Source organism: Oncorhynchus kisutch, linkage group LG22 (genome assembly GCF_002021735.2).
Source record: "Oncorhynchus kisutch isolate 150728-3 linkage group LG22, Okis_V2, whole genome shotgun sequence".
Taxonomy (NCBI): domain Eukaryota; kingdom Metazoa; phylum Chordata; class Actinopteri; order Salmoniformes; family Salmonidae; genus Oncorhynchus; species Oncorhynchus kisutch.
The window spans coordinates 11,039,538-11,111,626 of NC_034195.2; the positions used below are offsets into that span (position 1 = coordinate 11,039,538).

Here is a 72,089-nt window from a genome sequence, read left to right on the forward strand (position 1 = left end):
GTAGGTAGCAACACATCTGCCACGCTGATCCTCAACACTGGAGCCCCTCAGGGGTGTGTGCTCAGTCCCCTCCTGTTCTCCCTGTTCACCCACGACTGCATGGCCAGACATGACTCCAACACCATCATTAAGTTTACAGAAGACACAACAGTGGTAGGTAGGCCTGATCACCGAAAATGACGAAACAGCCTATAGGGAAGAGATCAGAGACCTGGCCTGGGTGGTGCCAGAATAACAACCTATCCATAAACGTAATAAAGACAAATGAGATGATTGTGGACTACAGGAAAAGGAGGACCGAGCACGCCCCCATTCTCATTTACGGGGCTGTAGTGGAGCAGGTTGAGAGCTTCAAGTTCCTTGGTGTCCACATCATCAACAAGCTAGAATGGTCCACGATAATCTCCTTTTGTTGACGTTGATTGTGAGGTTATTTTACTGACACCACACTCCAAGTGCCCTCACCTCCTCCCTGTAGGCCGTCTCGTCGTTGTTGGTAATCAAGCCTGCCACTGTAGTGTCGTCTGCAAACTTGATGATTGAGTTGGAGGTGTGCATGGCCATGCAGTCGTGGCTGAACAGGGAGTACAGGAGTGGGCTCAGAACGCACCCTTGTGGGGACTCAGTGTTGAGGATCAACGGGGTGGAGATGTTGTTACCTACCCTCACCACCTGGGGGCGGCCTGTCAGGAAGTCCAGTACCCAGTTGCACAGGGCGGGGTCGAGACCCAGGTCTCGAGCTTGATGACGAGTTTGGAGGGTACTATGGTGTTAAATGCTGAGCTGTAGTCGATGAACAGCATTCTCACATAGGTATTCCTCTGGTCCAGATTATCTGTGGACCTGTTGGGGCGGTAAGCAAATTTGAGTGGGTCTAGGGTGTCAGGTAGGGTGGAGGTGATATGGTCCTTGACTAGTCTCTCAAAGCACTTCATGATGACGGATGTCAGTACTACGGGGCGGTAGTCGTTTAGCTCAGTTACCTTAGCTTTCTTGGGAACAGGAACAATGGTGACCCTCTTGAAGCATGTGGGAACAGCAGACTGGGATAAGGATTGATTGAATATGTCTGTAAACACACCATCCAGCTGGTCTGCGCATGCTCTGAGGACGCGGCTGGGGATGCCGTCTGGGCCTGCAGCCTTGCGAGGGCTAACACATTTAAATGTTTTACTCACGTCGGCTGCAGTGAAGGAGAGTCCGCAGGTTTTGGTAGCGGGCCGTGTCAGTGGCACTGTATTGTCCTCAAAGTGAGCAAAGGCGTTGTTTAGTCTGTCTGGGAGCAAGACATCCTGGTCCGTGACGGTGCTGGTTTTCTTTTTGCAATCCGTGATTGACTGTAGACCCTGCCACATACCTCTTGTGTCTGAGCTGTTGAATTGTGACTCTACTTTGTCTCTATACTGACGCTTAGCTTGTTTGATTGCCTTGCGGAGGGAATAGCTACACTGTTTGTATTCGGTCATGTTTCCGGTCACCTTGCCCTGATTAAAAGCAGTGGTTTCAATTTCGTGCGAATGCTGCTATCAATCCACGGTTTCTGGTTTGGGTAGGTTTTAATAGTTGCTGTGGGTACGAAATCACTGATGCACTTGCTAATAAATTACTCACTCGCCGTCGGATCCTTCCAAGGCTCCACCCTACCTACATCCCTGATATCTCAGTCTCTTCTTCATGCGAATGACATGGATTTGGGTCTTGTTGGGTGTCTGAAGTAAATCCTTCGAGTTCGACTAGTTGAAGAAAAAAAAATCTTCGTCCAGTATGAGGTGAGTAATCCCTGTCCTGATATCCAGAAGCTATTTTCGGTCATAAGAGACGGTACCAGAAACAATATGTACAAAATAAGTTACAAATAATGAGAGAAAAAAATACAATAGCACAATTGGTTTGGAGCCCGTAAAACGGCAGCCATCTCTTCCGGCGCCTTCTTCAAAGTGAGTGTTCTCCAGTCCAAAGTTTTACATAGCTAGCGTTACTAGTGTAGCTAGCAACCGCACTTAAAACCTGTTGTGACTAGGGGGTAGTATTTTCATTTTTGGAAAAATAACGTTCCCATAGTAAACAGGATATTTTGTCAGGACAAGATACTAGAATATGCATATAATTGACAGCTTAGGATAGAAAACACTCTAAAGTTTCCAAAACTGTAAAAATATTGTCTGTGAGTATAACAGAACTGATATTGCAGGCGAAAGCCTGAGAAAATCCAGGCCGATTTCTCAGCAAAACGTGTAGAACAAACGGAGCTATTTCGCCTTCAAAAATTTTATTTTTGTAAAAAATGAACATTGGCTATCTAACTGGGAGTCTCGTGAGTGAAAACATCCGAAGCTCATCAAAGGTAAACAATTTAATTTGATTGCTTTTCTGATTTCCGTGACCAAGTTACCTGCTGCTAGCTGGACAAAATGCTATGCTAGGCTATCGATAAACTTACACAAATGATTTTCTAGCTTTGGCTGTAAAGCATATTTTGAAAATCTGAGATGACAGGGTGATTAACAAAAGGCTAAACTGTGTCTCAGTATATTTCACTTGTGATTTTCATGAATAGGAATATTTTCTAGTAATATTTATGTCCGTTGCGTTATGCTAATTAGTGTCAGTCGGATGGGGAGTCACTAGAGGTAAATTAACGTTACCATTACAAATCTGCAGTCTGATAGTATAATATTAGATTAAAATGCAATTACATTAAATCAATCTAATCAATAGTTTTCTAGCTAGCTAAAGTTAGCGAACAGATTAATTTGCAGCTACAGCTAAACTAACGTTATTGTTAGTTATAGGTGACCGATGGCACGGTAGCTAGCTAGCTACAGCAGATGATATAATGTTAGCTATGATATTTTAACTTTAATGTTAGTTAGCATTTACAAACGTTAAACTAGCTAAATTCAGTGACAATTAGATGTAATAATAATTGATAATTACCCAATTTGACAGTTAACGTTAGCTTCTTCAGCTTCAACGAGTAGCTACTGGCAACACAGGCAAACCAACAGTCAAAAAGTTCTGAGCCTTGCCAGTGTGCACGCGCTAGATATAATTAAGGTTTTGCGTGCTTGCTATGATCCGTGTAGCGTTAGTCTCTCGCATGAGCTTTGATCTTCTATTTACCTGTAGATAACAACCCTCAATTATTTGATTTTTAAAAAAAATGGGAATTAAATGACTGGATAATTTAAAGTGGTTGCTGCATGCATGCTATACAGGGTCAGTTTGTAAAGCCTATTTTGTAAAATTGCTTTATTAATCCTAGTCCAGATCGCCCCATTTATTGATTTAATTTCTTCCTCCATCAAATCCCCTCAATGTAGGCCTATACCCTAATCCCCTTAGTATTATAGAGAACATAATCTTTGATGTCTGAATGTAGCCTGCTTTTTATTGATTAGTTAGATTTATTTTTTAAACATTTGGCATCACAGCATCGTTTAGTAATTTTAAGATTTGCATGATCATTTAAAAAAAGTGTATGAGTAAAATGTGCAACTGGTGGATGTCAACTGTGGTCTCTCGCTTGAGAATCCCGTTTGAGAACCCAATGACTTCTCCAAAGTGTTAAGCAATGTTAGGAGACCCAATGTGGATGGATGGCTCAGTGATTTAATTTCACATTGCCAACTCATTTTTTCTTCTACACAGTGCAGTAAAGGTGGCCAATTGGTTTATGATTTGCCAAATTGACACCTGTGCTTTATACATATTTTCAGATAAAAATATTGCCAGCCACGACCTGACTGTCCATGGGTAGGCTATCCCTAAAATATATGAAACGCAAGGATTACGCATTGAGAGAAAGCAGCAAATTCAAGCATTGTGACACTCGTCCCCATTTCGATGTCTGACCGATCTACCGCCGACTCTGTGACTGTGCAGCGCGCATGCATTTCGACCCACCACACTCACAGCCCTCCCGCCGACGTTCTAAACGGAACACGATCTACAAACGATATACCGCTGCCAGGCCGACGTCGGCGAGATGAACGCGTGCTGACTGGGGACAGGCGAATATATTAATGAAAGTTACCTTATCCGAAATATATTTGCGCGGTTATCTTTAAATGTTTTATTTTATTAACAACAAATCAATACATAAAGTACATGAGGGAACACAAGTATATATAGATTATATACAATGGACAATTGAGCTAGGGGGTACAATATCACATTACACAAGGACATTAAGGGACATACATTCACTTATAATTCTAACAGTTTTTTTTGTTAGTAGAATATTTAATTATCCTAAAATACAGTTCAATTTATTTTTGTAGGGTAAGAAAATGTGTTTTTTTGTTTGTAAATTTACATTTGTGAATATGAAATTTGGCCAAAAGAATAATGAAATGAATTACATAAAAATGTTTCAGTTTATTCCTATCGTTATTTGCGCGGTTATCAAAACGTCAAGCCAGGGTCAGCCAATACGAAACACAGACCTTATATGAAGTGGTTCTAACGTCCCCGACAGAAAAAAGAATGGGGAAGAAACATTTCCGGGTTTTACCGCTAGGTTTTCTGGGTATTATGACTCCTACCGTGGTTCTCACCAGTAGGCTGTAGTCAGCCATTAAACCTCAGAAAAACACGGAGATATGCGACGGTAAACAACATTATATGCTACGGTTATATTAATTTCAACAGTTTACTGTATGATATGCATGCATAGAATCTTGTAGCCAATAACTATACCCGTCTGTCGCCGAATCTAGTCTAGAGCGCACGGTTGCATTTTGTTTAGGAGCATTCTCATATTCCGGGTGGTCTTTCAAAAGTCTTAGTTTAAATAGCGCTTACACCCTAAACGCTTACCCCGATTCTATTGATTTCAACGTTATATCGATGAAAGTGATTCACCAAAAAGCAGTTGCTTTACACTTACCGCGTTGGCGACACACTTGAATCAAAATGCAACATTTCAAAATGTAACTAGCTAGGCGTCTTTTACAATTTGTCATCTAACCAGTGATGTACATATTATTCTCATGTTCCGGGTGGTCTTTGAGCTGTGTCCGTTTTAACTGGACGTGTTATTGATTTCAGCGTGATAATCACAATGTGTAATTTAATAGTGTTGCGTTTCTTGTTCTGTTGGTGACCCCCGTTTTCAAAATGCAACATTCCAAATATCTGCTGACACTCTTCTGCAGGTTGTTCTCTAACTAGTGAAGTAAAAGAAAACCTCCAGTTTCCATGTGGGTTTTGAGTTGTGGTAGTTTCAACAGCGCTTGCAAAATAATTGACCTCCTAATCGATATGAGGGATTTGTTGCCACTTGTCAAAACAACAGGGTTTTTGGTGCAATCTGGATAATGTCAAGAACTTTGAAAGTTTCTTCCAAGTGCAGTCGCAAAAACCATCAAGTGCTATGATGAAACTGTCTCTCATGAGGACCGCCACAGGAAAGGAAGACCCAGAGTTTCCTCTGCTGCAGAGGATATTCAATGTCTGCTTTTTTATGTTTACCAATCTACCAATTGGTACCCTTTTTTGCTAGGCATTGGAAAACCTCCCTGGTCTTTGTGGTTGAATCTGTGTTTGAAATTCACTGCTCAACTGAGGGACCTTATAATTGTGTGTGAGGTACAAAAATCATGTAAAACATGCAACTTATTATGTTACTTGTTAAGCACATTTCTACTCCTGGACTTATTTAGGCTTGCCATAACAAAGGGGTTGAATACTTATTGACTCAAGACATTTCAGCTTTTAATTTTTAATACATTTCTAAAAACATAACTCCACTTTGACATTATGGGGTGTTATGTGTAGGCCAGTGACACAATCTCGATTTAAGCCATTTTAAATTCAGGCTGTAACACAACAAAATGTGGAAAAAGTCAAGGGGTGTGAATACTTTCTGAAGGCACTGTATGTGTAGATGGTACATTTTATCTTAAGGTTTTCAATGTCACAAACTGTTTCTGCATATTGGTTATTGATTTTGGCATGTTAACTGTTTTGACATTGGGCTATTTATCAAAATGTCTTGTCAACTGGATGCAGAGATCGCATAATTTTCAACTTAATTTATAGGAATATAAATTAAACTTTCAACATTAATATCCAATGGTATTGTGCTTAATCAGGTCAAATCTGCTGTTTAAACCAAAAACAAGCTTTTTATTTAACGGGTTTGCCCAATAATCGGTTGCTAACGACAGTTGTACTGTATGTATGCTTTAATGTAAATGTGTAGAGTAAGATGGGTATGAGACCAACGTGTATACTTTTTGACCCTGTGTGTGTTACAGTATGACTCGTCATGCGTGTGAGGACGGCCCAGTCTTGGAGGAACAGGAGACAGAGGGACAGAGACAGCTCCACAGTCTCCTCCTACAGCAGTTAGACACAGATGTCAACATAGACAGGTGAGCCTCCCTACTCTCTCTCACACACACACACACACACACACAGAATTACAATAGCATTTACCACACAGTTCAGATACAATAACCTACACTTCTACTAAATTATAATAATGATAGATTGGATATATATATCCTCAATTTTGTGGTATCCAATTGGTAGTTACAGTCCTGTCCCATCGCTTCAACTCCAGTACGGACTCGGGAGAGGCGAAGGTCGAGAGCCGTGCGTCCTCCGAAACACAACCCAGCCAAGCTGCACTGCTTCTTGACACAACGCCCGCTTAACCCGGAAGCCAGCCGCACCAATGTGTCGGAGGAAACACGTACACTGGCCATCGTGTCGAAACCCCGTACACCCTGCGTCCGGACCGCCACAGGAGTCACTAGTGCGCGATGGAACAGGAACATCCCTCCCAACCAAACTCTCCCCTAACCCGGACAACGCTGGGCCAATTGTGCGCCGCCCCATGAGGCTCCCGGTCGCGGCCGGCTGCGACACAACCTTGACTCAAGCCCAGAATCTCTAGTGGCACAGCTGGCACTGCGACGTAGCCTAGATTGGATTTATCAAGTTTTTCGACCAACTGAAAGCTGAAAGCACTTTACATAGTAAGGGGGAAACTCACCTCATCATACTGTTTCTTTTCTTATACAGCATTACAATAGCAAGTTGCAACAGCCACACTATTTACATATTCTTTTTACACCCTAAGTCAGGACTGACAGTTCACTTTTTACATAGGATTTATGGTATGTCGCCTGTAAAAGACAATGAGGTAATGTTACTATGACTACCTTTCAAACCAGCCTATTTGTACCACCTTTTTACCATTATAAGCCTATTATACCTCACATGCCGGAACCGGTGATGAGTGCACAGGAGTAGAGCAAGATGTGGGTAGGTGTTTCTTATTAAAAAAATCCATTGAATATACACCATCACAAAGATCTGTTATTCATTCGTTGAGGCAGGCCCTTAGAAAACATTATAAGACTAATACAATGTATTTTCACAAGAATAGCATATTGAGTTTGTTACTTGTCTGCGCAGCCTATGAAATAAAATCAAGTTTGTTCATTAAACAGACAAGATAACCTTACATTCCCCTGCCATAATCACAGTCAACAAACATATGTTTTATAGAAAGAATATAACAGAATAAAATCGAAATAATATTTTTGCCACACAACTTCAGTGTCTTATGGGAACGTGTGGAACCGCTGTCATATAACAAGAAGTGATATTTTGAAACAGCCTAAAGTGACTATGTGCTTTCAAAACCGTTGTATCTGTTCTTTCTGATAAAGTAAATAAATAAATGAAAATCTGATCTGGATGAACCTCTGCAATGATTTGAAAAGGTCCCTTTTTTGATCCATGTTTAATATTGTTTTCTATACCCTCCCTTCGCTTTGTTAAGGAGCGTCGGATGTTAAATTGAGTATCTTAATCCTGATAGCTATTATTTTCTATCGGCAGGCTATCTATAATTTCAAAAGTATGTGAGACTTGTGTTTATATTTCACAACTTCTGTGGGCTTATGGGAGTTGCCTATACACGATTGAACAAAATAATAGGCCTCCACTTAATTTAGGCTACATTATTGCATGTTAACCCTGAAATGATCAAGGCATGAGAACTAAATGATTAAGAATTGCTGCTCCCGAAATGAAATCTTATTATCTAGTTAGAGACAGACTCAGACCTCTCATTCAGAGAGCCACACGGACATAGAGATCTCTCATGTGTTGTCTCAGATGTGTTGCCAAGAGGAAGTGTTTTGCCCCTGCTGCGCTGTACAAGCCATTTGGGGAGCAGGCTGCCGGGGTGAGGAGTCTATCCCAGTTCCAGGCTTTACAGGACGGGGAGAGTGAGCTGGCCAGTCTCAGGGAGCTGGGGCTCACAGACCTGGAGGTAGAACTGTGGCTCAACAGAAACCAGCCAGAGAACACTGAGAAGGTGAATGTTATTTATATATATCATTGATATTATATAACAAGGGACGGTACAGTTGTTGGACACCCACGTCCTGCATCCTGTTGGGAAAAGCAGGTAATAATATCAAAGAGAAGGTGATTGTTCCTTTCCAGTGTGCAAAACTGGTTGAAATTACGTCAGTACAACCAGATTGTAATACTGTCATTCTAACCAGTTTTGCCCACTGATAATGCTGGATATCATGACAATATGTTATGTGTGGTTGTGGTTTTCAATTACACCTCCCAAGAAGGAATACAGAGCCTGTATGTAAACCAAAGAAAATGTTTGAAAAGTGATATTTACTGATTGACCAACTGTGAGTGTTTTTTCAGATGCCAAAACCTCCTGGTGGTGTTGCCTGATATAGATATTGATTGTTTGACCTACCATCGGTCTCTGTGGTAACTCAGGCATCCATGGTGGTGGTTTATGGCCATGGTGTGTTTTCTACAGGCAGACATGTTGTGTGTTCTGCCCTACAGGGTCATGGGGTGTGTGTGGCCCCCGGGGTGCGGCAGCAGCGTCTTCTGGTGATCCAGGACAAGATGGATGCCAGGTTAGAGCTCATTTCCCGCCCACAGCGCTTCTCTGCCAGCCTACCCCTGTCCCGCAGAGAGATGGAGATAGAGAAGGCCCTGTTCCAGGGCAATGACCGCCTGGGCTTCCTCACTGCACTCTATCATCAAGGTGGGATGATTCAACTAACACCAAAAATGTTGAACCGGACACTTTGAATACAGTGTTGTTTAACATAACTAATGAATTTAGAACTATTCTCACATTTATCATATACTTTGCACACGAACCACCGCCCGTTTGGAATAAGAAAGCATGAACGTATTTACGTGTGAGTGCCTTTGTTTGCCATTTATCTCTATCGGGAACCAGGCCTTCTTAGGAAGGATGTGGGTTGGCCTTTCAGCTTGTGAGGCTCTGATTGACTGGGTTGGCCTTTCAGCTTGTGAGGCTCTGATTGACTGAAAGGGTCCGGACCGTCTCGTCTACTGTGGGTTACTCTCCACATAACCAGAGACCGTAGCCGCAGCATCTCCCTTGCAAAGAAATGTGCACTCGGCCCTTTGATTGGACCTGCAAACTGTCAATCAACACAGGTGAACAGACTGCTGATTTTCTGTACATATATAGGATCTAGTGCAGCGCGAACGTCAAATTGTAGGGATAGAGGATAGCCATAATAAATAAATATGCAGCTCCCAAAAAAATGGAGGTGATCAAGAATATTACTTGTTTAGTTTGTTCCCTTCCAAAAATGACAGCTTAGTTTTTAGGCCTACTGGTCTTTTGGTATGTCAACATTTCTTGAAATTGATTATTAACTTTTGAAACTTGCATTTGTAATTAGTTGTTCAAATGAATTATTAGCCTACAGTGGCGAAGACGCACCATCTCCACTTGCGCTCTCCCAACTCCCGCCATTGGAGAGAGCTTTGTTCTCTAGTTGAAATGTTTACTGATACTTTCACACGTTTTAAATGCATATGTGGAAAATCTGTATTCCATCTAATCCCACAATAATTGTTACCGTTTTGTCATTCCATCTCCATATCGTTTGTTGTTTCATGTTTGATACAATACATTTTCATTTACCATTTCTTACCCTCTGAGTGGGCGCTGTGTTTATTATGCACATGAACGTTCGCAAGGCTCATGAGGTAGAAGTTCTGTTTATTTAATTCACTGTATGGTTTGTTCATATTTCCTGGGTTATGTCAGAGTTCCGTGTGTCTGTATCATTCTGGTTTTGCGTAAAAGATTGTGCATAGAAATAGGCTACGTGGGCTTTGGAGAAGGTACGTTGAATAAGAGGACATGATTGTTCCATGGATGAATGGTGAGGAAATTTCATTAGGCTAATAATCCTTAAATCTGATTTAAGATTAATGTAACAATGGATGTGGAAATTGCCTTTTACATTGTTGAACCAGTTGGTTGTAATTGCCATTTGGGTAATTATATCGTCCTGGGAGGGGCCAACTGCTTATATGTACCTGTTTGAGCTCCTGTTAGTGTAAATAAGGACTTGGTGGACAGAATATTCTTTAAGTTTTGTTTTACTTTGTGTTCGCTCCTGTGTGCTGATAAGGTCACAGATGACAAGAGAGGATTACGGTCGAGGTGGTTTAATAACGCTGAAGATTCATACGTTGTGCTGTGCCTGTACTATGTAGTACATGGGCTAGGGCACTGGGACTTTGATTGACAGGTTCATACGTTGTGCTGTGCCTGTACTATGTAGTACATGGGCTAGGGTACTAAGGTTTTGATTGACAGGTTCATACGTTGTGCTGTGCCTGTACTATGTAGTACATGGGCTAGGGTACTAAGGCTTTGATTGACAGGTTCATACGTTGTGCTGTGCCTGTACTATGTAGTACATGGGCTAGGGCACTAGGGCTTTGATTGACAGGTTCATACGTTGTGCTGTGCCTGTACTATGTAGTACATGGGCTAGGGTACTAAGGTTTTGATTGACAGGTTCATACGTTGTGCTGTGCCTGTACTATGTAGTACATGGGCTAGGGTACTAAGGCTTTGATTGACAGGTTCATACGTTGTGCTGTGCCTGTACTATGTAGTACATGGGCTAGGGCACTAGGGCTTTGATTGACAGGTTCATACGTTGTGCTGTGCCTGTACTATGTAGTACATGGGCTAGGGCACTAGGGCTTTGATTGACAGGTTCATACGTTGTGCTGTGCCTGTACTATGTAGTACATGGACTAGGGCTTTGATTGACAGGTTCATACGTTGTGCTGTGCCTGTACTATGTAGTACATGGGCTAGGGTACTTTAAGGCTTTGATTGACAGCTTGTAATAGCCGAGAGAGAGTGTGTGTGGGGTCTGGAAGTAAAGAGAGAAATAAATATACAATAGTGAATGACCTATATACATAATACAGTCTGTAATTCACCATAAACAATATGCATTTAATAATAACATGGCTTAATGCTATACAAGACAATACAGCGCCATACAACGTGACTCCACTAATTAGAGATCAAAGGAGTGCCATGTACTACAAAGCATAGTGCCGCCATCTTCGGTACAGGGCTACAACGACGCAATGAACAGTGTACAAGTACAATGTAATAGCCACATAAATTATATAGCATACATCTATATATACTAAACTAAAATATAAATGCAACATGTAAAGTATTGGTCCCATGTTTCATGAGCTGAAATAAAAGATCCCAGAAATGTTCCATATGCAAAAAAAAAGAAGCTTATTTCTCTCAAATTGTGTACACATTTGTTTACATCCATTCAATCAAATGTATTTATAAATCCCTTTTTAGTTCAGCCGATGTCACAAAGTGCTGTACAGAAACCCAGCCTAAAACCCCAAACAACAAGCAATGCAGGTGTAGAAGCACGGTGGCTAGGAAAAACTCCCTAGAAAGGCCAGAACCTAGAAAGAAACCTAGAGAGGATCCAGGTTATGAGGGGCGGCCAGTCCTCTTCTGGCTGTGCCGGGTAGAGATTATAACAGAACATGGCCAAGATGTTCATAAATGACCAGCATGGTCAAATAATAATCACAGTGGTTGTAGAAAGTGCAACAGGTCTGCACCTCAGGAGTAAATGTCAGTTGGCTTTTCATAGCTGATCATTCAGAGTTAGAGACAGCAGGTGCTGTAGAGAGCGAGTTGAAAACAGCAGTTCCGGGACAGGTAGCATGTCTGGTGAACAGGTCAGGGTTCCATAGCCGCAGGCAGAACAGTTGAAACTGGAGCAGCAGCAGGTAGACTGGAGACAACCGGTGGACTGGGGACAGCCAGGAGTCATCAGGACAGGTAGTCCTGAGCAGGTCCTCAGAGAGTTAGAGAGAGCATACTTAAATTCATACAGGACACAGGATGAGAAAGGAGAAGTACTCCAGATAACAGACTGACCCTAGCCCCCCGACACAAAGTATTGCAGCATAAATACTGGAGGCTGGGACAGGAGGGGTCAGGAGACACTGTGGCCCCATCTGATGATGCCCCCGGACGGGGCCAACCAGGCAGGATATAACCACACCCACTTTGCCAAAGCACAGCCCCAACACACCTAGAGGGATAATTTCAAACCACCAACTTACTACCCTGAGACAAGGCCAAGTATAGCCCACAAAGATCTCCCCACGGCATGAACACTAGGGGGGCGCCAAACCCGGACAGGAAGATCACGTCAGTGACTCAACCAACTTATGCGATGCGCCCCTCCTAGGGATGGCATGGAAGAGTGCCAGTAACTCAGTCCCTGTAATAGGGTTAGAGGCAGAGAATCCCAGTGGAGAGAGGGGAACCGGCCAGGCAGAGACAGCAAGGGCAGTTTGTCGCTCCAGGTCCTTTCCGTTCACCTTCACACCCCTGTGCCAGACTACACTCAATCATAGGCCCTACTGAAGAGATGAGTCTTCAATAAAGACTTAAAGATTGAGACCGAGTCTGCGTTGCTCACATGGGTAGGCAGGCCATTCCATAAAAATGTAGCTCTATAGGAGAAAGCCCTGCCTCCAGCTGTTTGCTTAGAAATTCTAGGGACAATAAGGAGGCCTGGGTCTTGTGACCGTAGCGTACGTGTAGGTATTGACGGCAGGACCAAATCAGAAAGATAGGTGGGAGCAAGCCCATGTAATGCTTGATAGGTTAACAGGAAAACCTTGAAATCAGCCCTAGCTTTAACAGGAAGCCAGTGTAGAGAGGCTAGCACTGGAGTAATATGATAAAAAATTTTTGTTCTAGTCAAGATTCTAGCAGCCGTATTTAGCACGAACTGAAGTTTATTTAGTGCTTTATCCGGGTAGCCGGAAAGTAGAGCATTGCAGTAGTCTAATCTAGAACTGACAAAAGCATGGTTACATTTTTCTTTATAATTTTTGGACAGAAAGATTTCAATTTCTGTAATGTTACGTAGATGGAAAAAAGCTGTCCTTGAAACAGTCTTGATATGTTCGTCAAAAAAGAGATCAGGGTCCGGAGTCACGCCGAGATCCTTCAGTTTTATTCGAGACGACTGTACAACCATCAAGATTAATTGTCAGATTCAACAGAAGATCTTTGTTTCTTGGGACCTAGAACTAGCATCTCTGTTTTGTCTGAGTTTTAAAAAATCTGCCATCCATTTCCTTATGTCAGAAACACAGGCTTCCAGGGAGGGCAATTTTGGCGGCTTTACCATGTTTCATCGAAATGTACAGCTGTATATTGTCCGCATAGCAGTGAAAGTTAACATTATTTTCCCGAATTACATCACCAAGAGGTAAAATATATAGTGAAAACAATAGTGGTCCTAAAACAAAACCTTGAGTAACACCGACATTTACAGTTGATTTGTCAGAGGATAAACCATTCACAAAGACAAACTGATATATTTCCGTGTGTTTCCAATCTCTCCAAAAGAATGTGGGGATCGATGGTATCAAAAGCAGCACTAAGGTCTAGGTGTACGAGGACAGATGCAGAGCCTTGGTCTGACCACCTTCACAAGTGCAGTCTCAGTCTATGACCAGACTGAAGCATTTCATATACATTGTTTGTCTTCAGGAAGGCAGTGAGTTGCTGCGCAACAGCTTTTTCTAAACATTTTGAGAGGAAGGGAAGATTCGATATAGGCTGATAGTTTAAAAAATATTTTCTGGGTCAAGGTTTGGCTTTTTCAAGAGAGGCTTTCTTACTGCCACTTTTAGTGAGTTTGCTACACATCCGGTGGATAGAGAGCCGCTACTGACTCAGGACAACTGAGCTTTGGAGAAAAATCTAGAAAAATGCTCCCTGTTAGTGAATTTTTTTTCTTTGCTATGATAAGAGTGTCTGCTAAATGGCCATATGTTTTTTTTAAAGTAGGCTACAAGCTGTCATGGACTACTAACACTTATGTGCTCACGATTTTGGTCTTTCCCTTAGAGGAAGATACCCAAGCTGACCAGCAGGGGGCATCTTCCTCAAACCCTCTGGACTCCCTATACAGAGATGTCCTAAGTGATAGGCGAAAACACACGTCTGTATCAGAGGACTCTGAGCTGAAAACCACAGGACACTCATCTCTACCTCAGCCTGAACCACAAACTGACTTTGAGAAATCACAGAGCTCATGGAAAAGCACTGACCAATCACAAGTCCAGCTTGACAGTAGATCTGATCCATTGAGAAGTGGGATCAAGGACTCTGACCAATCAACTACAATGGACACTTCTGGCCAATCACAAGATCAGGACAGATCTGTACACAAGCAATTGTCAGCTCCAAAGAAGATAAATGTGAGCCAGCCAATTGGGAGTCTGTGTAGTGTGGCAAAGGCGGGGCCTGGGGGTCCGGTGATGGTGCGGGGCGAGGTAGAGGAGGTTCCAGAGGAAGAGATTCAGCAGAACCGGGAAACAGAGGAAGGGATCCGGAGCATACCACGGTTCCACAACTACCAGCCAGGGAAACCATCAAAGGTAGAACCTTCCTCAACGTAACATCAAACTAATTGTGTTTTAGTAACCGTGTTTCCCTGAGAGATAAGAGTATCACTCACTTGTTCTAATGACATTAACCAGACTCGGTTACGTGTCTGATATATAAGCTACTCATATTACAGACTAAGAATGAGAAATGAAAAAACTGTCTGAGTTCAGTCTCATGGCTTTGAGATCTGCCACACCACCTTGTTGTTGTCTGGTCCCTGTGGTTGTCCGTAGGTGCTGTGTGTGAAGAACCTGAGTGCCCGTGCCTCTGTGGCCCAGCTGGTGGCGCTATTCTCCAGGTTTGATTGTGACATCACCCAGCCTGTTGTCTACCGCCTACTCACTGGCAGACTGAAGGGACACGCCTTCATCACACTATCAGGTAACACTGACGTGTGCACACACACAAACTTGTGACTGAGTTTACTCTCACACACACACACAAGTTCTCCCTGTAGGCTCAGATTACACGCATGCATACACTCCTCTATATTTAAGGTGACTGACTAACTCATACACACATGCACTCCCTCGCTCTATCTCTAAGCAACACACCAATTCAAATGTGCTTGTTATGTATATACATTGCACAATAACACGTGCTGTAATAATTGTGGATAATATAGTACGGTGATTCGAAAAGTATTCAGACCCCTTGACTTTTTCCCACATTGTATTACATTATAGCCTTATTAAAAAATTGATTCAATCTTTTTGTTTCTCATTAATGTACACACAATGCCCCATAATGACAAAGCGAATACAGGTTTTTAAAAACAGAAATACTTTTTTTACATAAGTATTCAGACCCTTTGCTATGAGACTTAAAATTGAGATCAGGTGCATCCTTTTTCCGTTGATCATCCTTGATGTTTCTAAAACTTGATTGGAGTCCACCTGTGGTAAATTCAATAGATTGGACATGATTTGGAAAGGCACACATCTGTCTATATAAGGTGCCACAGTTGACAGTGCATGTCAGAGCAAAAACCAAGCCATGAGGTCAAAGAAATTGTCCGTAGAGTTCCGAGACAGGATTGTCGAGCCACAGATCTGGGGAAGGGTACCAAAACATGTATGCAGCATTGAAGGTCCCCGATAACCAAGTGGCCTCCATCATTCTTCAATGGGAGAAGTTTGGAACCACCAAGACTCTTCCTAGAGCTGGCCACCTGTCTAAACTGAGCAATCGGGGGAGAAGGGCCTTGGTCAGGGAGGTGACCAAGAACCCAATGGTCAGTCTGACAGAGCTCTGGAGTTCCTCTATGGAGACTCTGCAGCACTCCACCAATCAGGCCTTTATGGTAGAGTCTCTGAGTGGCCCAGTCAGAGCCTGGACTTGAACCCAAACGAACATCTCTGGAGAGACCTGAAAATAGCTGCGCAGCGATGCTACCTATCCAACCTGACAGAGAAGAATGGGAGAAACTCCCCAAATACAGGTGTGCCAAGCTTGTAGCGTCATACCCAAGAAGACTCGAGGCTGTAATTGCTGCCAAAGGTGCTTCAACAAAGTACTGAGTAAAAGGTTGGAATAATAATGTAATGTCTAAAAACCTGTTTTTGCTTTGTCCTTATGTCCTGTGTGTAGATTGAGGAAAAAAAGATTTTATCAATTCTAGAATAGGGCTGAAACGTAATAAAATGTGGAGAAAGGGAAGGGGTCGGAAAGTTTTCAGAATTCACCATATACTGTCATGCCTTGGTTTTAGTATTTTGTGTTTTCTTTCTTTATTTGGTCAGGCCAGGGTGTGACATGGGTTTATTTTGTGGTGTGTTTTTGTATTGGGGTTTTAGTAGGTATTGGGATTGTGGCTGAGTAGGGTTGTCTAGGAAAGTCTATGGCTGCCTGAGGCGGTTCTCAATCAGAGTCAGGTGATTATCGTTGTCTCTGATTGGGAACCATATTTAGGTAGCCCGGGTTTCACTGTGTGTTTGTGGGTGATTGTTCCTGTCTCTGTTTGTTGTCACAAGATAGGCTGTATAGGTTTTCACGTTCCGTTTGTTGTTTTGTAGATTTAAGTTATTTCATGTATCGTTCATCTTCCATTAAAGACCATGAGTAACCACCACGCTGCATTTTGGTCCGACTCTCCTTCGACGGAAGAAAGCCGTAACATATACAGTATATACTCTACCAGTCAAAAGTTTGGACACACCTACTCATTCCAGGGGTTCTTTATTTTTACATTGTAGAATAATAGTGAAGACGTCAAACTATGAAATAGCATTATGGAATAATTTAGTAACCAAAAATTGTTAAACAAATCAAAATCCAATCTTTTGACTGGTACTGTATATATCGTCCAAAAATAACATCCTAATATGTAACTGTATTGATATTTCTTATTTTGCCCCCCATCACTAATATTGTCGTGTTATACCATTTTCTAGACACCGAAACGTCCCAGAGAGCCTTGGAGATGGTGAACGGGTACCGGTTGCTAGGGAAACCTTTGGTGATCGAGTTTGGCCTAGAGCGGAGGGATGAGAAGAAACCAAAAACGGAACGGGAAGAGGAGAAAACGAGAGAATGTAGTGTACCATCTCTATCTAACCCCAGTACTACAGACACTAAATACTACGACAGGACTTCAACACACAAATAAGAGAGAGAAACAGACCGACCACATACATATGTGGTCAAAGGAGGAGAGTGACTCTTCAATGACTGAGGTTTGACATTTCTGCTCCTTGTACCATTTGTTGTGTGAAGGTCGATAAACGTGGATTAATTTGTATTTTTGTCCTGGATGTTAAGTGTTTTTTTGTTGTATGATCATAGGCTGTGTTTGGAATGTGAAGTATTAAAAATCTGTTCTCTGTTGCATTTCATTCTAATGGGGGGATTCCTCCGGGGGTCCAGTGGTGAAAAATGGTCATAGTTGAGTAAAAGTTGAATGTACGTTAATAAAAAATGACAAGTGAAAGTCACCAAGTAAAATACTACTTGACTATAAGTAAGCAAACCAAAGAAAACTTTTTTTTATAGGCAGGCAGGGCTCCAACACCATTTACAAACGCAGTATTTGTGGTTTGTAGGCCTCATTGCTCACACATTTTCTAAAGGTTTGAGGTTAGGGCTTTGTGATGGCCACTCCAATATTGACTTTGTTGTCCTTAAGCCATTGTACCACAACTTTGGAAGTATGCTTGGGGTCATTGTCCATTTGGAAGACCCATTTGTGACCAAGCTTTAACTTCTTGACTGATGTCTTGAGATGTTGCTTCAATATATCCACATAATTGTCCTCCCTCATGATGCCATCTATTTTGTGAAGTTCACCAGTCCCTCCTGCAGCAAAGCAACATGATGCTGCCACCCCCATGCTTCACGGTTGGGATGGTGTTCTTTGGCTTGTAAGCCTCCCCTTTTTCCTCCAAACATAACGATGTTCATTATGGCCAAACAGTTAATTTTTTTTTGTTTCATCAGATATTTCTCCAGAAAGTACGATCTTTGTCCCCATGTGCAGTTGCAAACCGTAGTCTGGCTTTTTTTACGGCGGTTTTGGAGCAGTGGTTTCTTCCTTGCTGAGCGGCCTTTCAGGTTATGTTGATATAGGACTCGTTTTTACTGTGGATGTAGATACTTTTGTACCCATTTCCTCCAGCATCTTCACAATTCAAAGTTCATTTGTCACGTGCGCCGAATACAACCTTACAGTGAAATGCTTACTCACAGGCTCTAACCAATAGTGAAAAAAGTGTTAGGTGAACAATAGGTAAGTAAATAAATAAAACAACAGTAAAAAGACAGGCTATATACAGTAGCGAGGCTATAAAAGTAACGAGGCTTTATACAGACAGACACCTGTTAGGCTGATTGCAGTATTATGTACATGTAGATATGGTTAAAGTGACTATGCTTATATGATGAACAGAGAGTAGCAGTAGCGTAAAAGAGGTGCTGGTGGGTGGCGGGACACAATGCAGATAGCCTGGTTAGCCAAATGCTGGAGCACTGGTTGGTCGGCCCAACTGAGGTAGTATGTACATGAATGTATAGTTAAAGTGAATACGAATATATGATAAACAGAGTAGCAACAGCGTAAAAATTGTGGGGGGGGGACACACACAATGCAAATAGTCCGGGCAGCCATTTGATTACCTGTTCAGGAGTCTTATGGCTTAGGGGTAAAAACTGTTGAGGAGCCGTTTTGTCCTAGACTTGGTACTCCGGTCCGCTTGCCATGGGGTAGTAGAGAGAACAGTCTATGACCATTTTTAAGGCCTTCCTCTGACACCGCCTGGTGTAGAGGTCCTGGATGGCAGGCAGCTTAGCCCCAGTGATGTGCTGGGCCGTACGGCCAGGGAGGGGACTGAGCACGCACCCCTGTGGAGCTCCAGTGTTGAGGATCAGTGTGGCAGATGTGTTGCTTCCTACCCTCACCACCTGGGGGAGACCCGTCAGGATGTCCAGGATCCATAGCTTAGTGATGATCTTTGAACGCTGAGCTCTAGTCAATGAATAGCATTTTCACGTGTTCTTTTTGTCCAGGTCAGAAAGGGCAGTGTGGAGTGCAATAGAGATTGCATCATCTGTGGATCTGTTTGGGTGGTATGCAAATTGGAGTGGGTCTAGCGTTTCTGGGATAATGGTGTTGATGTGAGCGATTACCAACCTTTCAAAGCACTTCATGGCTTCAGACGTGAGTGCTACGGGTCTGTAGTCATTTTGGCAGATTGCCTTTGTGTTCTTGGGCACAGGGACTATGGTGGTCTGCTTGAAACAAATTGGTATTACAGACTCAATCAGGGACATGTTGAAAATGTCAGTGAAGACACCTGCCAATTAGTCAGCACATGCCCAGAGCACACGTTCTGGTAATCCGTCTGGCCCCGCAGCCTTGTGTATGTTGACCTGTTTAAAGGTCTTACTCACATCGGCTACGGAGAGCGTGATCACACAATCGTCCGGAACAGCTGATGCTCTCATGCATGCCTCAGTGTTGCTTGCCTCGAAACGAGCACAAGGTCCTTTGCTGTTCTGGGATTGATTTGCACTTTTCGCACCCAAGTACGTTCATCTCCAGGAGACAGAACTCGTCTCCCTCCTGAGCAGAATGACGGCTGCTTGGTCCCATAGTGTTTGTACAGATGAACGTGGTACCTTCAGGCGTTTGGAAATTGCTCCTAAGAATGAACCAGTCTTGTGGAGGTCTACAATTTATTTTTCTGGGGTCTTGGCTGATTTATTTTGTTTTTCCCATGTCAAACAAAGAGGCACTTGAGTTTGAAGGTAGGCCTTGAAATACATTTGACTCAAATGATGTCAATTAGCCTATCAGAAGCTTCTAAAGCCATGACATAATTTTCTGGAATTTTCCAAGCTGTTTAAAGGCACCGTCAACTTAGTGTATGTAAACTTCTGACCCACTGGAATTGTGATACAGTGAGTTAAGTGAAATAATCTGTCTGTAAACGATTGTTGGAAAAATGACTTGTGTCGTGCACAAAGTAGATGTCCTAACTGACTTGCCAAAACTATAGTTTGTTAATTAACAAGAAATTTGTGGAGTGGTTGAAAAATGAGATTTAATGGCTTAGGAAAACAAAATATTGGAGTGGTCATCACAAAGCCCTGACCTCGATCCTATAGAACATTTGTGGGCAGAACTGAAAAAGGGTGTGCGAGCAAGGAGGCCTACAAACCTGACTCAGTTACACCAGCTCTGTCAGGAGGAATTGCTTGTGGAAGGCTACCCAAAACGTTTGACCCAAGTTAAACCATTTAAAGGCAATGCTACCAAATACACTCAATTAGTATGTAAACTTCTGACCCACTGGGAATGTGATGAAATAAATAAAATCTGAAATAAATCATTCTCTCTTCTGTTATTCTGTCATTTCACATTCTTAAAATAAAGTGGTGATCTTAACTAACCCAAAACTGCATTTTTACTAGGATTAAATGTCAGGAATTGTGAAAAACTGAGTTAAAATGTATTTGTCTAAGGCATATGAAAACTTCCATCTTCAACTGTATCAGTATAACGTGTTGTCATCCTTACTGCCGCTGATTTGGCAGACTCATTAAACACAAATACTGCGTTTGTAAATGGTGTTGGATGTTGGAGTGTGCATGTGAACCGACTTCAACTGTACATACAGAACAAACTTCTGAATTGCTCTCTAGTAACTGATAGGATGAACGACGGCTTGGGTAGCAAACCCTAGATTTGTGTTGGGACTATATCTTGTGGAAAGATGAAATAGTATGAATAAATTAATCAAAATAATGTTTTTAATGAAAATATGTCAATCATTATTTGAAGATGTTGGTAAACCATTTGTACAAAAGTGATAATGCCCTCAAAGTTGGTGTTTGGAGGATATATGTATATATATTTATATATCGTTTTATGCAATGAGTTTGTTTGTTCTAAATGTTCCATTGCTATTCTGGCTGGCAACGTTCTTATCCTTTGCTTGCTAGCGATCCAAAGAGAGTTAATTTACAGTCATGTCAAAAAGTGCAGCCAGAATAACAGCCACCATTTAAGTAACAATATGGTATGCCAGCCGAGCGAAGAGCCCTTACGGACCTCCATAGTTTTTTACTATAATCGGGTCAAATGTAGCAACTTGTTCCTCGTCAGTATAGTGGTGAGTATCCCCTCCTGTCACATGGGAGACCGGGTTTCAATTCCCCGACGGGGAGGAAGGAAGGTTTATTTACATTTTACACCAAGTCCTCAAAGCAGAAAATACGCTTGAAATTCAAGCTTTCTGATATGATTTCCAGCCTGTGGGGTAATTTCTCTTTCACAAGGCATTGGTTGTTTAGTGGAGGAATTCTCGCCTGACGCGCAGGGTGAGTCCTGGGTTCTATTCCCGGCCAATGCAACTGCTTTCGAACATGGATTTTGATAAAAATCTAATCACATTTTACATACGGGTAGCATATGTTAATGAGAGTGTAGCGAAATGCTTGTGCTTCTAGTTCTGACCATGCAGTAATATCTAACAAGTTATCTAAAAATTTCACAACTACCTAAGTGTAAAGGAATGAATAAGAATATGTACATGTAAATATATGGATGCGTGATGGCCGAACGGCATAGGCAAGATGCAGCAGATGGTATAGAGTACAGTATATATGTAACAGTATAACTTTAGACCGTCCCCTCGCCCGTACTCGGGCGCGAACCAGGGACCCTCTGCAGACACCAACAACAGTCACCCACGAAGCATTGTTACCCATTGCTCCACAAAAGCCGCGGCCCTTGAAACGCTATTTAGCGCGCGACACCGCCAACTAGCTAGCCGTTTCACATCCATTACATATACATATGAGATGAGTAATGTAGGGTATGTAAACATTATATAAAGTGGCATTGTTAAAAGTGACTAGTGATATATTTATTACATTACATTTTGAATTATTAAGTGGCTAGAGATTTGAGATGTTGGCAGCAGCCACTCAATGCTAGCGATGGCTGTTTAACAGTCTGATGGCCTTGAGATAGAAGCTGTTTTTCAGTCTCTCGGTCCCAGCTTTGATGCACCTGTACTGACCTCGCCTTCTGGATGATAGCGGGGTGAACAGGCAGTGGCTCGGGTGGTTGTTGTCCTTCATGATCTTTTTTGGCATTCCTGTGACATCGGGTGGTGTAGGTATCCTGGAGGGCAGGTAGTTTGCCCCCGGTGATGCGTTGTGCAGACCTCACTACCCTCTGGAGAGCCTTACGGTTGTGGGCGGAGCAGTTGCCGTACCAGGCGGTGATACAGCCCGACAGGATGCTCTCGATTGTGGATCTGTAGAAGTTTGTGAGTGCTTTTGGTGACAAGCTAAATTTCTTCAGCCTCCTGAGATTGAAGAGGCGGCACCTTTAGACTGTTAAACTAGAACACTGTCCATATCAGATTTTCCATATTGTTTATGAGTCGCCCCAGCGGCTTTGCCCGATGTCCTTTGTGGTGAATTGATGTGACGTGTTTAGGTGAGCGGACAGCTTGGGCGATTGATTTGTAAGTTGCCCTTCGTCCTTATATATTTGTATGCAGGTAGACCAGAGGGGCCACATTCCTGATTGGCAGATGAGTGGCAACCCTGATTAGAAGCACCTGCTGCTCATTTGTTGTTCTTTACAAATGCTGCTTTGAATTCAAGGAAATTGTACCTACACACTAAAGAAGACTGTAAAGGCGAAAAGTCTGTGTACCCTATTCCTGATGCAGTAAAAAATAACAAACATTGAATAATGAAGTAGGCTTTATGCAACATATTTCTGTGCGAACCCATTACACTTCTTTGTCTAATATCCAATGGCATCCCAGTAAATAACCCCCTCAGTTTAGACATAGGAATGTGACATTTCACCCGACTGCCATTTAGTGAGTTCATTTTCAAAACTATTTGCAATTTTTATTTATTTATTTTTATTTTACCTTTATTTAACCAGGTAGGCAAGTTGAGAACAAGTTCTCATTTACAATTGCGACCTGGCCAAGATAAAGCAAAGCAGTTCGACAGATACAACGACACAGAGTTACACATGGAGTAAAACAAACATACAGTCAATAATACAGTATAAACAAGTCTATATACAATGTGAGCAAATGAGGTGAGAAGGGAGGTAAAGGCAAAAAAGGCCATGGTGGCAAAGTAAATACAATATAGCAAGTAAAACACTGGAATGGTAGTTTTGCAATGGAAGAATGTGCAAAGTTGAAATAAAAATAATGGGGTGCAAATGAGCAAAACAAATAAATAAATTAAAATTAAATACAGTTGGGAAAGAGGTAGTTGTTTGGGCTAAATTATAGGTGGGCTATGTACAGGTGCAGTAATCTGTGAGCTGCTCTGACAGTTGGTGCTTAAAGCTAGTGAGGGAGATAAGTGTTTCCAGTTTCAGAGATTTTTGTAGTTCGTTCCAGTCATTGGCAGCAGAGAACTGGAAGGAGAGGCGGCCAAAGAAAGAATTGGTTTTGGGGGTGACTAGAGAGATATACCTGCTGGAGCGTGTGCTACAGGTGGGAGATGCTATAGTGACCCGCGAGCTGAGATAAGGGGGAACTTTACCTAGCAGGGTCTTGTAGATGACATGGAGCCAGTGGGTTTGGCGACGAGTATGAAGCGAGGGCCAGCCAACGAGAGCGTACAGGTCGCAATGGTGGGTAGTATATGGGGCTTTGCTGATAAAACGGATTGCACTGTGATAGACTGCATCCAATTTGTTGAGTAGGGTATTGGAGGCTATTTTGTAAATGACATCGCCAAAGTCGAGGATTGGTAGGATGGTCAGTTTTACAAGGGTATGTTTGGCAGCATGAGTGAAGGATGCTTTGTTGCGAAATAGGAAGCCAATTCTAGATTTAACTTTGGATTGGAGATGTTTGATATGGGTCTGGAAGGAGAGTTTACAGTCTAACCAGACACCTAAGTATTTGTAGTTGTCCACGTATTCTAAGTCAGAGCCATCCAGAGTAGTGATGTTGGACAGGCGGGTAGGTGCAGGTAGCGATCGGTTGAAGAGCATGCATTTAGTTTTACTTGTATTTAAGAGCAATTGGAGGCCACGGAAGGAGAGTTGTATGGCATTGAAGCTTGCCTGGAGGGTTGTTAACACAGTGTCCAAAGAAGGGCCGGAAGTATACAGAATGGTATCGTCTGTGTAGAGGTGGATCAGGGACTCACCAGCAGCAAGAGCGACCTCATTGATGTATACAGAGAAGAGAGTCGGTCCAAGAATTGAACCCTGTGGCACCCCCATAGAGACTGCCAGAGGTCCGGACAGCAGACCCTCCGATTTGACACACTGAACTCTATCAGAGAAGTAGTTGGTGAACCAGGCGAGGCAATCATTTGAGAAACCAAGGCCGTCGAGTCTGCCGATGAGGATGTGGTGATTGACAGAGTCGAAAACCTTGGCCAGATCAATGAATACGGCTGCACAGTAATGTTTCTTATCGATGGCGGTTAAGATATCGTTTAGGACCTTGAGCGTGGCTGAGGTGCACCCATGACCAGCTCTGAAACCAGATTGCATAGCAGAGAAGTTATGGTGAGATTCGAAATGGTCGGTAATCTGTTTGTTGACTTGGCTTTCGAAGACCTTAGAAAGGCACGGTAGGATAGATATAGGTCTGTAGCAGTTTGGGTCAAGAGTGTCCCCCCCTTTGAAGAGGGGGATGACCGCAGCTGCTTTCCAATCTTTGGGAATCTCAGACGACACGAAAGAGAGGTTGAACAGGCTAGTAATAGGGGTGGCAACAATTTCGGCAGATAATTTTAGAAAGAAAGGGTCCAGATTGTCTAGCCCGGCTGATTTGTAGGGGTCCAGATTTTGCAGCTCTTTCAGAACATCAGCTGAATGGATTTGGGAGAAGGAGAAATGGGGAAGGCTTGGGCGAGTTGCTGTTGGGGGTGCAGTGCTGTTGTCCGGGGTAGGAGTAGCCAGGTGGAAAGCATGGCCAGCCGTAGAAAAATGCTTATTGAAATTCTCAATTATGGTGGATTTATCAGTGGTGACAGTGTTTCCTATCTTCAGTGCAGTGGGCAGCTGGGAGGAGGTGTTCTTATTCTCCATGGACTTTACAGTGTCCCAGAACTTTTTTGAGTTAGTGTTGCAGGAAGCAAATTTCTGCTTGAAAAAGCTAGCCTTGGCTTTTCTAACTGCCTGTGTATAATGGTTTCTAGCTTCCCTGAACAGCTGCATATCACATATGTTCGATGCTAATGCAGAACGCCATAGGATGTTTTTGTGTTGGTTAAGGGCAGTCAGGTCTGGGGAGAACCAAGGGCTATATCTGTTCCTGGTTCTAAATTTCTTGAATGGGGCATGTTTATTTAAGATGGTTAGGAAGGCATTTAAAAAAAATATCCAGGCATCCTCTACTGACGGGATGAGATCAATATCCTTCCAGGATACCCCGGCCAGGTCGATTAGAAAGGCCTGCTCGCAGAAGTGTTTCAGGGAGCGTTTTACAATGATTGAGAGAGTGGAGGTCGTTTGACCGATGACCCATTACGGATGCAGGCAATGAGGCAGTGATCGCTGAGATCTTGGTTGAATGATCAGAACTTTCCCATAACTCAGCGGTTTGGCATCCTTGATCACCCCAATCGCTTTCCTCATTTATTTGGTCAAATGTAACGGTGGAAGTGTTTACTTGCTGCTGCTGGGAACACTACAATAACTTTAGAAACTTCTACTCTGACCTCTATCTAAACGGGTCCTGCGCTTTACAGGTCTACTCTCAACACGCACTACTCAATGCTTCCCCAGCATTATTCATCCCTCCATCACCCCCATTGCGATTTATCTTATTTTTCGATTCGGTTTAACGGCGGTTGGCATCCAATAAATGTTTCATTACCGCCACCTACTAGACTGGAGTACAACTCCCTTACACTTTGCTTGAAAAAAATGAATAAATGAACAAATACCCTATCTCTCTAACACTACACTCACAATTATATATTTTTTTATAATTACCATACTCCACTATTTAAATCTATTTAGTCCTACTTCAGGCCAATAGCCTGAAAGGACACCACCACTTAATACACACTGTAACTCTTCTGATGTTAAGTCTCACACACCCAAATACCTCACTGCAGCTGCCACCACAACCTCTATTTTCTGTGACTTACAATCCATTCCTGCAGTACAGTTGATAACCATTGCTATAAATGTAAAAAATACTATTTTACTGAAACATATTTCACTTGTTGGTTTATCCCTCTATACTGGTACAGATCTACTACTCTCACCACTCCTCCCCATTAACCCATCTTCCTCTACTCTATTCACTGCCTCTGCATACAGCAACTTCTGCACTACTCTAACCCTGGAAATTTCAAACTGCCTCTCTCACCGGACATGTCTGATTCTCAGCCCCATGGGCACCCCTACAATTAACACATACCACTACTTTCCCCAATGCCACACATTCCTTTGTCTCATGCCCTTCTGCACACTTCTCACACCTAGGAACCTCCCTCCTACACACTGCTGCCACATGCCCATAAGCTTGACACCTGTAAGAACGTAATGTATTTTGCACATACAGGATCACTTATATATCCTAACATCACTTTGTTGGGCAACGACTCAACATCAAAACTCAAAAGAACAGACAATGATTCTGTTTCACCACTCTACCACCCTGTCTGCGTTGCACCAAACGACGAGCCGGGAATCTTCCCCTTCAACTTTTGCATTTACTGCTACCTCAGTAATCACTTATTTCAATGGCTATCTTTTCTTGAGAGCAAAACAATTCACATTTCTTGCCCCCATTCGTTTAATGCGGAGCGCCTTCTCCCTCTGACCAGCAGAAACACAAACAATTATCACAAGACGACTTCTGGATACCTTCACCAATTCTACAGCACCCAACTCTGTTTTCATTCACCCTGAAACCACAAATGGATCAGTCAAAAGGCAAGGGTCCACTTTTTCCTAAAACTTTACTCCTACTGCTAGACTCATCTTTATCCTGACCCTCGGTACAAGTCTCCACTACACCTAGAACCTCTGATAATTCACCCTCATTCACTTCCTCTTCAGCTCACTCTGCTTACATTTTCTACCATTCTTCAAACCAGGTCTATTTTTAACCGACTCAAGCTCACCCTCTTCCTCCCTCTCTCACTTAGACCTCCTCTGCCTCTCTTTTTCCCCTCCATTCCTCCTCCGTATTCCAAGTAAACGTCTCCTTATGATAATACTGCACTTCTTCTGACATACATCTTATTCTTGCTTTCTCAAGGGACGCCATTTAAACGTCTGTCACAGTCTCCGTACAATCAGCACGAACCCCTTGTGATGTAGCACTCAACAATGCATCCCACTTATAATGCAGCTGCTTCGTCTTGATGTCCTTTCTTTATCAAATGCTACCAAGACGCTTTTCAATTTCAAACAAGTGCCTGCGATTTCTCGTACTCCTGTTCCGACTATTTACAACCGGTGTAACTAGCTGATCATCATTGGTTTCATCATCATTATCAATATCAATTGCCCTAACACTACCATCTGACCTATTTGCCATGCCGACCCCAGTCACGGTACAGTTGTGCCAAATCCGCCGAAAAACAAAGATACAGCTGTCGTCCCGAAAGACCACAAACCAATGTGTCATCTAATTCTAATTCTATGTCATCTAATTCTATCGATCAACAATGGAAGTATCGACTGCCACTTCATGGGACTCAATGGATATTTGTTTGTACACTGTTCTCAAGAACCCAACAAAAAAAAGCATAATAACAAGCAAAAGGTTATGGTATTTGCTTCCTTAAAAGCCTTGTCATTATATTTAAACCATCTTTGATTATTAGTCATTCATTGCAATAGTGTGAGTATCAACATTAAACATAATAGTAATTAGGAAAATAATCAGTCTAACCTGTCTTTTGCTTTCTTTTCAGTTTGCCTTAGAATCAAGTAAACATTCTGTTGAGCATATTCACTTGAACAATTTTGTTTTTAATCGAATGCAGAATTGAGAGAACCACACAGTGTTTGTGTTCTTATTTAGCTATATAACTTTCATTAGAATAACACATAACCCTCCACCCAAGACATAAAAAATATATATTTTAACTTGTTTTTCAAGAGCTATACCATGTGCATATATATATATATATATTGTACATCCTCCTCTTCTTCCCCGTTCCACCCCACACAACTAAAGTGAAACCACAGTTTTCACACTGGACCCAAGACGGTGTGTCCTCGTTGGTGGGAGGGAACTCCCCCCTAGCATCGGCCACAGAAGGAACTGTTGACTTTAAATGTACCTTTTCTTTTGTGGCCTGTTGAGAAAAAGAGAACATGCATTTACTAAACTGTGCTAGCTGGATACATCCTTACATCAATTGTACATCAGATTCAATGGGTAGGAAATAAACACTGGTGCAGCGGTATAAGGCACTGCTTGAGAAGGTCATTACGGACCCAGGTTCGAGGCTAGGCTATGTCAAAGCTGGCTGAGACCGGCAGACCCGTGAGGTGGTGCACTATTTCCTGCGACACATTGGCGCGGCTTCCGGATTAAGGGAGCAGCTTGGCCGGGTTGTGATTCGGAGGATGTGTGGCTCTCAACCTTGGCCTCTCTCAAGTCTGTAGGAGTGTTCCAGTGATGGGCCATGGCTGTAAATACCAATTGGATATCATGAAAAAGTGGTAAAAAAGAAAGGCTTTTTACAGGTTGGCATAGGAGGCGGAAAACGTTTCTTGGGTCCAGCTGAGGTGGTTTAGGAGGAGGCAGTGGCAGTGGTCCCATCTGTGAGGAGAAAGCAAAATGTTAGCTAGACATGCCAAGTTTGATCTCCACCAAGGTAGAGTGGGGGACCCCAAACGCCTAACTGACAGCCTTTTTGTCCCTCACCTCCGACGGCCCCTTGGCAGTAACGTTTCCATATATTTTTGGGGTTCTTTCGCAATGTGCTAATGTTTGGCATGATGTTCTGGAAAAGAAGACAATATGATGGTTATTATAGGATTTACTGTATATCTATCTGTATACCAGGGTGGCAGGTAGCCTTGTGGTTAGGTTAGAGCATTAGACCAGTGATCAGAAGGTTGCTGGATTGAATACCTGAGCTGACAAGGTAAACCTCTCTCATTCTACCCCTGAACAAGGCACTTAAACCACTGCTCCATGGTAGGCCATCATTGAAAATAAGGATTTGTTCTTAACTGTCTTGCCTGGTTAACTACACCTTAATTCACAACCATCTGGTTTGTAATGGGGTTGAAGGATTTTTTACATTTTTATAGTTAGATTCTACACTGAACAAAAATATAAGTGCAACATTTGAAGTTGGAAGTTTACATACACTTAGGTTGGAGTCATTAAAACATGTTTTTCAACGACTCCACACATTTATTGTTAACAAACTATAGTCGGTTAGGACATCTACTTTGTGCATGACACAAGTAATTTTTCCAACAATTGTTTACAGACAGATTATTTCACTTATAATTCACTGTATCACAATTCCAGTGGGTCAGAAGTTTACATACACTAAGTTGACTGTGCCTTTAAACAGCTTGGAAAATTCCAGAAAATCATGTCATGGCTTTAGAAACTTCTGATAGGCTAATTGACATCATTTGAGTCAATTGGAGGTGTACCTGTGGATGTATTTCAAGGCCTACCTTTAAACTCAGTGCCTCTTTGCTTGACATCATGGGAAAATCAAAAGAAATCAGCCAAGACCTCAGAAAAAAGATTGTAGACCTCCACAAGTCTGGTTCATCCTCGGGAGCAATTTCGAAACACCTGAAGGTACCGTGTCCATCTGTCCATACAATAGTATGCAAGTATAAACACTATGGGACCACGCTGCAGTCATACCGCTCAGGAAGGAGACGTGTTCTGTCTCCTAGAGATGAACATACTTTGGTGCGAGAAGTAAAAATCAATCCCAGGACAACAGCAAAGGACCTTGTGAAGATGCTGGAGGAAACAGGTACAAAAGTATCTATATCCACAGTAAAACAAGTCCTATATCGACATAACCTGAAAGGCCCCTCAGCAAGGAAGAAGCCACTGCTCCAAAACCACCATAAAAAAGCAACTACGGTTTGTAACTGCACATGGGGCCAAATATAGTACTTTTTTGAGAAATGTCCTCCGGTCTGATGAAAGAAAAATAGAACTGTTTGGCCATAATGACCATTGTTATGTTTGGAGGGAAAAAGGGGAGGCTTGCAAGCCGAAGAACACCATCTCAACCACGATGCACAGAGGTGGCAGCATCATGTTGTGGGGGTGCTTTGCTGCAGGAGGGACTGGTGCACTTCACAAAATAGATGGCTTCATGAGAAAGGACAATTATGTGGATATATTGAAGCAACATCTCAAGACATCAGTCAGGAAGTTAAAGCTTGGTTGCAAATGGGTCTTCCAAATGGACAAAGACCCCAAGCATACTTCCAATGTTGTGGCAAAATGGCTTAAGGACAACAAAGCCAAGGTATTGGAGTTGCCATCACAAAGCCCTGACCTCAATCCCATAGAAAATTTGTGGACAGAACTGAGAAAGTGTGTGCGAGCAAGGATGCCTGTAAACCTGACTCAATTGGGTGGCAGCGTAGCCTAGTGGTTAGAGCATTGGACTAGTAACTGAACGGTTGCAAGTTCAAATCCCTGAGCGGACAAAGTACAAATCTGTCGTTCTGAACAACGCCATTAACCCACGGTTCCTAGGCTGTCAATGAAAATAAGAATTTGTTCTTAACTCTGCAGTTTTGAGGGAGTGTGCAATTGGCATGCTGACTGCAGGAATGTCCACTAGAGCTGATGCCAATAATTTAATGTTAATTTCTCTACCATAAGATACCTCTAACATCGTTTTAGAGAATTTGGCAGTACGTCCAACTGGCCTGACAACCACAGACCACGTGTACGGTGTCGTGTGGGCGAGTGGTTTGCTGATGTCAACGTTGTGAACAGAGTGCCCCATGGTGGTGGTGGGGTTATGGTATGGGCAGGCATAAGCTACGGACAATGAACACAATTGCATTTTATGCAATTTGAATGCATAGAGATACCGTGGGGAGATCCTAAGGACCATTGTCAAGCCATTCATCCGCCGCCATCACCTCATATTTCAGCATGATAATGCACGACCCCATGTCGTAAGGATCTGTACACAATTCTTGGAAGCTGAAAATGTCCCAGTTTTACCATGGCCTGCATACTCACCAGACATGTCACCCATTGATCATGTTTGGGATGCTCTGGATTGACGTGTACGACAGCGTGTTCCAGTTCCCGCCAATATCCAGCAACTTCACAGACATTGTCGGGAAGTGGGACAACATTCCGCAGGCCACAATCAACAGCCTGATCAACTCTATGTGAAGGAGATGTGTTGCGCTGAATGAGACAAATGGTGGTCACAACAGATACTGACAGGTTTTTTGATCCACTCCCCTACCTTGTTTTTTAAGGTATCTGTGACTAACAGATGCATATCTTTATTCCCAGTCATGTGAAATCCATAGATTAGAGCCTGCCGAATCTATTTCAATTGACTGATTTCCTTATATGAATTGTAACTCAGTAAAATATTGGGAAGGTCACCACAGGCATGGTTCCAATGGCCAGTACGCAGTTGGTTTTGCAGACAATCACGACAGGGCTGAAGAGTGGTCTTGCCTGAAGAAATGTGTTGGGGTCTTCTGCAGACTGACACAAAGAGAGAAACAAAAATATGACCACAAAGACAATTCAGAGCCTTTGTATATTATACTTAAGTAATGAACAGTCTAATACATGCACACATTTCTTACCTCAAGGAAGATGCCTCACTTGCATGTTCTAACTTCTTCGGTGGAACCACAGGTGATGGGAACATATCTGGTAAAGCCTTCAGGGTGATTGAGTGATTCACTGTTAAAAACGAAAATAGTTTCATTTGATTTACTGCAGCCAGTTATTTAAACAAAAATGTATCCATTCATGGGATTCTCCATTGTCAACAGAGCCAGTAATTACCTTTGTCCAGCAGCGGTGGCTTCATGACCTTTTTGAACACTCCATAAAACTTGTTGTAAAAGGTCCCCCAGCGGGTCTTCAGTTCAGGTATGAAGCGGGAATTCCCTCAATCGAGGAGCCGCTGGAGTTAATCCATAAGCAAGCAAGCAGGCAGGCAGACAGACAGACAGTGTAAGGAAGCATTAGACTGGTTACTACCAGAACGAATTCTCGCGAGCTCACTGTTTTACATTTTCCTGAAGTAGTTTACCCCCGTCCCTGCTATGGCTTCTCAAGCTGCTCAGTTCCCACACTGTATTTTATTTGAGATTCAGTCTGGTGTTAACCAGGCTAAAGAAGCATAGGCCTTCTTAAAATGAATACATTTGCTTACATGATCCAGTTCTCTGAAGCAGGGATACGCTTGAAGAATCTTGGTAGGCCTGTCCTGCTCCTTAGTAGCATCAGAGTCGATGAAGGCCCGTCTTGCTTGGAATTCAAGGTCCAGGAGATGGGAAACATCCTTCTGGTTGGGTCTGGCCTTGGTTTTGTACATCTCCCGTAGAGTTTTATAATGTCTGGCCTGGTTTTGTAGGCTCTCAATAGTTTCTGATGCCAGAAAACATAACAAACACGACCAATTAACATTTAAAAAATGTTAAACATTTAAACCCCCCCCCCCCCCCCCCAAACCTCTCATTCCACAGGAAACACTGTAGACTAAATAGTCACTTTGTTTCTAGTCCCTCATTTAGAGTAGTAGTAGAAGTTGCATTTATACGGAAACACTATCAAAAAAGGTAGTGCAAGCTAATGAAACTAACGTCAATGCTAAATTGTCTCCCATATTGAAAATATTAGTTAGTTAATCTTTGCTTGTCTAGTTAAGATTGTAGACAATGACTGACACCATGGATAATTTAGCTTCTCTGTCTTTGGCGCCCTTTCTATTTATTTGATAGAAAAGGCGCCAAAGAAGGCGAAGCTAAATAATCGACGGTGTCAGTCATTAGGGCACATTTACACCTCATTAACACTATTTCTGGCAATAAAGCACTCTCAATCTAACCAAAATTTAAAAAAATTCAACGAATGGCCGTTCGTGCAGTTATTAACTGCTAACAGTCAACGTTACCTAGTTAAAATTACCATGCTAACTTGGTTTGCCAACTATCCAATTCAAATGAACATTAGCTAACGTTAGCTTGCTAAGGAGAAAGGTAGACGGGTATAAACAAATGAACATGACCTTTTAATACTGCGGTTGATATCCATGCCTGGATATGTGTCATCCATTCCATCTTCATTCATGTTGTTAGATAACTCAAAGATTTGGACCGTCTTTGACTTTTTAGGTAGGCCTCCCTTATGTAGCTAGATAATTGATGAACGTAGGTCAGTTAATTAATAAGCAATATCACACGAGAGGGAGTGCTGAACATCAGCACGGCTGTGATTACGTCGTAGTTGCGAGGCCACAGATAATAATATTCAGGATAACAGCACGACCTCAAGTGTGATATTGCTTATATACAACAGTTCTACAAGCTCAATTTATTAGTGAACAGTAATAAGCGACAGCTTATTGGAGTGGGACACATAGTTCCCCAACTGGTCTGGGACTGGACTGTTGCCAAGCACCACATATACATTTTCCTACACATTAGCTTGCTACTGCTACTTTGTATAGGTCTACACATTACCGTCCTCTCCTGACGACCATTCATAATTGAACTCGCAAAGTTTTTTTTTACAACCTAAGATAAGATAACGATTGTTAATGTAATTAACGGTTCTAAGAACACCTGTAAAGCGGAGTGATACATGTATAGTTAAAAGTCCCAGTGCTGTTGTACTCTACTCCAATCAAATTACTTGGTCGTATTATAAACACCTGTGAACATCATTATCAGTCTCCCAGGTCTATGTGGGACTTGATAATGACGAGGATGAACTAGTAAGGTTGTCCACCTTACTACTGTAGATCCCTTATGTCCTTATGTTAATGAATATGTCATTAGCAAATCTGAATATTATAGGTATACATGATGGTGTGTTCCAACCTCCATGATTGATGCCTTTCCTTCCTCTCTCTCTGTCTTTTGCTGGTGTTGCAACAACATTTAGACAGGACAGTGTTATTAAGAAGCAGTTTAGCTGTTTGGATGCAGAGGAAATTCCAATTGCTCGAACCCTATGCAGGATGAACTGTGGAGGATCAAAAGTCATTTTCATCAAAGACAAATTATTTTATTATGTACCATTAGTCAAACAGGGGCACCCTCATATATATCATCCTAACCAACTTGCCCTCTAAATACACCTCTGCTGTCTTCAACCAAGATCTCAGCGATCACTGCCTCATTGCCTGCATCCGTAATGAGTCAGCGGTCAAAACGACCTCCACACATCACTGTCAAACGCTCCCTGAAACACTTCAGCGAGCAGGCCTTTCTAATCGACCTGGCCGGGGTATCCTGGAAGGATATTGATCTCATCCCATCAGTAGAGGATGCCTGGATATTTTTTTTAATGCCTTCCTAACCATCTTAAATAAACATGCCCCATTCAAGAAATTTAGAACCAGGAACAGATATAGCCCTTGGTTCTCCCTAGACCTGACTGCCCTTAACCAACGCAAAAACATCCTTTGGCGTTCTGCATTAGCATCGAACAGCCCCTGTGATATGCAGCTGTTCAGGGAAGCTAGAAACCATTATACACAGGCAGTTAGAAAAGCCAAGGCTAGCTTTTTCAAGCAGAAATTTGCTTCCTGCAACACTAACTCAAAAAAGTTCTGGGACACTGTAAAGTCCATGGAGAATAAGAACACCTCCTCCCAGCTGCCCACTGCACTGAAGATAGGAAACACTGTCACCACTGATAAATCCACCATAATTGAGAATTTCAATAAGCATTTTTCTACGGCTGGCCATGCTTTCTACCTGGCTACTCCTACCCCGGTCAACAGCACTGCACCCCCCACAGCAACTCGCCCAAGCCTTCCCCATTTCTCCTTCTCCCAAATCCGTTCAGCTGATGTTCTGAAATAGCGGCAAAATCTGGACCCCTACAAATCAGCCGGGCTAGACAATCTGGACCCTTTCATTCTAAAATTATCTGCCGAAATTGTTGCCACCCCTATTACTAGCCTGTTCAACCTCTCTTTCGTGGCATCTGAGATTCCCAAAGATTTGAAAGCAGCTGCGGTCATCCCCCTCTTCAAAGGGGGGGACACTCTTGACCCAAACTGCTACAGACCTATATCTATCCTACCATGCCTTCTAAGGTCTTCAAAAGCCAAGACGACAAACAGATTACCGACCATTTCGAATCTCACCATACCTTCTCTGCTATGCAATCTGGTTTCAGAGCTGGTCATGGGTGCACCTCAGCCACGCTCAAGGTCCTAAATGATATCTTAACCGCCATCGATAAGAAACATTACTGTGCAGCCGTATTCATTGATCTGGCCAAGGCTTTCGACTCTGTCAATCACCACATCCTCATCGGCAGACTCGACAGCCTTGGTTTCTCAAATGATTGCCTCGCCTGGTTCACCAACTACTTCTCTGATAGAGTTCAAATTGGAAGGCCTGTTGTCCGGGCCTCTGGCAGTCTCTATGGGGGTGCCACAGGGTTAAATTCTTGGGCCAACTCTTTTCTCTGTATACATACGCTCTTGCTGTTGGTGAATCTCTGATCCACCTCTACGCAGATGACACCATTCTGTATACTTCTGGCCCTTCTTTGGACACTGTGTTAACTGACCTCCAGACGAGCTTCAATGCCATACAACTCTACTTCCGTGGCCTCCAATTGCTCTTAAATACAAGTAAAACTAAATTCATGCTCTTCAACCGATTGCTGGCTGCACCTGCCCGCCTGTCCAACATCACTACTCTGGACGGTTCTGACTTAGAATATGTGGACAACGAGGTGCTCCTTTGCACCCCATTATTTCTATCTCTACCTTGCACATTCTTCCACTGCAAATCTACCATTCCAGTGTTTTACTTGCTATATTGTATTTACTTCGCCACCATGGCCTTTTTTTGCCTTTACCTCCCTTATCTCACCTCATTTGCTCACATTGTATATAGACTTATTTTTCTACTGTATTATTGACTGTATGTTTGTTTTACTCCATGTGTAACTGTTGTTGTACATGTCAAACCGCTTTGCTTTATCTTGGCCAGGTCACAATTGTAAATGAGAGCTTGTTCTCAACTTGCCTACCTGGTTAAATAAAGGTGAAATAAATCAATCATTTTTTTATTGTTGTGTCTTACCACGGTTAAAATCTCTCCTCGTACAAACCACAGTGAAGCTGTACACACGGTTATTAATTACGCACCCAGGGTGAAGTTCACCCTAGAGCCGCAGGGAAATGCACATATAAAAGAGGAAAATTATGTAAGAGAAGGACCCTTGGACTGGCCATTTGTTACCCTGGATGTTTATGGAGTGTGGCTCCAGGGGGGGATGGGCATGTCTTACCTATCAGGAGGTTATTTTGTCTTAGCTTTGACAACCTGTAGGTGCTTTGCCTTCTCTATTTAAAAAAAACAGGGTACATGTATAGGCAATATTAAATATAAAAATAACATCAAGTGCACCATCAAGTTGGTACCCTATATGAGATATATATTCCTTTATGTCGAGGTTCTTCTGTAAAAAGATAAGCATGTCAACATTCTCTTAGGCAAGACGAAAACGGCTTGCGCTGACAATGTCCCCTGCGATGGAGAAAACGCTCTCAATTGCAACAGAGGTTCTCGGGACACTGAGCCACTGTTGTGCAAGTTTTGCAACATGGTGGAACTTTGACTGGTTTGTTTTCCACCACACAAAAGGATCCACGTGAAGGCAATCTGCTGCCTTGTATGAGGTGAACTCCTACTCAATATCTTTGGAAAGGGCTTGGTCTGCTCCTCTGAAAAGCTCCCCAAATAACTCTGACATGGCAATCTTCTTTTGAGGATAACGAGGATGGATTTTCTTCCTCTGTGGATGGCCCTGCTTGCACTGCTTGAAACTGCAAGAATAATGGCAAACTTATTATTAATATTATTAAGTGTAAGTGACACGTCTCATCAAAAAAACATATCTCATCACATTTTAACACACATGATAAAAACAATAAAAAACTATATTGTGTATAATCTTAAATATATCAAATACCTGATGTTCATGCTCCACAATTTCATTGAGAGCCATGTAGACGCAGCAGGCTGACAGGGATTTAAACCTTGGATCAAGGTGCTGTAGCTCTGTGAAGGTAGTCTAGAAGATTTGGGTCTGTGTATCTTCTCTCAAAGTCCTGAGTGTTGGCTGCTGGGCCTCACTGATGGTTACACTGTCCTCAGGACCTGGTGCCATGGATTTGAGAATCATTGTCTTTAGAGGAAGAATCATTGAGATGGGACTTTTTTCACTACTCCTGAGTTGTCATTGTTTTCAGGGGGTTGAGTAGCTGAAGGTGCTTCTACACCTGCATTGCTTGCGGTTTGTGGTTTTAGGCTGGATTTCTGTACAGCACTTTGACATCAGCTGATGTGAGAAGGGCTTTATAAATACGTTTGATTGAATGAGTTCTTCTGCCAGCTTCAGTTCACTGTCAGTCAGCAAGGCTATGTCTTTGACCGACTTCTTCACAGCCTTGTCCAATACAGCAGAGTAGCTGGCCGGTTGCTGTTCCACATAACATTCCAGCATGTCATGTATGGTATTCCAACGGGTTGTGACATCATGGATTCATTTGTGTTTTGGTGTATCTAGCATCTCTTGCTTAACTGTCAAAACTTGGTGAGCAGTGGTGCTTTTGTGAAAAAAAGTAACCACTTTTCTGACCTTCCCCAGGAGGTGGTACACTGCCTTGAGAGAGACAGCCCTCTTGCCTGCGAGGTTCAGGATGTGTGCAAAACATCCAATGTGGGGCCCAAACCCATCAGCTTCACGGATAGCATTCACAATGTTTTGTGAGTTATCTGTAGTGGCTGGGATTGTGATATTTGGTAGGCTACATGGCAAGCTTGGCTTCCTCTCGTGCACAGTTTGACATTACGGCCAGTTTGCTTGAGTTGATCAACTTTAATTATTCTCTTCGGTTTGAGGCATTGGGAAATATTAATGGCATTGAGCAATATAGATGATGTTTTCCTTAGTTTACCTACATTGCAGAGAAACCGGAGTTCACTACAATTGGACCTCCTTGACAAAGCGTTATTCCTTCTTGATTAACTGGGTAGACATGAGAAACTTCAAAGACACAAACTAATGCATCTTAAATGCATCCAAAAGGGCCAACACTTCATATTCTAGACCGCCATGGACTTCACATTTGGGCAAAGATCTCTGGGAAGGAGATTAGCTAGCAACCTTACCTTCACCAAGAGGACATAAAGAAACAGCGTAGGTGCAGTTGAAGTTTACATACACCTTAGCCAAATACATTCAAACTCAGTTTTTCACAACTCCTGACATGTAAATCCTAGTAAGAATTCCCTGTCTTAGGTCAGTTAGGATCACCACTCTATTTTAAGAATGTGAAATGTCAGAATAATAGCAGAGAATAATTTATTTCAGCTTTGAATTCTTTCATCACATTCCCAGTGGGTCAGAAGTTTACATACACTCAATTAGTATTTGGTGGCATTGCCTTCAAATTATTTAACTTGGGTCAAATGTTTCGGGTAGCCTTCCACAAGCTTCCCACAATAAGTTGGGTGAATTTTGGCCCATTCCTCCTGACTAAGCTGGTGAAACTGAGTCAGGTTTGTAGGCCTCCTTGTTCGCTCACGCTTTTTGAGTTCTGCCCACACATTTTCTATGGGATTGAAGTCAGGGCTTTGTGTATGCAACTCCAATACCTTGACTTTGTTATCCTTAAGCCATTTTGCCACAACTTTGGAAGTATGCATTGTTCATTTGGAAGACCCATTTGCGACCAAGCTTTAACTTCCTGACTGATGTCTTGAGATGTTGCTTCAATATATCCACTTTTTTTTCCTCCTCATGAAGCCATCTAGTCTGGCTTTTTTAAGATGATTTTGGAGCAGTGGCTTCTTCCTTGCTGAGCGGCCTCTCAGGTTACGTCAATATAGGACTCGTTTTACTGTGGATACAGATACTTTTGTACCTGTTTCCTCCAGCATCTTCACAAGGTCCTTTGCTGTTGTTCTGGGATTGATTTGGCCCTTTTGCACCAAAGTACAATAATCTCTAGGAGACAGAATGCGTCTCCTTCCTGAGCGGTATGATGGCTGCGTGGTCCCATGATGTTTATACTTGCGTACTATTGTTTGTACAGATGAACGTGGTACCTTCAGGCATTTCGAAATTGCTCCCGAGGATGAACCAGACTTGTGGAGGTCTACAATTGTTTTTCTGAGGTCTTGGCTGATTTTCTTTTGGTTTTCCCATGATGTCAAGCAAAGAGGCACTGAGTTTGAAGTTAGGCCTTGAAATACATCCACAGGTACACCTCCAATTGACTCAAATGATGTCAATTAGCCTATCAGAAGCCTCTAAAGCCATGACATAATTCTCTAATTCTCTCTCACAAAGTAGATGTCCTAACCGACTTGCCAAAACTATAGTTTGTTAACAAGAAATTTGTGGAGTGGTTGAAAAGCGAGTTAATGACTCCAACCTCAGTGTGTGTAAACTTCCGACTTCAACTGTAAGTGTCCTTTTTGTCTTATGATTTCACATTTGGAAGGTCTATTGAAACTATTAGCTAGCATGATTATATACAGTGGGGCGAAAAAGTATTTAGTCATCCACCAATTGTGCAAGTTCTCCCACTTAATTACAGGCCTCTCATCTTTTTAAGTGGGAGAACTTGCACAATTGGTGGCTGACTAATTACTTTTTTGCCCCACTATATTTTGTAGCACAACCAACTAGCAAGCTATATCGGAATGGTGCTCTGAAATTAGATACTCTTGAGGGGATCACTATAGTAGCTAGCTAGCTATAAGCTATTCTCAAGAATAAGTACATCCCTATCTGAGAAACATGTCCGACTGATCGAGCATTCTCAATGAGCGCTGATTTCATCAAAAGTGCATTACAGTGGCTTGGAAATACAACAACATTGCAAAATGAGTAAAAATAATTAGTAGGAAAACCTTCAGTCATCATTTGGTTGTCGCCAGTTTGACTTTAGATGCAGTATAACGTTAGCTAGCTAAAATTGAGAGGAGACCAACTCGGATTTTAGCTAGCCACCATTAGCATTGCTAGCTATTTTTGACTAACTTTGTTAGCTAATGACAACATGGCCATCCATTCGATGACAAGATAATGATGGCAAAGTCCTTTCCAAATAAAGATGTGCCTACATTATATTTCCAGGACACTTATTTAGACAACAGTCATTAGCCTCCATCTATCATGACTACAAACTTATCGACATTACTGTGCTTTCTTCAGGGTAATGTCAAGAATGCTTGAACCAGAACCAGGTTGGTTCAAGCATTCATGACATTACCCTGAACAAGTCACAGTGATGCCGAAACATTGGTGGTTTACCCAATAATTTACAGGGAGTTTATATATGGAGTGTACAACTCTCTTTACTTTTTTTATAGCTTACATTTTATTCGCCGTTAGTCAGCACCTCAACACAAAATAATTTATCTGGGTGTGTGCCAGCTCATGCTTTTTAATAGATCTGTAATTCCCAAATCTAAGAAGCAGTAGATATTTTCTATGTACACTATTTCTACACTTCCCATTAAGTTTCGTTTTGGCATCTTTTACTTTCGGTTTTGTACACAACCCCCCACCCCCCAGCTTTACACAGCTGATTCAAATAATCTATGCTTGATAATGAGTTGGTTATTTGAATCAGCTGTCTAGTGCTAGGGAATAAACAAAAACATGCACCCATGGGGGACCCCAGGACCGAGTTTGGGAAACCCTGCTCTCTACACTATACTTGCTTATTTTGTCACATTAACTTAAATTAGGCGAACTATTACAATTTAGCAACCAGGAAATGACGGAGCAATTTCTTCATAGTGCATCTTTAAAATCCTTCTTTAATCGGTCTTCTCCCCTTCATCTATACTGATTTGAAGTGGATTTAACAAGTGACATTAATAAGTGACCATAGCTTTCACCTGGATTCCCCTGGTCAGTCTGTCATGGAAAGAGCAGGTGTTGATGTTTTGTACACAGTATAGTATGCCCTGCATTCAGGGTTGTCGGCTATCTGTGTTTTTGTCTATCTTTCCCCAAGCGCCACTCCACAGGTTCCCCCATGCTCGGTCTGATGGTGGCTTCGCTAAGGTATTTGTTGTGATTATGAGATGTAAAGTAACTTATTGCTTTGTGCTCAAAGCCATTTAAAGTATTGATTGAGTAGAGTGCAAGTCACCATCCAGGTAGTCTCATTCTATTGGTAACTTCATAAAGGGGAGGGAAAAAATTCCGGGAGAGGGTCCCTTCAGACAGACAACTCTCCCAACAAATCACAAGTTTAGCATCAACGTAGAAATCATGCAAAACTACAATTCCCTGCAAGTCCTGCATGTCATCTCCAGCTGACACCTTTGCAAAACGGTATTGTGTCAATTTAATACTTGCACAAGACAGTTTGAATTGACACAGAACTGTCCATTTAAAGAAATGTATTCAGTAAACCCCTGCCTTAGCCGCTAGGAGAATATCCAAAGCCAATCTATTTTTGTAAGACTATGGTAAGCATAGCCACAAGTTCAGCAGTTCATTCTTCCAGTAGCAAGAGCATTACCAATTATTTCTCAAATGGAATCAAGAACGTTCTCATGCCATAAATGGGAATTAATGCAGAGAAAAAACCTTTGCAGGGCCAGCTACAATGGTCCTCCTATACATGGTCCGCCCCAGAGTCCCTGCCCCAGAGTCCCAGAGTGAGCAGAGTGCCCCTACTGAGTTGTAGGAGTAACAGGAGCAACATATTTGTCTGGCTTTGCTGCTTGGTTACAGTGAGAGGTGTGGATCCATGTGTCTTTCCCTAAGCACTTTACCTGAAAACATATTTTTGCAAATGTATTTTTCAGAACACCATTGCAGCATTCTACAAGTACAGAAATTTTGAGGTTGAAATGGCACATGCAAATTCCTCTTAACTTGCATCATGTCACACAGTTTCTTCCTCTTTGAGGTGAAATGTGTTCCCCTATCGCTATCTAAACATTGTGGTATACCGAATCGTGGAACAAAGTCTTATGACAGGCACTTAGCCACAGTCTTTGCTTCCTCATATGATGTGGGAAAGGATTCAATCCATTTGGAGTAGCTGTCAACCATAACCAAAATATAGGTTTTTATTTTACAGGCAAGTATGTAAACAAAATCAATTTGCTTTCTACAAAAAGGGCCCCAGGGGACTGGTAGGCTTGACAAAGAGGTCAGTACTTGCTTTCCTACATTGTGATCTTGTTGTAAAGCATTCAAAAGATTCTCTATACCTGGTTTAAATATTTTTTTTCAGTATATTTCTCATCAGGAGAACTTACGTGAGAGAGAATACAGTATACGGCATGTGTCAAAGTGATTGATGATCTATTTTTAGTGTCACGTGTTAATGCGCTTTCATGGACATCCTGTCCGGATGTTCTCACGCTGTTGAGTAAGTGCTTATGTAACATGATAGTGGAACTGTTTTGGATAGAGCAAATGTTTGCAAGAAAAATGTCCTGGTGATTGAGAAAATGTGAAACAGTTGGGAAAGTTTGTAGTGAACTTATGGATCTGCTGTGTATCTTGTGACCCCTTGTATATGAAAAAGTAATTTCCGGGGTAGGTCTGTCTGAGTATAATTAAGACCTGTGAACACTACGAGTGGCAAGAAACCTCAAGAGAGATAAACTACATAAAACATGGCTCCTAGACCAATTCTCGGTGTATTGTGTCCTTCGTGTCAGGAACACAACGACAAACCATTGAGGCAATTCTTTGTGATGCACCTGATTGTTTTAATGGTGTGATTAATACGAGTGAATGACATATGGGTTACATTTTCCAACCAGACCATTCAACAGTGAAGATTTTCACAAATAGCTGCCTCAACACCCTTTTTTAGCCAAGGAGTTTTTCTCTTGCATTGCGCATGAGAGAAAGAGCAAGTCTTATCTTAAGCCAATGTCAGATCAAACAGGCCCTGACTGGAACATCCCTGTCTGGGTACACATTGGAAGAGGAAGTCTGCAGTCGAGATGATTTGAAAGCCATAAGAATTTAATCAGTGGCATATAGTCCAGACTCCAAAGTGACAATTTTAGGTTGTGCCGAATTCAATAGCTCAAATGCCACCAAATCTGTTAGTTCGTATGTATTTTCAAAAGCATGCAGTGGTCAACTATTTTGTGCCTGTCTTTAGCTTTAGGTGGGGAGATTATTTTAAAGCGCTTGATATGATAAAACAAGTACAGTGGTTTTTCGTGAACATTTATGATGATGGGCCCTTCTGTCCTCAAGACATAACTTAGGCTTAAAGGCAAGAAGGTTGATCTATCATGGAAAAGAAAACATACGAAACCTGGAAGGCCCTGGAGATCTGTCATGAAAGAGACATTGTCTGACGTGCTCACAGCTTGAGGACGGGGATTTAGAGACTGGTGGGGGTGTTGGTTTACAATAGACCCTTCTCAAGGCCTTTTTCTCTAAGAAAGGAATTCAAAAATATATATAAATATAAACGTGTTATGCGTGTTATGGAGTATTGTTCAATAATATTGTGTAACCGTATTTCGGTACTGAAGATTTTAAAAGAAAATGTAATTTACATTGAATGAATGACAGCTCATCGTGTGTGTGTGTGTGTGTGTGTGTGTGTGTGTGTGTGTGTGTGTGTGTGTGTGTGTGTGTGTGTGTGTGTGTGTGTGTGTGTGTGTGTGTGTGTGGAAAAAAAGTGTTATTATTTTGTTACAGGTGAGACGTACCCAGAAATGTCAACGTCTTATCAAGTGCTCAAATCTGTACAGCAGCCACACGTACAGTAGCTCCAACTTACAAGAATGTGTTTACAAGACAGTGAGGAAAACAGTTTATATGAGCGCTAATTCAAACATACAATGATATATATTTGATACAATTACCCATTCAAAACTGTTGTTACAAAATCACTTCTCATTGTTTACATGTCAAGGTTTCACAAACATAAAACAACTATCTAATTAATGTTTCTTGGACCAACACACTGAGTTTCCTATTTACTAAAGAACAGTCATTAAGACAAAACATAAAGAGTTCTAATATAATCTGTAAACATGTCATTCTATACTGACAACAGGTACATTCTGAAAGATTATGATGTTGAAGCGATAACACATGTTTTTATTCAGCTCTCAATTTAGGATAATGCTGTATATTTTATACTTTACTTAACTTTGATTATTTATCGTGTCTCATACCATGCTAATCCACTACCGAGCAATGTAAACAGATGTGGAATTAATCCCATAACAGTTGTCTTTTTGGATCATGAATTCATCCAGAGTATTAATAGACATGATCAGATCCTCTTTCCTATTCAGGCATCATATAATGCACAGCAATAAGCACAGCAATAAAACAATGAAAACTTTAACATGACTACTGTCAATGTCATTATTTTTGTCACCATCCATGAATGGCTGAATTGCGTTCTTTTTCTTTGTACATGCACCGAGCTTCCAATGGCTGGAGCCAAGCAACAGGGTAAATGAAAAAGACCCAAATAAAATGTATATGAGAAGATGTGGTCAAAGTATCAAACTTTGCTGGTTTATTTAAATTTGTAACATTGTTGTGTTAAAACAATCAGGTCTTCGCAACATTTGCAATAACTAGTAAGCCTTACATCCTGAATGTATATGTGCTATAAAATATGAACCTGGGAACACATGGGAGGGGTGGGAACATATGTCCTTCTAAGTGATTGTGGACTACAGGAAAAGGAGGACCGAGCACGTCCCCATTCTCATCGACGGGGCTGTAGTGGAGCAGGTTAAGAGCTTCAAGTTCCTTGGTCTCCACATCACCAACATACTAGACTGGTCCAAACACACCAAGACAGTCGTGAAGAGGGCATGACAAAGCCTATTCCCCCTCAGGAAACTCAAAAGATTTGGCAAGGGTCCTGAAATCCTCAAAAGGTTTCCTCAAAAGGTTCTACAGCTGCAACATCGAGAGCATTCTGACTGGTACGGCAGTTGCTCTGCCTACCTGGACTATTTGCATTGTGTGCGCCCCCCCCCCCCTCTCTTTTACGCTGCTGCTACTCTCTGTTTATCATATATGCATAGTCACTTTAACTATACATTCATGTACATACTACCTCAATTGGCCCGACCAACCAGTGCCCCTGCACATTGGCTAACTGGGCTATCTGCATTGTGTCCCGCCACCCACCACCCACTCTTTTACGCTACTGCTACTCTCTGTTAATCATATATCACTTTGACCATATCTACATGTACATACTGCCTCAATCAGCCTGACTAACCGGTGTCTGTATGTAGCCTTGCTACTGTAAATAGGCTCACTACTGTTATTTTTCACTGTCTTTTTTACTGTTGTTAATATTTCTTTACCTACCTATTGTTCACCTAATACCTTTTTTTTGCACTGTTGGTTAGAGCCTGTAAGTAAGCATTTCACTGTAAGGTCTACTATACCTGTTGTATTCAGCGCACATGTCAAATCAAATCAAAGTTTATTTGTCATCTACAATAACCATTAGATGTCAGAGTTATCATACACAGTCTCAGGGATTGCTAGCTCTGGAAATGATTTTGGTTTGTACAGAGATACCGAGTTAGGTAAATAAGCTCTTTGCCCCTTGTAATCATCTCCAAGCTTCTCTAAACATTGATGTTTTGGTGCCACTAGGATCATTCAGACTGCTGAATCAGGTCTGTTACAACTTGCTTTCAAAACCTTTAAAAGAGTTTGTGAAACCATTCAGTCCTGGATGTATGTAAAAATATTTAACACGTATTGCTTGTTACAGAAGACAACTGTTGTACATTGAATAGCCATTCATCCCTGTTACACCATGATGTGATGGTTCTCCATGTCTATACATGTTTATAATCCACATAATGTGAATAGTGGTTTCCATATAGTAATTACCCCCTAAACAGGAATATGAAATACCTTTATGACCTTTACCTGTTTTTAATACCTTTATACCTTTATGATCTTTCTGACCACTATTACTTTGGGGTTCTAATCCCCCTCCTTCAAAATCCCCACTGTGAACAAAACATTTTTTATTTTAAAATTAAATGTAAAAAATCTGCAAAATATGACACATTTCCCCATTATTCCATCCACCTAACCAAAACATAAAGTTACATGGGGGCACCTTCCCTCCCCAACACATGAACACCCCCCTCCCTTAGCTTCACTGATTGACAACAAAAAAAGAAACAATGACCTTCACATTCCATGCTAGAAAATAAATTATTAAAACACAAAAACAAATAATAATACATTAATGAAGACAGTAATGAGGCAGCTACGGTGATGTCTCTAGAAACTACTGAAAGGCTACTGAAAGGCCCCCCAGACATCAATAAAAAAGGGTTTATTACATAAATTGTGTTATTTTTTCAGATGGAATATAGGAAGATAGTTCTTTTAGCCACGTCTACTTGCTTGGCGGAATGTCACTCTTCCATATAATAGCTGTGCATTTATTGGCTGCAATAACTGCCAATTTAATTAATCTGGTTTTGCTACCAATATTAACTGGTAGAACAGAGTCATCTCCATGAAGAATAAGGGAAGGATCTAATGGTACCGTCCATATTAGTGAGATCTGAATAATGTCTTACCAATAATTGCTTAGTTCAGGGCAGGACAAAAACATATGCATAAGTGTGCCCACTCCCGTTTTACACCTTGGGCAAAATGTTGAATATTTAGAATTGATCTTATACAGACTCTCTGGTGTAAAGTAGACCCTATGTAAAGTATTGAATTGCATCAACTTGTTCCTCGTGTTAAATGACAGACGCTGACCATCTTAAAAGAGCTTTCCCCATTTTTATCCTCAACAATGAGACCAAGGTCATCATGCCATTTTATGCAAGCCTTCAGAGCTTCATCGTTCCCTAACAGAGCTTGAAGACCAGAGTAATTCATTAGGGATGTTCCTTAACAGCTGGATCCGGGTACCTTTAAACATTACAGTACTGCAGAATTTCACTAACTGCTCACCCAAGGCACCTACCTCAGGAAGCCTTTCAAACGGGAGAGATACAGAATCATTGTTTGAACTATTCAGAAAACTTAGTAGTGGACATTCCATCAGTCCTGAAAGAGAAAATAAACATGTACTGTAGCATAGTGAAAACTAAGTACATCTTAATTTGTCCTAAAAATGCAATATTCTATACTACTATGCCTATGTACGTCCCTCTCTTTTTCAATTGAGTTGCTGCATTTTGGGCAGGAAGCCTTGATGAAACCATGCATATACATAATCATACTGGAGACGCATCAGATGGGGGCAGCAGGTAGCCTAGTGGTTAGAGACAGGTAGCCTAGTGGTTAGAGACAGGTAGCCTAGTGGTTAGAGACAGGTAGCCTAGTGGTTAGAGGCAGGTAGCCTAGTGGTTAGAGGCAGGTAGCCTAGTGGTTAGAGACAGGTAGCCTAGTGGTTAGAGACAGGTAGCCTAGTGGTTAGAGGCAGGTAGCCTAGTGGTTAGAGGCAGGTAGCCTAGTGGTTAGAGGCAGGTAGCCTAGTGGTTAGAGGCAGGTAGCCTAGTGGTTAGAGGCAGGTAGCCTAGTGGTTAGAGGCAGGTAGCCTAGTGGTTAGAGGCAGGTAGCCTAGTGGTTAGAGGCAGGTAGCCTAGTGGTTAGAGGCAGGTAGCCTAGTGGTTAGAGCGTTGGGTCAGTCACCGATAGGTTTCTGGATTGAATCCCCGAGCTGACAAGGTAAAAATCTGTCATTCTGCCCCTGAAGAAGGCAGTTAACCCACTGTTCCCCAGTAGGCCGTCACTGTCAATAACAATTTGTTCTTAACTAACTTGCCTAGTTCAATAAAGGTTACATATAAAAATACAGTGTTACGTTAAGCAAAATAGGTACCTTCTAAAGTAAACAATCCCAGAGCCCTTTTCTTGTAATCTTATTGGCTAGACCTGTTGCCTTGACGTATGGCTTGTGTTCTGTCCCTGGGTCATCAACTAGTCAAACTATGAAACCTGTTGTATAACAAATCTGCTAGGGCCTTCAAAAAGTTGGTGCTGGCTTATCACCTCTTGTTTCCCCACAGCCATTGTACTAAAAACATTTGGATCTACTCACTTCAATTGTGGACAGTGTTCCACGTAAAGGAAACAGATGATTGTTTCAGATGACATTACCTTCTTACTTAAATCACTGGTCTTACTCAACTTATATTGAATTGAGAAGTAATAATCAAAATGTATCTTATTCAATTATTCATACCTCTGTTCCAAAGTTTCCCCACGGTGTCCCTTACAGCCTGTTTGAGTTAGGGGAGTACCACTCACTTTCACAGGCGGCTTATCTGTGGGTCCACAGGAAGATTTTATTAACCCAAACGCCAGCCTTTAATTTAATATCAGTCCCAAGGCTCAATCACTCTGTTCACTTAGGCACATAATAAAACCAAACAATAGCAACCAAATGCTTTTCACACTTGTATTCGTCATGTGACTTTGTATTGAAACCTTAGCTTTTTCAAATTACTAAAATATTTCATTAATAGAGTGCTATCTCAAATCAAATCAAATGTATTTAAATAGCCCTTTGTACATCAGCTGATATCTCAAAGTGCTTTACAGAAACCCAGCCTAAAACCCCAAACAGCAAGCAATGCAGGTGTAGAAGCACGGTGGCTAGGAAAAACTCCCTAGAAAGGCCAAAACCTAGGAAGAAACCTAGAGAGGAACCAGGCTATGTGGGGTGGCCAGTCCTCTTCTGGCTGTGCCGGGTGGAGATTATAACAGAACATGGCCAAGATGTTCAAATGTTCATAAATGACCAGCATGGTCGAATAATAATAAGGCAGAACAGTTGAAACTGGAGCAGCAGCACAGTCAGGTGGAAGTTGAAACTGGAGCAGCAGCATGGCCAGGTGGAATGGGGACAGCAAGGAGTCATCATGTCAGGTAGTCCTGGGGCATGGTCCTAGGGCTCAGGTCCTCCGAGAGAGAGAAAGAAAGAGAGAAGGAGAGAATTAGAGAACGCACACTTAGATTCACACAGGACACCGAATAGGACAGGAGAAGTACTCCAGATATAACAAACTGACCCCAGCCCCCCGACACAAACTACTGCAGCATAAATACTGGAGGCTGAGACAGGAGGGATCAGGAGACACTGTGGCCCCATCCGAGGACACCCCCGGACAGGGCCAAACAGGAAGGATATAACCCCACCCACTTTGCCAAAGCACAGCCCCCACACCACTAGAGGGATATATTCAACCACCAACTTACCATCCTGAGACAAGGCTGAGTATAGCCCACAAAGATCTCCGCCACGGCACAACCCAAGGGGGGGGGCCAACCCAGACAGGATGACCACAACAGTGAATCAACCCACTCAGGTGACGCACCCCCTCCAGGGACGGCATGAGAGAGCCCCAGCAAGCCAGAGAGGCAGAGAATCCCAGTGGAAAGAGGGGAACCGGCCAGGCAGAGACAGCAAGGGCGGTTCGTTGCTCCAGAGCCTTTCCGTTCACCTTCCCACTCCTGGGCCAGACTACACTCAATCATATGACCCACTGAAGAGATGAGTCTTCAGTAAAGTCTTAAAGGTTGAGACCGAGTTTGCGTCTCTGACATGGGTAGGCAGACCGTTCCATAAAAATGGAGCTCTATAGGATTCTAGGGACAATTAGGAGGGCTGCGTCTTGTGACCGTAGCGTACGTGTAGGTATGTACGGCAGGACCAAATCAGAGAGATAGGTAGGAGCAAGCCCAGGTAATGCTTTGTAGGTTAGCAGTTAAACCTTGAAATCAGCCCTTGCTTTGACAGGAAGCCAGTGTAGAGGCTAGCACTGGAGTAATATGATCAAATTTTTTGGTTCTAGTCAGGATTCTAGCAGCCGTATTTAGCACTAACTGAAGTTTATTTAGTGCTTTATCCGGGTAGCCGGAAAATAGAGCATTGCAGTAGTCTAACCTAGAAGTGACAAAAGCATGGATAAATTTTTCTGCATCATTTTTGGACAGAAAGTTTCAGATTTTTGCAATGTTACGTAGATGGAAAAAAGCTGTCCTTGAAATGGTCTTGATATGTTCTTCAAAAGAGAGATCAGGGTCCAGAGTAACGCCGAGGTCCTTCACAGTTTTATTTGAGACGACTGTACAACCATTAAGATTCATTGTCAGATTCAACAGAAGATCTCTTTGTTTCTTGGGACCTAGAACAAGCATCTCTGTTTTGTCAGAGTTTAATAGTAGAAAGTTTGCAGCTATCCACTTCCTTATGTCTGAAACACATGCTTCTAGCTAGGGCAATTTTGGGGCTTCACCATGTTTCATTGAAATGTACAACTGTGTGTCATCCGCATAGCAGTGAAAGTTTACATTATGTTTTCGAATAACATCCCCAAGAGGTAAAATATATAGTGATGCTATATCTGGATGCTATTAACATATTACCATTCACCATACTGTCAAAACACATTCAATTTGACCTCAACTGATAGACCATGAATCTTTCCATTTTACTTTCTTTATCAATGTCTTGGTTAATTTCACTAGTCTCCATGTCAGTTTCCTTCAACTAGGACCCCCTTCTATTCTTCCCAGGGGCGCAACATTCTGAAATTACATGTTTGTCACCCCAGTTTTATCATTACAATGTGATACAAAAAGCAGCACAGGGTGCTTTAGGAAAGTTGAGCTTAGTTCAGTGTGTATGTGTTGCGCTCTTTCATTGAGTTGTAAAAGCAAGCAGAACATAAACTGGCTACTCTTTAGTTGACTGATGTAGCTTGCAAGGTAACTGCTGTTCACCTTAACAAAAACGTAGGTGTTTATTCGCAGTGTTGAGCTAGTATTGTAACTTATATGTAACATTCGCTAATGTTTCATTCCCTCTCGAGTGAGGGGAATGAATAAGCTACGCTAACTAGTCCCTGCCACAGCCAGGTCAGCTCTAGCCTCTTGTTATCCGTCAAATAGCAATATGAGGTGGCTTTATTACTATCTAACAGCTGTTTGTGTGGAAAGGTTTTGTAGCCTTTGTTTTGTCCCGTTTCAGAAGTAAATTAACTTGGCTAGATTTTGCCAGTTGATGTACCGTTAGAGAGAGCTGGCCAAAAGTTGGCTAACGTTAGTTATTTTCTGAATCAAACGATGAAACCATCGGCCAATGATTGAAGATTGATATTCTGATGTTTTTTCAGTGCAATGTGAGTTATATTAGTCAGTATGTCAGTGTAACGTTATTGATCTGTCAGTATCCCTAACTATTTCCCTACTTTTCACACTGACAGTAATACACAGCTCTAATGTTACAGGCTTCACTGTCATGGTGCAGTGTAGAAGTCTGCCTGTGACCGATTTCTTCATCCCACTCCTGCCTGCACCCGCTGGTTCTGTCCTAATCCCACCCTCTTCCCACAAGAACTGGTCCCAAACCCAACAGCAGTGTTGCAAAGTTATTTTAGGCGCAGCTCACTTACCAGCCATGTTCCCAACAATAGGCAATATCAAATGCGTAAAAATAACTTTTTCTTATGTTTAATTACCAGAGATTCTCACATGGCCCTTATTTTATATTACTGGGCTATATCAGCCGATATGCTAAATAAAAAGAAACTACACTATGAAACAAAGAAATTATATAAAGAATGATAGTAAAGGTTTGGGGAACCTTAAATGGAATTCTGGGGAAAAAAGTCAACTCGGCTCCATTTATTGAATCAGATGGCTCATTCATCACAAAGCCCACTGATATTGCAAACTACTTTAATGACGTTTTCATTGGAAAGATAAGCAAACTTAGGGATGACATGCCAGCAACAAACACTGACACTACACATCCAAGTATATTGGACCAAGTTATGAAAGACAAGAATTGTACTTTTTGAATTCTGTAAAGTCAGTGTGGAAGAGGTGAAAAAATTATTGCTGTCTATCAACAATGACAAGCCACCAGGGTCGGACAATCTAGATGGAAAATTACTGAGGATAATAGCAGTCGATATTGCCACATCTTCAATTTAAGTCTACTAGAGTGCGTGTGCCCTCAGGCCTGGAGGGAAGCTAAAGTCATTCTGCTACCCAAGAACAGTAAAGCCCCCTTTACTGGCTCAAATAGTCAACCAATCAGCCTGTTACCAACCCTTAGTAAACTTCTGGGAAAAAATGGTTTGGTCAGGGTCACCTCCCTGACCAAGGCCCTTATTTAACAGTAAACAAATTAACAACAGAATTTCAGACTGCTTTTCGAGAAGGACACTCAACAGGCACAGCACTTAGACAAATTAATGATTGGCTGACACCCCCTGCTATAATGTGGATAAAGAGTTATTTGTCTAACAGAACACAGAGGGTGTTCTTTAATGGAAGCTTATAAAATATAATCCAGTTAGAATCAGGAATTCCCCAGGATAGCTGTTTAGGCCCCTTGCTTTTTCAATTTTTACTAAATGTATGCTGATGACTCAATAGTATACACGTCAGCTACTACAGCAACTGAAATGACTGCAAAAAAAAAAAAGCTGCAGTTAGTTTCAGAGTGGGTGGCAAGGAATAAGTTAACCCTAAATATTTCTAAAACTAAATGCACTGTATTTGGAACAAAACTCGCTAAACCTCAACTAATCTTGTATTAAATAATGTGGAATTGAGCAAGTTGAGATGGCTAAACTGCTTGGAGTAACACTAGATTGTAAACTGTCATGGTCAAAACATATTGATGCGGTAGTAGCTAAAATAGAGAGAAGTCTGTCTATAATAAAGCAATGCTCTGCCTTCTTAACACTATCAACAAGGCAGGTCCTAGTTTTGTCGCACCTTGACTACTGTTCAGTTGTGTGGTCAGGTGCCACAAAAAAGGTCAGAACAAGGCAGCTCTGCTGGCCCTTGGATGTACACAGAGCGCTAATATTAATACTATGCATGTCAATCTCTCCTGGCTGACAGTGGAGGAGAAATTGACTTTATCACTACTTTTATGAGAGGTATTGACATGTTGAATGGACCGAGCTGTCTGTCTAAAACTACTGGCACACAGCTCGGACACCCATGCATACCCCACAAGACATCTTTTCACAGTCCGAAATTACAGAACAGACTACGGGAGGCACACAGTACTACATAGAGCCATGACTACATGGAACTCTATTCCACATCAAGTAACTGACACAAGCAGTAAAATTTGATTTAAAAAACAGCTTATGGAACAGCAGGAAAGTAAAAAAAACATTGGCAGACACATGCATACGCACACACAATAACATGCGCACTATACATACACATGGATTTAGTACTGTAGATATGTGGGAGTGGTGGAGTAGGGTCCTGAGGGCACGCAGTGTGTTGTGAAATCAGTGAATTGTAATGTTTTAAAATTGTATAAACTGCCTTAATTTTGCACGACCCCAGGAAGAGTAGCTACTGTTTTGGCAGCAGCTAATGGGGATCCATAATTAATACAGGATTATGTAAAAATGCAGGAAATTAGCTTTAGATGACCCAACAATTATGGTGGAGGACCATCAGACTCCCCGTGAGGTTGTCCCCCCCACTTCTAAAACAAAAGTCTTGTCCCCGATTCTTTCCAATAAGAAAACCCTCTCAATCTCTACTGCTAACACACATGGATCACTCCCAAACAATATTTTGCTTTTACCCCCATTGTAAGGTATAAAAACAAACATGATAACTTTTGTTCACCGATATGTTTTCGTCAAGGATCTCTCTGTACTTTGCTCCGTTCATCTTTCCCTCGATCCTGACCAGTCTCCCAGTCCCCGGCGCTGAAAAACATCCCCGCAGCATGATGCTGCCATCACTATGCTTCACCGTAGAGATGCCAGGTTTCCCCAGACGTGACACTTGGCATTCAGGCCTATAAGAGTTCAATCTTGGTTTCATCAGACCAGAGAATGTTTCTCATGGTTAGAGTCTTTAGGTTCCTTTTGCCAAACTCCAAGCAGGCTGTCAATTGCCTTTTACTGAGCAGTGGCTTCCGTCTGTCCACGCCACCATAAAGGCCCAATTGGTGGAGTGCTGCAGAGATGGTTGTCCTTCTGGAAGGTTCTGCCATCTCCAGAGAGGAACTCTGGAGCGCTGTCAGTGACCATCAGGTTTTTGGTCACCTCCCTGACCAAGGCCCTTCTCCCCCGATTGGCCGGGCCAGCTCTAGGAAGAGTCTTGGTGGTTCCAAACTTCCTCCAATTAAGAATGATGGAGGCCACTGTGTTCTTGGACCTTCAATGCTGCAGAAATATTTTGGTACTCTTCCCCAGATCTGTGCCTCAACACAATCCTGTCTCGGAACTCTACAGACAATTCCTTTGACCTCATGGTTTGGTTTTTGCTCTGACATGTACTGTCAACGGTGGAACCTTATATAGACAGGTGTGTGTCCAATCAATTTAATTTAGCAAAGGTGGACTCCAATCAAGTTGTAGAAACATCAAGGACGAGCAATGGAAACAGGATGCACCGGAGCCCAATTTCGAGTCTGATAGCAAAGGGTCTGAATACTTACACTACCTTTCAAAAGTTTGGGGTCACTTAGAAATGTCCTTGACATTGAAAGAAAAGCACATTTCTTGTCCATTAACATCAAATTAATCATAAATACAGTGTAGACAGTCATTTGCAACATTAACAATTGTAGCTGAAAATAACAGATTTTTATGGAATATCTACATAGGCATACAGAGGCCCATTATCAGCAACCATCACTCCTGTGTTCCAATGGCATGTTGTGTTAGCTCATCCAAGTTTATAATTTTAAAAGGCTAATTGATCATTAGAAAACCCTATGTTAGCACAGCTGAAAACGGTTTTGATCAAAGAAGCAATAAAACTGGCCTTCTTTAGACTAGTTAAGTATCTGGAGCATCAGCATATGGGTTCATTTACAGGCTCAAAATGGCCAGAAACCAAGGCCTTTCTTCTGAAACTCATCAGTCTATTCTTGTTCTGAGAAATGAAGGTTATTCCATGTGAGAAATTGCCAAGAAACTGAAGATCTGGTACAACGCTGTGTACTACTCCCTTCACAGAACAGCGCAAATGGGCTCTTACCAGAATAGAAAGAGTGGGAGGCCCCAGTGCACAACTGAGCAAGAGGACAAGAACAATAGAGTGTCTAGTTTGAGAAACAGATGCATCACAAATCCTCAACTGGCAGCATCATTAAATAGTCCCTGCAAAACACCAGTCTCAACGTCAACAGTGAGGAGGCAACTCCGGGATGCTTGGGGCTTTTGTGGTCAGAGGGATGTCTGGGACCAAATGAGCGTAACGGATGGAAAAAGTCAGGTCACTCATCTGGGTCACAGCACCAAAGGTTATGAAAAACTCAATCGAAAGATTAAGGCAGAGACTATTTAATTGTATAATAGAAAAATCTTTAATCATGCAGCTGTGAGGAGATCTCTGATTTCACAGGTAAGAAGTCAGAGTAAATGGTTACATGTCCCTTATATAGTGGGAGGTGATAATACAATCATGTTGTTTACACAAGTTATTTTATACAAGCAACAGGACCAGAACACACAGGTCCAGGCCTTCTGTTTCGTGTGCAGACATACCAGCTAGCTGGGGGAGGGATTCTGCTACAGAGAGGGGGCAAGGATACTGGGCAGCTGGGAAGCCACTTGGCGAAACGTTACGTATGAAGCTCCCTCCTTCCGTACCAAAAGGGCCTCTCCGTTTCGACTCTCATCCGTCACCAGCTTCAAGAAGTTCTTGGCTACCTCAGAGACTCTGAAATGAAACATGTGACAACACGTCCTTAGCATACTGTAAAACAGATCAACCCGCTCCGCTCTTCCCTACCTAGCAGTGAGCACACATACCTGCCTACAGGTTGCAGCACTGACAAGCCCCTGTTGTTACTAGTGAATTCTCTGGAGTGTATGGGTAATGCAGTAATATTCTGGGTTGTTATAAGTTGACTGTCTTATACACCATGCAAGGTATTAACGTCTTTGTTTGTGGGATGCGATTTTGTAGCATACTGTCATTGGGTAAATCACCACAACAATGTAGTTTAGTAGGTAGTGAGTTAACTGCTCTAAATGTGTAGTGTTCATCGTAAGTGTGTGTGCTTCTGTGCTATAGTAGGCTACATGGGGTGGGGGTAACGAATCGAACACTGCCCATCTAATGAAAGGGGCTGGGGAGGACAGACTCACTCAAGCACACCAAACTGTTCCAGTAGTTTCTCTGCCACTCCCCTCAGACCTGCGAACTGTCCCGCAGACTCCTCTGAACTCAGGGAGGAGAGGATGGCGGTTTGGACGAAAGCAGGGCAGAGGACATTAATTCGCACCCCGTAGTCACACAAACGGGAGACATCCTGTCAGAAAACACAGACAAACATCATGTTTACTGTCCACTGACACAGGAAACCTAAATTGAGCATGAGGAACTAACGTTCAGCTATTATTTTTGTTGTGGTTTTCCTGTACAAATTACCAAATGCCCTGCTACCACGTTCTCTCACAGTTACAATGCAAATGCAACAGATAGCAGAAAAAGGAGATGGCATTTTTGTCACCCTGGTTGTCTATGCTGCAGAGATATAAGCAATCCTCTTTCTGATCTGATGTCTGCTTTTACTCAGACACTTAAGTGCTCTGAAGGATCTAAATCAAACCTGTGTTGCATCCCAAATGGCACCCTATTGTGCACTACTTTTGACCAGGGCCCAAAGGGACGCCACATTTGGGACAACACATAATAGTGCGCGTTAGTCTAATCTACATACTCTGGCTCTTTGGAATCAATTGACTTCACACAGTGCATGATCAAAATAAGTATGTGAAGTCACACTGAGCAATTGTCTATGCCCCCATGCCTAGAACCCTGAGTTTTTCCTGACCATGTTGCCCTTGTTAGAACCTATTACTGTAGAAACTCCTGGTCATATGCGTTTCCCAATCCTCCTGCCTTTAGAAACCTATGAGCAGTGTCTAACCCCCGGGAGGAGAGAAATGCTGATGAAGGCTGTTGTCAAAACATCCGTTAGTTTGACCTCTGCAGCTGCTAAAGACCGAGTGGAGCACACCAATTCCTGATTCTAAGAGGAACATACCGCCATAGCCCGACTGAACCCCACCACCCCGTGTTTGGTGGCTGTGTAGATGGGAGCAGTCAGCAGAGGACCCAGACCTATGGAAAGGCAGAGAAACATCATTTCAGTCAGATGTCAGAACAGAAGACACAAGGTCTGCATCCCAAATGGCACACTATTCCCAATTTAGTGCACTACTTTTGACCAGGGCCCATAGGACTCTAGTCAAAAGTTGTGCACTTAATGTTCCAAAATTATAGTGAATAGAGTGCCATTTGTGTATCGGGAGTCAGCCAAGGAACTCTTGAATTGTCATTATAATAACTGAAGTGAAAAGTAACTGACGCGGAAGTAAATCAAATGGACACTGCACCTGCCATAGACGCTATGTTGATGATGACGCCTCCCTGCCCTCTGTTCTGCTTTTTCATGTGCTGGAGAGCCAGATATGTGCCTCTCACCACTCCATTCTGTAGGGCAGCACAGGATGATCATAACAGTACAGCAGCCAAATGTGCTTAACATTATGGAATGGAAATAATCAGAACATTTTAAGAGTATTCACAAAATAAAAACAAGATATATAAAAATGTAAAAGTCATAAAACATTAAACATTAAAAATAAGAAAAGAACTGCCATAAAACAATCACAGTCCAATAAAACAGAAGAGCAAATGACAATAAATATTCATACCAACCACTTAACATACTTTTCATAAATGTGTTTTCTATATGTATGGTGTGTATCTTACACAGAGAAGACAAGTTCTGTCATGTGTAATCTTATATACGAGCACGTCATAGCCAAAATATACAACACTTTTTCTGACTGCTCAGCTAACAACCAACATTGTTTTTCACAACAGCTTCCCTAAAAACTCAGAGTAAACTCCGTACTAAAACAACAGAGAAAAAAAAATACTTCATCTTACGAGGTTTATAGACACACATTTCTCCCAGTTCATCTCATCAATGATACCAGCGTTGTTGCAGACGATGTCTAAGCCCCCAAACGCCTCTACCGTTTTCTGAAAGGCATCTGTCAACAGAATAGAAATGTCACCATGAGTTGCAAAGTGAAGAAAAAGGTGCGAGGGAGTTACTTCTCACTTGTTATTTTGGGTGTGTTAGTAAATTCAATCTGGAGTGCCAGAGTGCGCTCAGGGCGTTCTTAAATTCAGAGCGTTGTTAGATTGTCCCGGAAATTCCAAGCGTTTGTGACTGTAACTGCTGCTGAAAACAATTTAATTACGTTTTTTTCCCCAGACGTGTACTGACACCGGCCATATTCAACGGGTTTTGAGCATTTGTAAATTCATCAGATGTTCGACGCTCTGGCACACTCCGACGAGAATGCTTTGAAATCGGAGTAGATAGCCAGAGCGAATTTACAAACGCACCCTTTAGTGAAGGGAAATCCTTCCCGGTATTACTGTGTCAGAACTTTGTGTTGACAAAGATACTGTATATCCGCTTCTTTTTGAATCTACGTAGTAATACATTGGAACCACTCTGTTGATTTGAGGGTAAATAGTCCATACAGTACATAAACTGTTCTGCTCCTTGAGGAATTAGCACAAAATAATGCAGCATAGAAGGTAATCCACACTTTCAGCCTGGCTGTAGGTTTACCGTAGTCTATATGACTGGAGTGTGTGTAAAGTAAAACCCAATTGCTGCTCAAAGTTCCTCAAGTGTATATATGCAACAAGATTTATAGATTGGAATAATTGTATTTTCCCCAGAGGAAACTTCAGTTGTGGCAAGTCGATAATTGTAGCCTAACATTTATCTTTGTTTAATCAACATTATCTGAAATCACTACCAGTGTTGAGGTAATGATGAACAGAATGGATATGGACAGTTGTGGTTCTTTCCTTAAAGCGTTTACAAGTATCTTTATGTTACTAAGTTATAAAGCAGTCATGATTTACCTTTTAGTTGTTCCTCAGATTCAACGGTGCATGTAAGAAACAGTGTTCTGTCTGGTCCATATTCTTTATCAAAGGCAGCCTTTAAATCCTTCCCACCGGACTCATTTATATCCAACAGGGCTACCTAAACATACAGAACAACCAATATAATATTACTTTTAATAAAGAAAATCTTGGAACATCGAATAAATCTTTTTTGATTACGTTTTATTCATTTTAATATTAGAAGTCATTTACAAAACGTAACGCATATTGTAGCATGTATTCTGACAGTGAAAAACAAAAGTTTCATTGATTGACAACACTGACGCGGACTCTTACCTTTGCTCCTTTTTGCAAAAGAATTTCTGAGAAACCTTTTCCCAAACCTTGCACCGCACCAGTCACTAAAGCCACTTTGCCATGTAACGCCATCACTGAAACAAGGTAGCCTGATAAGCAGAGAAGACGCGGTAACAAACTTCTTCAAACTCTCCCAAGAACTAAACTTTTGACGTCGCGGAGAAACGTCCTAAAGTCAGGGCTGAGTCCATGTCAGAAGCGACCTGATTTGACGATCAAACATCCTTCAATGACGTCGGATCGTTGGTTGTAAGAATTGCGCACGCGCATTGTAGAAAGGTGGGACACCTTCAGCAAAGACAGTACACTAGGAAGAGAGGCGAACACTGCTTCTGCAATAGAAATCCCGGATCACGTAGGCGATGCCATGGCGAAGTTGGCTAGCAAAGGCCATGCGTAGGAACACTTCATTGGTTCTAACGGCCCAATGCCGAACTGCGCATGTGTGAGCCGTCAAATCAAAACCACTCCGACAAAGTTGTTTTTTGACAAAAATAAAAACGTGTCAGTTTGTCACTTTCACGAGGTTGGAGTAATAATATGGTCAACTACTTAAGACATTGGCTCGAATCTAGGTTGTGCCTTTAGATTTCGGGAATCAATGACTAAATAAAACAATTGCATTTCTCTTACCCCAAACTCCGGCCTGGAATATTTGGTCTGTTTCGCAAGCGTTTCCGGAAGTCTCGCGGTGTTGCGCCTCTGAGTTTAAAACTCTGTGCCTTCAGGCTACAATTTTTGGGGGCTCTGTCCTTGGACCCTTAGTTATGGCTTACTAATAACCTATAGCTAATAATATTAGCATAATAGGCTGTATTATGTATTTTATGCAAAACATTTTAAACGGACTGAAAATAGCTGTTGTAGTCTGAATCATTACGGAATGAAGAAAATACTGTATACGGGAGTCATACCTTGTTTTTGTTTTGAGATCCTAGGTATGAAAATTTCTATATTTTGAAATTCACAAATCTTGATCTTCTTTCTCTCAAGTCCAACCTACTGCAATACATTCCTCCCTTTACAGTACCGACCCTTACAGAAACATAATACTGTAGTTGCATATTTGACCACTAGATGGGAGTAAATAATCATGTGTCATAAGTCTGTCAATGTTTCTTTTACTTCCTCCCTTTTCCTTAAAGAGCTCTGCTAGGAGCTCTCACCCATCAAGACTTGACATCAGTATTGATGTAGGATAGGTTATATAAAACGGAAGCTAAGTGAACTATGTAAATACATCTGCAGTCCACTGTCATTCTGTATTGGAACTGTCCATTTTGTATCTTGGTTGTGTCTCAACAAGCAAGCTCAGCCTTTAGACATGCACATCATGAAAGGGTTACAAGATTGAATAAACATTGTTGTTATGTTGCCAACAGACACTATTGTGAAAAATAAGGACAATAATTAAAAGTGCCTTTACAATTGAATCAATCAAATCAATCAAATGTTCTCAGCACACTATAACAATTATTTCAAAATGAAATATTACTTCTTCCATAGTTAAATACCACAACTTAAAATTTAAAAAAGCATAAAAAACAGAAAGAAATGCATAAAACAATATAAGCATACGTCAAAAGCTCAATGCATGATTAATAGTCTCAGCCAGGTCACTCATGATACAAGTCAGTATTAAACATCCATCCATTTCTGCCTAGTTAAATTAAGGTTAAATAAAACGTCAGGAGATGTGGAAACTGGCCACAGCAATAGAATGTTATTCTTGTTTTAAGCCTATCCCAACCCTTAACCTTAACCACTCAGAGTTCATTCCTAACTTTAACCCTAACCTTAAAAATGTGAAGTTAATGCCTAAACTTAACCTTAAACACTTCAAACTTTTACATTTGGAACAACTCTGAAATTTGAAGTTTGAGAAACATGGATGAACTAACACGTCTAATTCTGACGTGAGACTGTGAGAACTAGTTGTCTATCTACTGTATTCACTATCTGTGTGTGTTCTCTTGGTCATCTTTCTGTGAGGGATGATAGGAGGGAGGGGGGGTAGCAGAACTATCAGTTTCTGTCACATATGGCACACCCTACCCTGATAGCTGTTCCTCTACTCACTGGGAGGGGTTGATTACAGGAACATCCCACAGACAGACAGCACACTGGGAGTTCCCTATTCACAAACTAGTTATATTCAACACCAAAACACATCAACTCCACAGTAAATGTAGGCCTATACTCCCTCACTCAGCAGGGTACCTGATTACAGGAGCATCCCACAGCACACTGTGTGTTTACTGTTCATAACCCGACCTCCCCACAAGAGTAACTAGTGTGTGTCCTTCTCCTATTTCCAAATAGGAGAAACCTGAATATTAGGTTCCCTCTCTACCCAAGGGGATTCAATAGGACTGTTGCCAGAAGGGTTTTAGTAAGCATACTTGACAAGACTGTGCATGCCTTCAAATATTTTTTACATAATAACACTCCATCATTGGCCTACTTATGATAACATGTCAGCTAAGTAAAATCCATTCATGCTTTTTCAAACACAGTTATGTTATGCAAATGTAAACGGATGGACAATTTGCCAGTTACATTATTGTGAATAATTTTATGATGGGTTTAATTAAACATGATTTCCACAAACACAATGCAGCTTGAGGGACTGAGTGGAAGTGGTGGTAATACATATGTAGGATCTTAATTTGATCCAGTTTGCTACTGCAGGAAAATAAAAAATCATTATGTGGAATATTATGAATGGACATTTTTGTAGGAGTTGATACAGTTTCTTTAGGGCAAATCAAGTCTGAATTTTCTAAGTGGAAATTATACACTTTAGAAGCCTTTTTAAAAGACAGGACAATTCTCAGCAACAAAAAAGAGTGATCAAATGAAGATCCTACATTTATAGTGAAACGGCCCATTGCCTTCCTGGGAGACTGAGATAGCACCAGCTGGCTTAGCAAACAACCCCACTGTGGTGAATCACCAGTTTTAGGATGGGGTCGGGGCCTGATGTGCCCATCTAATCTGCCTGGGGGAAATGCCAGACGGAAGCACAGGCTCTTTGACACACACAACAATAGGATTTGCGTTACTTACACAATTATTTATCTTTTTGACTATAATGTTGTGCTTCATATGGTTTACATGGAGTTCAAGAAAACAGCAAGGCTTTCTCTACAGAAAATTGTGTTAACCACATGTTTGTATTTGACTATAAAAAAAATAATAATAATTGAAATCGGTGACTACTACCACTAGGTGGGGCTTTGACTGATTTATCCATGAGAGTTGTCTTTTCAAATGTTTTCACATTGACCACATTTACATGCACACCAATATCCTATTATTATTTGGGACATTTTTGAGTTATACAAACGTCATATCTCGTTGACAATAAGTATTATATTTTTTTGTTATACAAACGCATACAAACGTCGTATCCCGTTTACAATAAGTATTATATTTTTGAGTTATACAAACGCATACAAACGTCGTATCCCGTTTACAATAAGTATTATATTTTCGAGTTATACAAACGCATACAAACGTCGTATCCCGTTTACAATAAGCTGAAAATGCTTTTATGAGAAACCTGGATAAGATGCCTGGCATATGCTTATCTAAGACGGGAAACAGTGTCATGTAAAGATCTTCTCCTGTTTACTGTTGTTTTTGTGTTCTGCACAGGCCTCCGTTTCACATATCATGGGTGTTGTGTGACGACGCTTTCATCTGATTGTCAAACAAATCCCTTCAAAACAGGCTACCTGTGCAGTTCCATCCACCATAATATTTCCAGAATAATAACCTATAATTGATTTAGTATAATTGACCACTGACTACTTTCACCCCTAATTTAGGCAAGTTTCTTTCTGCTCATCATTTCCGATATTTGGTAGGCTATTTTTGTCAACTATAATTAAATACATGCAGCTTCTCTTCTGTCACAACTTGTTGCCCCAGAAGACTAAATAACGGAGTGCTGACCAGAATAAGGTCTTGCATCGATAGAATGAATGCGCTAGTAATCTAGTTAACACTGGTAAAGTTGTCTGTTTAGTTTAGGGATCAGGGAGAAAACACAATAACTCCAAAACAGTGGAAAGATTGGTCCTGTGCAAAATGTCCAAATGTCATCCGTTTGACCATTTCTAAGAAAATGAAAAACTGAGAAAGCGATAACTCGTTTTTGATAAGACTTCAGTTCATCTTGGGTGCATGTTTGATGTGGTTGAAATACGGTCTGCTTGCATAACAGTGTCAAAGATAACACATTGCACACGCATTCACATTTTCTAAAGAGATGCTGAAAGAAAAATATCATATTTCTCCACACCTGTTCCCGAGACACAATTGACTTTTGTTGTATAATTCTACTGCAATAAATGCATAGTTCTGCAGGAGTTCACATTATATTAAACTACATATGAGAGGTTATAGGCCTACAGTAAGTGCCCATATTTCAGTTAATATTCCATTTAACCCATATGAACTTAAATTTGGCATATTATGTTTATTCATGGTTACAGGGATACTCATGAGCGGGATATCAAAGGTGCATGTAAACAGCTTAGCCAAAATAAGACCTTAAGCGGGATAGGAGCTACTATCTGGAATACCGTGCGCATGTAAACTTAGTCAGTGATAGTTCAGCTGATATTGTTCAATATATCCACATAATTACTATTCATGAAATACTCTGGTCCTAAATATCACCTGGGTTTTTATTATTTATTTAACATCTCATTTCCTTCAAAATATCATCAATTCCAGAGCTTTTTGTATAAAAGGAAACTTTCTCACATAACCAATTGGAAAATACTCATGTGTTCTTCAAATATCATAACTTTATGCAGAAGTATTATTATCAATAACTATTACACAAACTGTATGTACGAGTATCAATAACAAGCATCAGTTTTGCTGAGTACACTGAATCCGTCCACTCCACCTGCCCAGCAAGTAGCACTTTCACCCACCCATTGTAATTGTTTCAGATGCTTCTCATTCAGACAGTATGGGCACACTGGGTGACAGTATCACTGTCTCTCTCTGTCTATTCTCTCTGGCCTGCTCCTGACCCCTTTCGCTGGGCTGCAACCAAGGGATCCTAAAAAAAAGTAGGGCCCTGAGTTCTTTCCTGACCACCTGATCTGACCAGGACAAACTCCAGGGCCTACTTATTTATAGCTTATAACTATAGGACCCAAACTTTTCCCTGGTCGGGTAACGTGGTCAGGACAAACTCTGGGCCATATCACAAAAGTTTAATATGGTAGTAGTGCTCCATACTGAAAGCCTAGTTGAAAAGATCAAGTTTAGCTTACATCTAGATATGAATCACATTCAGGGGTTTACTAGTATATCTCCAGTCAATCACATTTCAGATTTTTCACACTGTGGCATTTGATTACACAGCCTACACTCTGTTTGCATTAGCTTGGAGCTTGGTCCACTAAGATCATTCAGGTGACTCTAAATTAAATCCACTGATATTCCCCAGTTCAATCAATCAATCAAATGTATTTAGAAAGCCCTTCTTACATAAGTTGATATCACAAAGTGCTGTACAGAGACCCAGACTAAAAGTTGTTTACAAATGGATTACGTTATAAGGTATTTTATTTGTGTCTAATTCTAGAGTATTTTTTATTTCTCTCTGTCTAGTTTAGAACACATGTAATATTTACAGATCCCAAAATGGGACTGTATTAAATATATTCAAACCACTACATCTCTCCGAGTTGCCTCCCCTCTGCCTGAGCAGCAGCTCCACAATGCCCCCAGCATGCATTGCTTACGGAGCAATTCCACTATTTAAAGCTTTCAATTGTGATTTGCTGACCAGTTGCTGACTTTAGTTTTCATCCCTGTAGCCCATGGCCATTTAACTGGCGATTAAATTACTAAAGAGCTCCAATAGACTGGACAATGCCAGAGAGCTTTACATGTCACTGATGTCATCGGATGTAAAGAATAGGATTCTGCAGTTGGTCAGAATATCACTGTGTTTACAACAAGAAGCCACCACAGGGTGGAGAGAGTGTGTGTGTGTTTGTGGTTAGAAGGTGTGTGTGTGTTTGTGGTTAGAAGGTGTATGTTCATAGTGTGTTGGTTTAGCTTGGTGCTATGGTCGAGCATTTGTGAGTCTGTGTGTGGTGGTGTGTTGTAGGCAGGCAAAAAGAGATTGTGTTGATATGCTTTTTTCCTACAAACATGTTTTGGAGATCCAAGGAGAATGGGTTTTAGACTCTTTATTCTCTGAAATTAAAGGTGTAATTAAAGTTGGTATTGAATATCGTAGATAATGTGCCAAACAATAGGATATTTATTGAATTTGATCTCATCATATTTATCTCACCCTGTTCTAGCATCAAAATACTACGTTTCCATAGTTCATGTATACACTACCGGTCAAACGTTTTAGATCACCTACTTAATCAAGGGTTTTTCTAAATTGTTTGACTATTTTCTACATTGTTGAATAATAGTGAAGACATCAAAACTATGAAATAACACATATGGAATCATGTAGTAACCAAATAAGTGTTAAACAAATCTAAATATATTTTATATTTGAGATTCTTCAAATAGCCACCCTTCGCCTTGATGACAGCTCTGATGACAAATTTCTGGGATATTTTATTTCAGCTCACTTTACATGTTGCGTTTATATTTTTGTTCAGTATAGTTCCTTAGTACCCAGGGTACTAAGTTAACATATGGAATTGTTTTAAGTAGGTCATACCAAGGATCATAGCTATTTGATTTGGAATTTTAAGACCCTTGAAGTATCAAAATATATAAAACAAATATTTAATTAAACATTGAATTTGGCCTTATTGCTACTAGCCCATACAAATGCTTTGAATAACATATTCATTACATGGGAACAACAAAAAACCTAATGGAAGTTTGTTCTGAAGTGTCTGTCCTATACAGTATCTGAGAGATAAGAAAGATAAGGAAGCTATTTCTATTTTATATGTATTGACACCCTTATTTTTGCCAGTAAACTATCTCCATATATACTTCCATACTTGTTCTTAACTGGTAAAGGGAACCTTCAGATGAGTCTTATAAGGCTCGTGAGCATCCTAGAGCAAATTATACAACGGGTGGGTCTAATCCTGAATGCTTATTGGTTAAATCCGCATTCCAGCCGGTGTCTATTCCACAAGTTACCACCGGCTAAATCTATGACGTTAAAATGCCTATTTACTCTGTTCCATCTGACTGCGCAATCCACTGTCTCATCAGCCCAGCCAAGCAATTTTATAAATTTGATCTCCACTATTAAAAGCATCTAGACATTATCTCACATTTCTTTGAGACTAATATTTAGTTTTCAACAGTATAAACATTTCTGTCTGGTTCTCCGACATTTGCAATATTGTTTCAATATTCAAATTCGATCTCCAGCTGTGGCAAAGTAGTAATGAATGTGTCGGGATGAGACACACAGACAGGCAGCTTTTTTCAGCCAGTCAAAATCATGAATCAGCATAATTTTCCTGGATATATACAAAGAAATATCAATAGAAAAACAGGTCAAACGAAATGAATTGCAGCTAGTTTGCAGTCGTTCCAGCTTCAGTTTGAAGTTATTGTATTAGCTGTGTTGTTGGCTAGCTCCGCTGAACAACAGTGTCCTGACGAGAGAGCACATTTTCTATGCCAGGTGAAATCACGCCTGGCTCATTGTGATGGATGAATCCAAATAAATGCCACTAGAAAGCTTAAACAAATGTAAATGCAGCTACTTTGTTTTTATTCTGGCTGCGCTGTTTGACGTGACTAAGTTATTCGTAGTTGACTAGCTAGCAAGGGATAAGAACGTTGCCGGCCAGTATGGCAATGGAACATTTAGAACGAACGACTGAGTCGCGTCCATAGATACAGAACAAAAAGACTGAATGACTGGGTCGCGTCCATAGATACAGAACAAAAAGACTGAACGACTGGGTCGCGTCCATAGATACAGAACAAAAAGTCTCTGGCAACCGAACCGATAGATAGTAGCAACGATAGATTTGTGTCGAGACTATATCTTGTGGAAGGATGAAATAGTATGATTAAATTCATAAAATAAAGATTTTAATGAAAGATTTAAATCATTATTTCAATATGCTTGTTATCCATTGTATAAAAGTGATACTGCCCTCAAAGCCGGTGTTTGGAGGATATATTGGCACAGTTTGCCAGCCCTCATCTTTGTCTCAAATTTGCCAGCCCTCAAACTTTGATTGGCTGCTTATTCTGAGGCAGCCAGCCAATCTTGGAGGGTAGAGGCCAAGCTTTTCTTTCAGTGCTGTCCTGTCCAGCCTTATGTTTTTATAACAGACTCCTGAGTCCATCTCAGAGCAGGAGTGCTGGTTTAGGAGCTTCCCATTATGATCCAACTAAAGTCCAAACTGATCCTGAATACATGCCCAGGAGACAATATGGCCCAGTCCCAAAAAGCTCCCTCACCCCTACCCAATGCCCATGTTGCAGACCTTTCATGGACTGGAAAGGAATTATCAGCAGAGCAGCACAATAAGGCAGAAACTCCATCCAGCCAATCATCAGGCCAGGTGGAGCTATTACCATGCTATTACAATGTAGCTGATACCTGACAAAGTATTGATCTGCGAGGGGGGATCAAGAAAGAAGTCCGGGTGTATATTGATAGGGTCTAGGATTTGGATTAGTAGCGTCACTCCCAGGTTGAAATGTCTTCACTCACTCTTTTCAAATGACTAGCTTTAGAAAGGATCCCTTGTTTGAGCCAGGCTAGCTTTAGAGAGGATCCCTGGTTTTAGCCAGTGTAGCTTTAGAAAGGATCTCTGGTTTGGGCCAGGCTAGCATTTGAAAGGATCCCTGGTTTGAGCCAGGCTAGCTTTAGAGAGGATCCCTGGTTTGAGCCAGTAGCTTTAGAAAGGATCCCTGGTCTGAGCCAGGATAGCTTTAGAGAGGATCCCTGGTTTGAGCCAGGCTAGCTTTAGAAAGGATCCCTGGTTTGAGCCAGGCTAGCTTTAGAGAGTATCCCTGGTTTGAGACAGGATAGCTTTAGAAGTGATCCCTGGTTTGAGACAGGATAGCTTTAGAGAGGATCCCTGGTTGGAGCCAGGCTAGCTTTAGAAAGGATCCCTGGTTGGAGCCAGGAAAGCTTTAGAGAGGATCCCTGATTTGAGCCAGGATAGCTTTAGAGAGGATCCCTGATTTGAGCCAGGCTAGCTTTAGAAATTATCCCTGGTTTGAGCCAGGCTAGCTTTAGAAAGGATCCCTGGTTTGAGCCAGGCTAGCTTTAGAAATTATCCCTGGTTTGAGCCAGGCTATTTTTAGAGAGGATCCCTGGTTTGAGCCAGGATAGCTTTAGAGAGGATCCCTGGTTTGATCCAGGATAGCTTTAGAGAGGATCCCTGGTTTGAGCCAGGCTAGCTTTAGAAATTATCCCTGGTTTGAGCCAGGATAGCTTTAGAGAGGATCCCTGGTTTGAGCCCAGTGAGGGACAGGGAAGGAATCTAAACCCTCAGAGTAGTGTTGAAGGCTCTTTCCACAGAACAGGTATGAGGATAGGATGGACAGTTGTAGCCCAATGAGGTGTTCTCAGGGTGTGGATTTGAGTATTTCCCCAGGGGAACACTTTTTCTCTCTCCATATCACTCTCTCTTTGTGTTTTGCCCACACTCTCAAATCTCACTCTCTCATTCTGTTCTTGGACCACGTGTCAAACAAAGTATAACTCAGTTGAGACACACACAGGTGATTTATTACACTCATTCGTAGTATTCCTTGCTCATTTCAAGGTAAGTAGATAATCAGAAATGACACAATGATATACCGGCATGCTATGTAATAGCAGTGTTGATAATAAAACAACCGTAGTAATCTCAAAGCGCTAGCTATGAGACAAGTGACGTAATTACAGGTTTCATGGGCCAAGAAATTATATTGTTATAATGGGAACCACATATCAAGTATTTACGCATTTAGCTCTTGCTTGTGCACAAAATACATTGTTAAGACTATTTAGTAGGCTACAGGGGGGGTCCTCAACCTTTTCTTGCTCAGGGACCCCCTCCCAAGCAAACCGGCAACCCAGGGACCCCTATCACACGTTAGCAAAAATAATTTTGAATGATAATAGCAAGGAGAAGTAATCAACATTTTACATTTTGTTTGTTATTACGTTAGCCATGTGTTGGTAAAAAATGAATGTCCAAGTCAAGAAAGCTTGCCAGCAGCCAGCGTCACTTGCCACGACTAGTACTCGCGGGTGCTTTTTCAAAGCCTATGTCAGATACTCCAGTGAGTGTCGTTAGCTCCAGTGAGTGTCGTTAGCGCCAGTGAGTGTCGTTAGCGCCAGTGAGTGTCGTTAGCTCCAGGGAGTGTCGTTAGCTCCAGTGAGTGTCGTTACCCTAATATTAGGAGTTGAGAAATAAAGTTCAGATCATTAGAAATAAGATGTTCTCCTCTTTTCTACTGTAGGTATGTAGTTCAAAATCAGTTTATTCTGTTGCTAGTGATATTCATAAAAAACCTCCCCCGGTTGAATACCCCTGGGCTTCAGAGATATGTCACACCCTGATCTGTTTCACCTGTCTTTGTGATTGTCTCCATCCCCTCCAGGTGTTGCCCATCTTCCACATTATCCCCTGTGTAAGTTTTGTTTCTTCGACACTGTCTGCATATGGGTCATACCTGAAACGTGATAAGATGATTTCTAACATTATATTATGGCAACATTTTCATTTTGGCTCAGTAATGGCTCATTTTCATTAAACCTCTTCAAAACACGTTTTTTCTATGTTCAGCCCGAAATGTGAAATATTGTATAACTGCAGCACAGAGGGGAAACTTGTCAGAATCCCTACACACTAATTCAGCTGGTTGGGAGATGCAGTTGCATGTGATGTGATTTTGGACGGAGGGCTCTTTATCTGTTACATCTGTGAATACTGTACACTTAGCAGAAACTGAGACACTGCCACGATTCAGGTGCCAATTGCAGACTGGCTTGTGGGCAAACAGTGGTCCCAGGAATGTATACATGCTGTTACTCCAAGGTCTCTGATCTGACCTCCACATCTGCGCTCCCCTTGGTCCCACATTGGGTGTAAAGGGGTCATGGCTAGAAAGAGCTTTTGTCAAATTTACGTCAAAAGTTTTAGCTAACCATTTCCTAACCTTAACCTAATTATCCTAACCGGTTATGTTAATTCTCCCAACCTGCTGCCTGAGTTCTCCTAACCTTCTATGAAAATGTATCCTTTCTAGTCAAAGCTGGTGTAGGATGAAATTGCCCCTAGATTATCTTGGGTCAGTTTAGCATTTCACCACTAATGGTTAAGGTTGGGATTGAGGAGGGGATGCTGATCCTAGATCTACCAAGGGAAAACTTCACCCAGGAGTAGGGTTTAAAAATATTGAGTGGTTGGTTTAAAAAAAAAAACAGGACATGTCTCTGGGTCTATCTCTGGCCTGAACTTGCTCACCTGTGTTATGTAATGTATTCATAAAAAATGTAGCATTTGGATCATGAGGACACACATGCTTTTCCTTGTTCGAACATGTGCTTGAGGTAGGAATTGTGACTAGTTGGCTCTTTGGTGCATTTGGTCAGTTTACAAATGCATTTCTTCAAGAAGGCAAGACCAAGAAAGGAAGGGGGATTTAAAACCTAGCTAAGAAAAATTTGAAAGGTTTGAGGCGACTTGGAAGAAACGGAAAATGGTGGAAACTGTTTTTGTTTTTAAACTGATGGTGGGCCAGGTGAAGACGAGAGTGAGAATGAGTGGGCTACTGCCGTGAAAAAGAAAGTAAACAAAATAAAGTTCTGAATGAAACTAAGAAATCCCTAGATTAGTTTATAGCCGAAGTGAGGGTTCTGTATCAATGTTACCTGGGGGATCCGTTCCAAATCACGAGGAGTATCAAGGATGCATTGGGTAAGGGGCCGTTGGTGAGAGTCAAGAGCTGGTCTTATTCTGATTTTTTGCGTATCCACGGAACAGAATATGAGTGCTTTGTGCCTCAAAAATAATTTTGAATGGAATGTTTGTGTATGGATTTCCGAAGCAGGGTGCCTGTCAAGGGAAGAATTTCTGGGGTTGCGCATGAAGTGGATGCAGTTGAAATACCTGAGGAAGTAAATTAAGTGATTTGTGTGAATGGTTTGTGTATGGTTGATGAAACGGTGGAGCATGTATTGTTATATTGTTGTAAGTATGTTGAAGAGAGAGAAAGATTTAAACGTAGGATAATTGAGGTTGGACAGGGATGGGGGGTTAGGAAGGGATTTGGGGGATGGTGGAGGGTCTATTAGAATTTAGTAGGGCTCTTTTTTTTTCTTTTTCTCAGAA

General features: G+C 41.6%; 2 protein-coding genes across 2 annotated transcripts; one reads left to right on the forward strand and one right to left on the reverse strand.

Moving 5' to 3' along the window:
- The first annotated feature begins 4,488 nt into the window (after positions 1-4,488).
- On the forward strand, positions 4,489-17,751 carry rbm41 (RNA binding motif protein 41). Its single transcript, XM_020456541.2, has 7 exons — positions 4,489-4,612; positions 6,264-6,380; positions 8,140-8,341; positions 8,845-9,049; positions 14,276-14,808; positions 15,052-15,199; positions 17,212-17,751. The coding sequence occupies exons 1-7, from the start codon at positions 4,605-4,607 to the stop codon at positions 17,424-17,426; spliced, it is 1,428 nt and encodes a 475-aa protein (XP_020312130.1). The 5' UTR covers positions 4,489-4,604; the 3' UTR covers positions 17,427-17,751.
- A 38,050-nt stretch (positions 17,752-55,801) lies between these two features.
- On the reverse strand, positions 55,802-60,103 carry zgc:56585 (SDR family oxidoreductase). Its single transcript, XM_020456658.2, has 7 exons — positions 59,749-60,103; positions 59,428-59,551; positions 58,426-58,532; positions 57,867-57,963; positions 57,515-57,591; positions 56,613-56,776; positions 55,802-56,181 (listed from the first exon to the last, which is right to left on the reverse strand). Exons 1-7 carry the CDS (start codon positions 59,839-59,841, stop codon positions 56,031-56,033), a joined length of 813 nt encoding a protein of 270 aa, XP_020312247.1. The 5' UTR covers positions 59,842-60,103; the 3' UTR covers positions 55,802-56,030.
- Between the last annotated feature and the right edge of the window lie 11,986 nt (positions 60,104-72,089).

Coding starts and splice junctions, on each gene's coding strand:
- rbm41 (XM_020456541.2), top strand. Junction 6,381..8,139: donor ACAGATGTCAACATAGACAG/GTGAGCCTCCCT, acceptor GTGTTGTCTCAG/ATGTGTTGCCAAGAGGAAGT. Junction 9,050..14,275: donor CACTGCACTCTATCATCAAG/GTGGGATGATTC, acceptor TCTTTCCCTTAG/AGGAAGATACCCAAGCTGAC.
- zgc:56585 (XM_020456658.2), bottom strand. CDS start 59,841: ATGGCGTTACATGGCAAAGTGGCTTTAGTGACTGGTGCGGTGCAAGGT. Junction 56,777..57,514: donor GGTTCAGTCGGGCTATGGCG/GTATGTTCCTCT, acceptor GTTTTCTGACAG/GATGTCTCCCGTTTGTGTGA. Junction 56,182..56,612: donor GAACAGTTTGGTGTGCTTGA/GTGAGTCTGTCC, acceptor GTTTCATTTCAG/AGTCTCTGAGGTAGCCAAGA.